This window comes from Sciurus carolinensis, chromosome 11 (genome assembly GCF_902686445.1).
Source record: "Sciurus carolinensis chromosome 11, mSciCar1.2, whole genome shotgun sequence".
Taxonomy (NCBI): Eukaryota; Metazoa; Chordata; class Mammalia; order Rodentia; family Sciuridae; genus Sciurus; species Sciurus carolinensis.
In genome coordinates this window covers 47489408-47561496 of record NC_062223.1, presented here as the reverse complement: position 1 = coordinate 47561496, position 72089 = coordinate 47489408, and the positions used below count along the sequence as shown (strand labels likewise).

Below are 72089 nucleotides of genomic sequence, written 5' to 3'. Positions count from 1 at the left end.
ACACTGAAACTACCAAGCTGGTCACCTATTTTATAGACAACTCTGAAGTACTGACAGTTAATTCATTTTAAAATGTAGCAAGATTTCTTAATGAAATAATTCCGTAAAGATGATTCTGTGTCCAGCTAAGTCCTTTTGTAAAATTGGGGGGAGGAGATTAAAATGACACCATCAGACCATGAAGAATTTTTTTCCTCTAAGGGAATGAGGACTTACTCCTGCCTCTGTTTATACCTCTGCAGCTGCATAAACTTCTGGGCATGCTTAGAAATACCAACTTTCAGCTCCATCGTGCACTGGCCATGTGACTTGGGCAAAGGTCTTATCTTTTTTTCCAGAGTTACTTCTTCTGTGAAATGAGGAAAATAAAAATCTATCTCATGGGGGTGTTGTCTGGAGGAGATGAGATAGGTCATGATGCTCTTATAGCAGAGTGACATATCACATAACCACTCAACATGTGTTTCTAATGGCCCTAAATACTTTTAAACATTGTGAAATTTGGAGATACTTTACCTATGCATTGAAACTTTTTTCCCTTAACCTTAGTGTAACATGGATCCCTTTAATTCAATAGATATTTTCCTTGTATTTAAGAATCAAATCCTGACTTTCAGCAAAGAATCTCCTGGTTAGGGAAACAACCTATTTTATATTTCTATTTCAAGATCCTAAAATGGTGAATAATATTTATGAAACCATTTGCACATACATTATTTGACTATAAACACTGACCTTAAAATGGCTGACCAGCCTTCATATCTTTGATACTTCAAACTCAGCAGATTCAAAAAAGAGTCATTATCTTCCTTCTCAGATATTTTCTCTCCCCCTTTTGCTCTTCTAGTCAATGCTATGCACATGTTCCTAATAAGACAGACTCAAATCTGGGATGAAAATAGACTCTTCTTCTACATGTCCTAATAAATCATGTGCAAAATCTTGTCAATTCTTGTATCCCTCTCATCTACCCTACAACCTTTCCATTCCTGCATCACTACTTTATTTCAGAACATCAATGCTTTTTACCTGAGCTATTGCAATAGAGTTTTATTATCCCCCACTTTAAATATCATGCCCACTATATTATTTTTCACTAATCAATTTCTCTTTTTGAAGCACAATATTGATAATGTCCCTCTCCTGTTCATTAACACCCCCATCAACAACTGTCTTGAAAAAAAAAATTAAAATTCCTGACCTGGTATACAAGACCTTCCAAGTTCAGGCTCTAAACTAACATTTCAGATTGTATTCTCTCCTGTAGCAGCCAAAGAAAAGCATTTGATGTTCCCCAAACTGAGGTGCAATTCTACATCTATGGGTCTTTCTTTGCAATTCTCTCAGCTTGGGATTTTCCATTTATCCAAAACCTGCCTGTTGTTCCTGGCCTGGCCTAGATATCCAGGATATGTAGATATCCTGATCCACAGAGTCAGAGGCAAATTCTTCTTACTCTGATCTTCCAGAAAACTTCTCTGAACTTCTTTCAACAAATATTGTTTTATATGTTATTGTAATTATTTAACTTTCTTAATGTACTGAAAACTTGGAAACAGACCCATGAATTCTTCCCCTCATTCCTTATGCTATCTTAAAAAAAAAATGCCTTAAATGGAGTAGATACTCAAAAAGTGGTGAAATTCAACTTCTGAATGATCTGTACAGAGAATACTGGCTACAGTGTGACGTCTCCCACTATTAGCCTCTTTCCTTGATAGACTCAGGGACATTCACATCATTTTGGAGAAATCATTCCCACGTGTTTCAATCCTTAACTGGAGATCCCTTGGTGGCAGCAAATCTGATATTTAATATGTGATATGATATTTTCATTAATATTCTATATGTGATATGATGTTTTCATTCCCTATAAACTGGACTTCCTTTACTCAGTGTCTGCTCTGGCATGTTAACATTTCACTGCTCAAGAACAGAACAATGATCAAGCTTTAGCTTGCATTATGACACAGCAGACCAGTTTTGTTTTCTAATTATGAAAGTATTACTTTGAATACTCTGAATGCTTGTCCTTTTGATGAAACACTGTAACAGTCAGTGTTGAATGTTAATGATGACTCTTGTCCTGGCCTTCCATAGCACACGGCTTATTTTCCTTCATTTAGAGAACTGGCAGAAATAGTCTCTCGCTTTATTCATTTAGCCTGGTATTCACTTCTGACTTTTTATTTCTCTTGCATAACTGTAACAACAGCAGAATTTAAACTAATAACACTGATGACTAGGAAAGAAACCCTTTGTGGATTTTATGAATTAGTGATAAAGTGGAACAAATCTGCAAAATAAAGAAAAAAATGCCTCATCAAATTTGTTCATTTGTTTTGACAAGAGCAATTTTGTTTTAATTACTTATGACAGCATCTCAGTAAATGTGCTCTGCCATGTTTTCTCAAATTAATTAAGCCCCCTTTTCCCACTACGGCACTCTGCTTATGGAAGAAGTAAAAGAAGGGGAAAACATTTCATTGAGACAATCATTGGCTTCTGGGTTGTTTGAGGAGAAAATATGAAAACATTTCAAAAGTTAGTGGTCTCTTTTGTTTTGTTTATTTATTTGTTTTGTTTGTTCACTTGGATTTTGGTTTTGGTGCTGGGGATTGAGCCCATGGGTGCTTTGCCACTGAGTACAACTCCTTTTAAATTTTGAAACAGGGTTTCATTAAGTTGTTGAGGGTCTTGCTAAGTTGCTGAGGAAAGCCTTGAACTTGCAATTCTCCTGTCTCAGTCTTCAGGTTCTCTGGGATTATAGGTATGTATCCAGTAAGAAACAATGAATGGATACATATATTTTTTAAATATAGGCCCTTCAACAGGCTACACAACCATTCTATTACTGGACTATATCCCCAGTCCTTCTTCCTTTTGAACAGGTATACCATATGCTCATTTGGAGGAAAATTTAAGGTATTTCTTTTAAAAAAAGTTTGGATATGAATTGAATTGGGAGCTGAAGTTGCTTTTGTACTAGTAAAGTATTTAGAAACATGCCTCAAAAGGAAATAGTTTTAGCTACTTAACTTTTACAAGTTTGTAGACTTTCAGAACTGAAATAAATTTAAATATTTCCTAATATATTAATAGATACTAATAGGTGGAATATATTACATATTATGCTACACATATCATTATTAAAGAACTCAATCCCATCACAGTCAAAATGTTCTGTGAAGAATATTTAAAAATCTTTGGCTGGATCTGAATTTAGATAGTGAAGGATATGTGGCATATTTGTTAGGAATAAGGACCCCGGAGGCAGATATAATTGGAATCATATCCAAATTCTACCACTTCTTACCCATATGACCCTGGACAGGTTCTTTATTCCTTCATCATCTCAGTTATTTAAAAAATTCAGATAATAATCATATATTCTTCAATATATTCAGATAAGGTTTGTTTTTTTTTTTTTTTTTTTTGCGGTACTGGGGATCAAACTCAGGGCCTTGTGCTTGCGAGGCAAGCACTCTACCAGCTGAGCTATCTCCCCAGCCCCTCTTCATTATATTCTTGTGAGGATAAAAAGATATAATGCATGTATAGTGCTAGCCTGGAATAAGTACTACTAACTTTTAGCTGCTCTTAGTTAAATTGATGGCCATACCTTGAGGAGAAACTTGATCCAAGTGCAGGATTCAGAATCTAATCTTGACTAAAATGAACTCACTCACTGACTTGAAGTAAACTAGCAAAGTTTCTCAGTACACTGGTTTTCATGCTATAAAATGGTATTTGGCAGTTAATCAAAAAGAGAGGTCTACACTAGACAGATTTAAGCCCAATATTAATGCCTAGGACTTGATCTTATGGCACATAATCACCATATCCATTACCTTTAAAATACATAATCCTCACTAACTCATGGTGAATAATAGCATATTTGAATTCATTAAAGCCCTTCTCTGACATTGGGAAAAAAATGTTTAAGTGACCAAGTTTTATGTTTCAATTAGTGTGATGGCACTGGTTCAAGTCAATAGCCCCCCCCCAAAAAAAATGATGTGAGTATATTTTTAGATAGCACTGGAGTAAACACAACTGAGATTCACAACAAAAGTGGTACATTGTAATCTTACTTCCCATCACATTCCTGGAGCAAATAGAAGACAACCATATTATGGACTGACAGCACCAATCATATATGAATGATAAATTATCTTGCTTCAAGTTACACTGTGAAAATTACTTACTATTTATGTAAAGTTTTACATAGCGCTACTCAAAACTCAAAAGCTCTCTCTTCTATGTTGTTCACAGTTGGTGATGACTCTGGATAACTCAGGGTCAACTGGACTTAGAGCACAAGTAGAGAGTCCATTTGTCTTAACCCTAATTCTAGTGCTTCTTAAGAAGCAGCACATTTGACTGTAAAAAAGGAACTCAAAACTGGAAAAACATCCAAGGAAATTGTGTATCAATAACTTAACAAACTAAAGGAGAATGGAATTGGCACATATACTTTTTAAAAGTCTAACCAAGGTCAAATAACTAATATTTTATTATAATTATTGATTCAGTTAATTGTTTTAACTGAATTAATGTTTTGAGTCATTCTCTCCCTTCCAAACCATAAATGGCTTTTAATTGATATTTTCTCTTGAACTGTTTCATATTAGAGACTCCCCTTATTCTCTGTCTGAGTTTTATGCCTACTTATAGTTTAAAGATATTCAGAAGTGATTTGAGGATTCTAAAATCAATATATTTGCTTTGCACAGAGTACAGTGTAGGTTGTGCAAGAAGAGAAACAGAAAAGACATGGTTCTGGCTCTCAAAGAGGATTATCCATCATGCTATGTCTGCTCCCTCCCATGTGATTATATAAATCTTCATGAAAGCAAATACACAAATGTTAAGAATGTAAGCCTAAGTTTACAAGTACTCTGACACACATTTATCTGTTTTGGTTCTGCCTGGTAATCTACATTCTTATCTTTTCTAATATAAGAATGAGGAAACAATATTCTGTGCACATATTTGAATTAGCTTTTTATTGTCTTCAAATGTAGAGTCTTAATTATACAGCAACAAGCGCTGAATTCACAGTAGTACAATAATAGTAGATTTTGCATTTTTACATTACACAGCTATGATACATACCTTGTTTTAACAGTCAGAGCCAGCCATCTAAATTTAAGAAGAGGTGGATATAAGAGAAGCCCAACAAATTATATACAACTCACAAATGGGGGATGCCACAACTCAACTCTTTATCCTGACTCTATTATCAAGTCAGAAGAGCTCTTATTTGAATTTATATCAGAACAAGAAACAAAACAAGTTAAAACAATATATATCACCACTAACACAAGAACACATACAAAAGAAAACACACAAATGTCCATCAAATTTTATGTCACTCTAAAAATTGTAATTTATAGCTGAGTGAATCGCTGCATAATTTGAATCTTTTTTTTTTACACTGGGCATCTATATAGTGCTGAATCTGTTCTGTTCCAACAAACTGTATAGCACATAAAAGAAGCATCTTAAACTTTATTATCATTAATGCTTTATTACACAATTTTAGGAATATAATAAATCATTATTTAGACTCATTTAATTTGAAACTTTTGATATGACCGAAGACTAAAGTTTAACTTTGTAACTATATAAAGAAAGAATTTGTAATCAAAACTCTAGAATGTATGTTTAACCTTCAGAAAAGACTTTTAATGACTCCATCAATTGTATAAAAATAGGAATTTCTAATTACAAATAAATCTCAACAAATCCACTATAACAGGACTTCTATTAGGAAGAATTCATGAGCAGATAATTTGAGAAGCAGTCTATCTAAACACTAAGAAGGGACATAAAGGAATAACATTGCATTTATTTTAAACACAATTCAGGTATTTCACTGGAATCTTGGCCCATTTACTCTGAGTACACAACCCAGAAAGCAGTTTTAGAACTAAAGAAGATAAAATGGCATTTGAAGCAATTTTATAATAGCTTTCACCAATATATTTAAGTGTTTGACAATTGATACTAACCAAATCAGAGAGTGCAAAGACCATCTGTTAGCAACAGTGTCAGGAGCAGCCAATGTTTTACTGGGGATGTCGAATAGGCAACTCAGCTCCTGTGAAGATATTTACCTTCCTATGCCCAAGAGAGACATCACTAATTGGCTGTGTCACTCTTTCCAATCAAGCTTGAACCATAGTCCTGGAATCTTTCTACAAACATCCCTTTAGATATTAAAGAACAAATAGATAAAGATGACACAAAAGACATACCTTATTTGTTCCTCCAGCTTAGATGAAGCAATTAAAGCCCCCTCTGAATCAATGACAAATACTCATATAGAAAATCAGTTAAGTCTTTGTCCTAGGCTGGGTGCAAAAGTGCTGAGATTAGTAAGGGTTGAAGAGTAGGTTTAACTAAGCATTCTAGATGTGTGTCTCCCACTCAAGAGTTATTGTTTACTGCATAAAGGCCTCAGCTTTCCCATCAGGGACTTTCTCAAGAGGCCATGGAATGCTACAGATAAACACAGCAAGTATCAAAGCACAAAGCTTTCTTTATTCTGAATCTATGAGTGTGGTGTGTGTGTGTGTGTGTGTGTGTGTGTGCATGTGTGTGCACACATGCATATCATAGCTGGGACAAATTATAAAACAAATTAAGCAGATTATAAGTGATATATAAGGGGATCATCTGGCTTGCATAATAACTACTTATTCAGCTCCAATCTCCAGTGCATGCACTAAGTGAGTGCCTCAATAATCAGTTCACCCCTTGGCTCTGGGTAGCAAAGATTCTTCACCAGGCATGGCCCTTAAGCACATCTAGAGCCTTACCATTCATAGTATAGTCCAGAGGCCAGTGGCATCCATATCACCCAAGAACTTGTTAGAAATGCAAAATCATCCCTTTGGAAATTCACCATATACATTAGCATATATTAGGCTCTGAGAAGTATCACCACAAAGAAACCAGTTTTATTTTGTTTAACTCCGTTTCAAAAACTGAAATTGTTTCCACTAACAACTATTAATTACCTATGGAGGTCCTTTAGAGAAAATGCCATGGACTATAATTCTTCCCAGCTAACAAAAATATGTGGCACACAGAGGCCTCCTATTATCTTACTTTTGGGATCTGCATTATGTAGAGACTGAGATACAGTGAAGTCTTTTTGGTTTATCTAGTTAAATTTTTTTTTAAATAAAATGAAGAAAGAAAGAAAAGAAAAACAAAATTCTTGGCTAGGTCCCCAGAATAATCTGTTTCAAAGTAAACTTCTGCAGCATTGGATTCAATTTGCAAGATTCCTGAATATTTCCCTGAAGTCAAAGTACAGATAAAGATTTAGAGCTTGAAACTGACCCATTTCAATTCATTAGCACATCCTAAATCCCTCCCCAAAATGATTTTGGTACCTTCAACTCATGCTTTATAGAAGTGCTCAGAGTGATTCTGATTCTGATGAACACAAATACTAAGCGTAGAGCTCTGTCCTCATTTGTGAATATCTTTGTAGATTCACAGTAAGAATTCATTCTTATTGCTCTTTGAAAACTGTCATCAATATATTAGTCAAATATAGAATACCACCCACCAGTCAACTGAAACACCCAAATCCATACATTTAAAGAAAGCAGACAGAGCTTAAGACTGAGTGAAGCCACAGATGAATGAGAAACTGGGATGATGACAAAATGAAAAATATTTCCAGTCCTTACACTCCCAACCAATCCTCTGACTTCAAACATGTCAAAATTTGGGCATGTTGATTTACATATGCTCTCATCAAGTCTTCAGTTTCTATCTCTTCCAACAGACATACTGAATATACGTTCTAAAACTTCACAAGGCTCAATATTTTGTTGACTTTTTATCTTCTAGAAAATTAGCCTAAAGCAAAGTGTCAACCTGTTGTGAAAGGAGCTAGGGCTCCCCAGGGACACCAGGGACACTGGGGGTCTGTAATGCATGCATAGCTAATACGCCTACACAGATGAGCAACACTTGATCATAGGTCTAAGGGTAGAATCTTTTCTCCTCTCACAAATCTCCACTTCTTGGAGCCCAAATGCAGAAAAAGGAACAAAATTATGACAGAGGATCCTTCATGGGAAGGTACATATTATCTTTGAATTCTTATCACCAAAATCTAAGGGACACTGACTTAATGGTACAGGGTCTCCAGTCTCCATCTTCTTGAAATAGAGGCCTAAGTCACTTCAATGATTATTTGATACCCAACCAAAAACAGAGCCCATGGGTATGTTTTTTATGAACCTAGAATGAACAGCCATTCAATCACTTACTGACTATACCTCAACCTAACTATCCTCCTATATCATTAATAGCTATTAATAAATATTAAGAGCTCTTAAGACCTTATACTTTACTCAGATTTACCCATCTTGGAATCAAAAATTCAGTGCTGCAATTTAGAGGATAATAAACATTCTGCTTTCAGTTGAGACCAAAAAGACAGAAAGTAGATCACTAAATAGTATAGGGTCACTAACTATAGGGTCAGTCTCCAACCAAGTTTTAGAAATAAAATAAATTAAATAAATAAATAAATAAATATATATATATATAAACATACCTATATATATATACACACACATTCATATACATGTAGATGCATGTATACACACATGCATTATATACATTAAGCCCCAAAATCATGTCTTGTCATATGATACAGTCCAATCTTTGATTCAGAAAACATGGTCACTGTAACATGAGCAACAGCAGGAGGTATGGGAAGACTTTTATTTTTATTTATTTTATTTTTTTTTATTGTAAATAAATGGGGTACATCTTGTTCCTCTGTAGATGAAGTAGAGGCATACCATTTGTGTAATCATACATTTACATAAGATAATGGTGTTTGATTCATTCTGTTATTTTTTCCTTCCCCCCCCCACCCCTCTTTTGCCTCTGTACAGTCCTTCCTTCCTCTCTTCTTGCCTCCCTCCCTCCAAAGGAAGTCTTTTAAATGGAATTTGGTGACAATTGTAAGAATTTGGAAGTAAATAAGAAAGTGATGCCACATTAGGACTCTCAATTCTAGTTCAAGCTGTAAGTCACTAGAAGACAGTACCTCCAAATAGCTGCTCAGTAGCCTATGCAGAATGAGTCAATTTTCTAAATCAGGTCTGCAGAGGCCAATGGAGGTCATACTGCTATTAAGATGGACTAGGACGCCAAGGCACATAGGTGGAGCCAGCTGTGTGCGCAACTGTTACAGACAGGATTCCCAGCACCACGTAGTCTAGAAGAAAAAAACCAAAATCTGACAATCGCTGTTTTTCTCAGAAAGAAAATCGAGATTCCATGGGACACTCTCTCAAAACAAGATCTCTACAAACCAACCACATGAGATTAATGGGACCCATCTCACTACCAGAAGTTATTTCAGGTGCCAAAATGACCTGCCTATTAAAACATAAATAAGAATGCCAAGAATGCAGGCTGTGACCAAGGCCTTTATAGGGACCATGTGGAGAAGCAGGGAGGCAGGTGGCGCTTCTAGAGGGCCCTGGGGGTGGGGGTGGGGTGGGGCTTCAGTAATGCCCCCTAGCCCAAGGGAAAGGAAAAAAGCTCTGGGCACTTGCCTGGAGAACCAGAAGGAGGCAGGGGTGAGACTAGAACGGGAAGCGTGTCTCCTTGGCCTCTGGTTTCCATTTTTCACTACTTTCCTTTTCCTGCTCTTCCTACACTTTCTTTTCTGAGGTCTTGGATAACAGTCCTACCTCTGCTTCTGTCCGTCCTGCCCACCTGCCTTTGTGTCTATGCATGCAGTTTTCATGTTCCCAAGTCACGTGTCTACCACGTCAGCCTTGTGGCATCAGCCCACAGGTGGGAAGCAGGCTCCGCTTGCCAGAGAGGAACTTTCGGATGTGCCAGGGAAAGCAGACACTTGACTGCAAGGATTCACAGATAACACTGCCTACTATTGATTACTCCACAGCACCTCCACTATTAAAGGTCTTCTGAGACTATATATGCCTTACTTGGTGGAAACATGCAAAGTACTCCAACCACAAACACAGTATGTTCACAGCCAGTTCCAAGGGATAAAGTTGGATACAGAATAAGTTGTTTTTGGAAACAAGGCTTGGGAGTTGATGTTCACCCTAGGAAACAAAAGAAATGACCTCCCCAGGCTGTGTAAGTATCCACATTTCTTACTGAGTTGCAACAAGATTTTTTTTTTCTCTTCTTTTGACCTCAAAAATCATTTTGAAACTTTAGGGAAACTTCATAGCATATTTTGAGTTTGCTTATAGCTGTCAGGAAGAATAACATTCGAATCTATAAAGTTTCTCAACCTGTCCTACGGTATCAATAGTCTTATCACAAATCCTGGTTTCCTGTTCAGGCTTTGAGGGTCCCACTTCACTGTCAATTTAACTCATGTTCTTGGTATTAACATCACAGCTAACCATATTTTTAGTGAAATGGTCTGGAACCCTGTACCTGAGTTATAGGCCACGTTTTTGTTAGAAAATCTTCATATCACCATTAATAAATGCTTTACTAGTTTCATTATTTACTCGGCCAGTAGCTGCCTTTAATAGGAGGCATTTTCTTGACATTATTTTTATTTTGCATCTTTGATTTTTCAGATGTGAACCAGTGCCATTTTAATTGCCACTGGAGGCATTTTCTCTGAACATCCTTTTCTTGGTTCCTTCATCCTCCACTCCATCTTCTGTATAATTATCATTTCTGATATTTCTGCTACTTTAGAAGCATTTGCATCTATAGTTCTTGCTATCTTCATGGTTTCTTTAATACTCTTTTTATTTTCTGTCTTCCCAGTAGGTTCTTTCTTAAAGTCCCAAAGTTCTCAGAGTATTTCCTTCAGGATTTCTCTGGGCCTCTCTTCTTGAGAGAAAACTTGGAAGAAGGGGGCTATTGAGAATAACTGCAGCCCCTGTCACTCATTTGGTCTCAGAGCTGCAAATGCTACTCTGCCTCTTCCTCCTCCAATATCCCATTACAAATTCTACTCTCCTTCAGCTGTCTCTTCTGAAGATCTTAGTGGCTTACCTGCTTGTGACCCAAATCCTCATTCCTGATGAGAAATGTATATTTATTACTAATTATACACATCTGTGCTGGGATGGCTGTGCACGTCCTTCCATAGTTAGAATTCATTATCAAGAGGTTCCCAAGGGGATTACACAGGAGCAATATACATTTTTCCTACTCATTGTATACAAGAAGCCCTTTTCCTTCCTATTGACACAGGTAAGTTATCTCTGCCAAAATGGGGACTCTACTTCTTGCCTGAAGATGTTTGGACACTAAGAGTCTGAAGTACCTAAAGAGTAACCAAATCTTGTAGTTCAATGGAATTCTTGCCTGGCAAAAAAGCTTCCCATTTGTGAGCCAGGACTTCCAAGCCTTCAAGCCCAGATTTAGGGGAACAAAAAATACAAAATTCCCTAATGAATCAGTAGGAATGATTTAAGTGGGGCCATTTATGCTTCCTCTGTTTTGTTCCTGGACCTATATATTCTTCCAATTGAGGACAATGCCTTCAAAGCTCTCTGATTTCGTATATATACTACATCCTGAAAAATGGCACTTCAACCTTGAAAAGTATTGCCTCTGAACTGGTACTTCAGTGACACCTTCAATAAGTCACTTAGTGCTCTTTAAGACAGGTTGACCTGGATGGTGTACCCACTAGTTTCCTCACACATGAGCTGAAATTTACACCATTTTTACTATGAAGTGGGTTCCCTTTGGATGCTATGTTAGGTTAAATTCTAAACCTGTGAATCAGGACTTTAATTTCTGTTCTTTAAACTCCTGGATAATGATAGGGGTTGAGGCCCTTCATGTAGGAAAGGCAACACCATTTATTTATTGAGGATGAATTGTTGACAATGCAAGAATGGAAAGGGCCCATGTCATTGACCTGCCACCAAGTGACTGGTTTATCTCAAGTAATAGGACCATATCAGGGAGAATGTTGGCATCTGTTGCCAGCTAGTTAATCCTTCAGAGACAGAAGTAGCTACATATTGACCTCAATAAGTGGGAATCCATGACATCTGGCTCATGGGTAGCTTCTATCTCTGTAAACAAGGTCCTTATGATCATGTGCCATTGTGCCTATTCTGGAGTGGGCCATGATGAAGTTCAGCTAACATCAACTGGTAAATATTCTTTGGTCAACTGGGTTTTCAGTTTCTTTTTCATGGTAGTATTTTCTGGTTGGAATAAACATGTGACACAAAAATCTCCAGCCTTTTTGTCCACTCTCAAATGTCTGTTCACATTCCTCTATTGGAGACCTCTTTACCTCCAGTCTTCCAGTAAGGAAAAACCTGGAAGTTGCAAGATCCTAAACAGCTAGCCAGGCCATTAATATTGCCCAGGAATCTATATAAATTCTCAGCAGAGTTCACTTCTCCTTCTGTATAAAGTGAATGACTAGTGACACAGCTTGAAGCTTTGTCCACTCAAAAGATTTTTCCCTTCCCACTGTCATTTAGGGCCACCCCTGAATGTAGCTTCCACCCATATGCCAAGCCAACTCATTCATAAATCAAGCTCAAGTTTTTTCCTCCTCCTTTTGTGGCCTATGCAGCCTGAGGAATGGGTGCTGGTGCAACCACAGTGGGTGATATGGAGATCTAGGCTATAAGTTCATGCACTTTACTTGTGCCCTCTGGTCCTTTTGGGGCTTAGCTTTAAATACATCATTTCCTTAACATGATTAACTTCTGCTAGGCCCATCAACTATATGATTGAATCTAACAGAATTCAGCTCATTATGGACACTTCCTAACATAAGATAACTTGATTTCCTTATGGTCCAGTTTTCTGCTTCCATTAGAATCTAGTGCCACACTAGGGGCTGTTTCATGAGAGAAGTAAAATCCTGTACTGTGTTGGCATGACCTAGCTCCAAAACCCCAAAGGCCAATATGCTGATCTCACACTGAGACTTGTACTTTGCAGCTCCAGCCTGTGCTCAGATCAGGCAGCTTTCCATGTGGCCCAGGCTATGAGCTACAGCAGTATTCCTTCCTGTGGAATTTGTTGCTTACAGAACCCAAGGGAACTCACTCTACATCATGTTCCATTATAGTAGGAAATGCAATGTACAAGAAATGTGCATTTTACTCTAGAGAGGATCTCTCCATGTGCCACCAACTACTGGACCTCTAAAAACATTACAGAAGGGTCAGATTTATAGATCTTCTTAAGGCTTAACTTCTTCTCTGAGGATTTATGAGTCTTACCAAGGCCTCTGGTACACAAGTCACCTCTTTCTCACCCACCCTACCTGAACATTACTGATACAACACATCAAGGTACTATTCTGCAGGATTTTCAGACAGCCCAGGTCTCTTCAGACAGTATTACAACAAAGGGTGAAGGAGTTAACATAGTCTTGAGACAAAACTAGAAATAGAAACTGTCTCCTTCACAAAGAAAAAATAAAAATAAAAAGATCCTATTTGTATTGTGTATATCTTTGATACGTACAAAAGCAGTCACCCAGACTGCCCTTGCAGAAAGAGGCTCAGCTATTGATGATACTTGAGTGTAGCTGGAAGTTAGATTGAAAGAGACAGAAAACCAAAGTGCTGTACCATGTACAAGACATGGTGTGGAAGGTGAGTTGGTGGGAAGATAAACCAGGAAATAGCAGTAATAATCACAGGACCTGTATCTCTACTTGTCTAAATCCTCCTTCTCTTTTAACATCCAGTTAAAATGCCAAGAAAATGCTCCATAAAGCTTTCTCTGATCCCTATAACATAGATCATCTCTGAACTCCAACAGCTCCTTATCTGAAGCTGTCTCATTCCACTTATCACTTGTACCTTGTACCACAGTTATTTATAGACATCTTGTCTCTTCTACTAGACTGTGAGTTCTCTGAAGAAGGAAACTAACATTTATGAAGCACCTGCCCTGTACCAGACACTGTATTTAGTATTTTCAACTATATTGCCTCACCAAAATCCTTATAATGCCCCTGTAAGTTGGACCTCATTTTCCTACTTTAAAGACAAGGGAACAGGCTCAAAGGAGTTAAGCACTCTTTTTTTTCCATAGTCCTGCTTTTATTAACAGCTAAAGAAAAGACAAGATTTAAAGTCAAATCTGAAGTTGGTGGTTTTCCCACTACAAAAGCTTGTCTAATTCATCTTGGTATCCCTGGCACAGTTCTTTGAACACAGGAGGTGCTCAATATACCTTTGGTCATTGGGTTAGGTGATTCAGAAATATCTAGTGAATATGGACAACAAGATCAATTGTCAATTTTTCAGGTCACCTTCTGAAATGCAGCCCTGAAAATAACACAACATCAAAATGACTGAATGTATTCTCTACAAGACTATAAAAATTCAAACTAAAAGGGTAAAAAAAAAATAGAGGCAGTGAACCAGTTTCTGATTTATTCTTGGGTGAGCTCCATAAAAACCATATACACTGTACATAAGAACATGCTGTTCTAATCGACCACAGCATCCTGATACATTATACAGATGCAACCTAGGAAATCAAATGGTACCCCAAGTTTTCTCAACAGCCCATTAAATAGTTTCTCAAATAAGTAACAGCACAACCCTTTGTTCATGAAAGTCAATTATTTACCCTTTTAAGTATGACTGCATCTTAACCATGGTCTGAATAAAAAGTATCACAAAGTTCCCCTATTCCCTTGTAAGGAGGAAAAATTCTGGGCTACACAATTTCAACTGGAGCCACAGTTATAAATTTTATAGGCTTTCTGGGAGAGCCCTAAGGTATTTTTCCCTTTTTAAAAAATGTCACTGAACTAATTTTGAAGTATCCAACTCCTCTGTGAAGTATGTCAGAACTGAAGTCCAAGAGGATAGATTCACTTCACAGTTCAAAGTGGCTCCAATTCAGTTAAGTGTACTACTTGGAATTTATAATGTGGCCTCTTAATAAACAGTAATTAATTATCCAGTGGGTCCAATTTAAAAAATGCTGCCAAAAAAAAAAAAAAAAAAAAAAAAAAACAGTGGGAGAGAAGGGGTCTGAGACCTGGGTTCCTGGATTCTAGTTTTAGGTAGTAAAATCCTTCCACATCATTGTAGTTTCCTCATCTCAAATTTAAAAAAAAAAAAAAAAGTCTTCTAATGTACCTTTCAAATCTTAATTTCTGTGATTTCACCCAACAAGTAATGACATGATATTCACAGGACCTGTGTCAGGCACAACAATGGACCCCAAAGATATCCACATCCTGATCCTGATCCCCAAAACCTAGGAGAGGGATTTGTAGGTGTGATTAAGTTAAGGATCTTGAGATAGGGAGATTATCCTGGATGATCCAGATGGGCCCAACATAATCACAAAGATCCCTATGAGAGGAAGGCAGGAGGGTCAGATGAGAGAAGGAAATGTATTGGGGAGGAGGGAGTGATGTGGTGGCTGACTCTGAGGAAGGAACAGGGCCCGGAGCTGGAAGCTGGGAAAGGTAAGGAAACAGATTTCTCCCCAGAGCCTCTGGAAGGAATGCAGCCCTGCTGCCACCTTGATTTTAAAATTTCTGACCCCATAATGCAATATTACAAATCTGTGTTGTTTCAAGCCACTAAACTGTGGTAAGTTTTTACAGCAGCAGAATACATACAGACCTGAATATGATTCAATACAACTTGTACACAACAATGATGTGAAAAGAAAAATCTGGAAAGATAAAGTTATCCTTATTAAATTTGCCAGTTTGATCTATTTGAGGATGAAAATTTTCTGTTGCTAATGACTATGGGAAATGGTTAGAAATACTGAACTATGCAATGAGACACAATCATGAGACAGTCATGTAAAGGCCAACTAGAGTAATGAGAATAATAAATATAATAGTGGATAAATATTGAGTACTTATTACATACTAGGCACCATAAACACTTTGTGGCATGCTCTGATTTCAATGACACTCTTTTTGCCTGCCCCTGGTTTCTCATTGGCTATAACAAAACAGCATTTAATAGCAACTAGTGGGAAACAGCAGAGAGAGAAGGCAAGGTAAGGTTAGTTTAGGACTAGCTAATGTTCTTCAAAAAGAAAGAGTGAGGTCAATTTTTCTGCTGTAATGCAAAGAGAACATTCGCATTATAACCATGAAATATGAGGTCAGATCTTTCACTAGACTCATGTCAGACACAAGTCTACAATGTTCCAGACAACATTTTTTTTTTACATTTGAGACTTAAAAACACAAACACCTTGTTCAAATGCTGTCCCCCATAAACCAAGAACAGAAACTTAAAAATAAATGCCTTGAAGGTTTGCTTACCTGGAAATTCTCATGAGAAGAATCTTATTACTTAATTAGGACCCATTATATTACATTTTTGAGAGAGAAAGCAGGATAGAGAGAACACAGCGATGGGCTGCATGCTTTCTCATTTAATTCAATTACCAATAACAGCAAAATGCCATAAGTGGAATTCCACTGTTGTTAAAATAATCAATGACTAACTTTTTATAAGATCATTCTGTGCATGAGACAGATACTGAGAAGCAACCAAAACTACCTCTATAAACAACATGATAGATAGTACACTCACAAAATACCAAGTTAGAGATAACATGAAGAAATCGTGGAGATCAAAAAGATAGCATACAGCCCTCAGTAATAAATACCAATATCTGATTTTAGAATCATCGGTAATATGTCACCTTTTGTCAGAACATCCCTGCTTTTATTGATCCTAATTATTTGATCCCAGCATGTCTCCAAATATGGACTATAACATGATTCTTTCCAACATAAAAAATTACTTCAAATATAAATGAAAAACACAATTAATACTAAATAACATTGAAATAACAGTTCTAAATACATATTTGCACAGTTAAAACAATAAGCATATGATCAAATGAGTTTTCCCCTAAATAAGACTCACCAAAGCAAAGGAATAGGTTTAGCTGACTAAAAAACTTTCTAGCTTCAAATGAGTTTTCCCACAAGGGCCCAGTATAAAAGGAATGCCAACTAACAATGAATTTGAGATTCCCATGGCCCTGGGTACTACTCTGATTAGTATGTTTCACAATGTACTAGGATTATCTGTTCCCATGCCTGTCTCCCTTTTAAGACTGTAAGCTCAAGGGCAGAAATGAGTAACTTATTTGTTAGTTGCATCTCCACTTAATACTTCTTGGTTCACAAATGAGTACTCACTAAGAGGTTTTTGAATGATAAATTAATAAATTAGTACCAAAGACCAACCTGAATGAATGTACACTGAAACCAAGAACATGCCTCATCTATGCCATGGATACAACATAGTGTTCTATAAAGTATAAACTCACCAAATATTAAAGATTGAATGAATGAATTATACCATTACTACTAGTAGTGATTTTAAATTTTAAGATCAGCAATACTTATCAAATTATGATCCTTTTATATAAGACATTAACTGTCATTAACCCATCTGATGAATTTTTCCCCTGCCATAAAAGTCATTGCTAATATGGTTGTAAACAAAATAATAAATGGCAGTTTTCTTTTACCAACGCTCAAAGAGGACCCACCCCAGGCTATCAATACCTCTTCTCTCAACCTTTCCCACTGCTCATTCACCCACTTAGCCAACTGGTTCACCAGGGACACAGCCTGTATTTGGAAGCACAAGTAGAACTGTTTAATTGTTATATCACCATGACTAAGCTAAGAATACCGTGATTAGTTTAGCATGAGATGGAATGAGATAGAATCCCAGGAGCCTCACATAGTGCAGTTGAAGCAATATGAGTAGGAGGAAGAAAATGCTAGTGGAGTAGAAGAGGAAGGTGCTTCAGGTGGGGCGGGGGGGGACAATTAGTTGTTTTAAGATACATGTGTATGTGTATCATATATATACACAAGTGTATACATATACACAGAGATGTTTGTATCTTTATATACATAATCTTTACAGTAATTAAGTGGTCAAATACTTTGACAAAACATTTTGAGGAGATGCATTTGGCTGGAGTTCTTTTAGGAAAGCATACTGAATGATACTACAAAGATCTTAAGGCAGCTTCTAAAACAGAAGCCCCACTGGGACCAGTTCTAGGAGCTCTGCCAGAGTACAGGACACAGAACTTGCTCCAGCAATATTACTGAGTTTTCTCAGTTAGAAAAGCAAAATTTCATAGGCAAGATGGTTAAAGCAGAGCTTAAAAAAAAAAAAAAAAAAGAAAAGAAAAGAAAAAAAGTTTCTTTTGGTGCCCAATTCTTCCCTGAAGAATCTTTGTGGCTAGAGGTTTAAAAAACAAAAATAAAAAGAGAGAAAACTGTAAATGCAGACGTAAAATGCAGGAGTAAGAACACTAGACAGAGAGAGAAACAAGAGAAGACCAGAAGGAAGATGGTCCAGGAGAACTTAAAAATGTGAATGTTGTTATATATTAATATTAGATTTAAGAAGCTGAATCTGAATGCTTGAAAGAAATATTTAAAAGAACAACTCCCTAAACTCACATTGCTCTCAGATTTAGTAGCCATACTAAGGTTGGCAGGGACAAGACTGGCCTTCATAAACTTGCCTCCGTGGAAAGGTTGCTGCTCCCTTGCAGAATGCAACTTCCTATTCAGATAACTGTCACTTTAAAAAAAATTAATGAAAGGCTCAAAGAGCTTAAATTGCAAATTGAGAGCAAAGAAAACCTTTCCTTCATCAACTTTTATAACTGAAACGTCACTAAATAGCATGCATTGTTTCTTTGAATCAAGAAAGTACGTTGTTGGAGGGCTGCTAATCTACTCAAGTGGCAGTATACATGTCCACAGAAGTTCTCATCATTGCCACCATCCAAGTGACAAAATGGCCTAGACATACAAGTGACTTCAGGCCTCTGGAAAAAAAAGATTATAAATAATTTGAATTTACTTTGGGAAATAAATTATTCAGAACCCCAATTTTTAAAAGGTGTAAATAATTCTAGTTAAATATACATGCCCTACATAAACTCTTAATCATATATTGGTTCTTTTGCAGTATATGGAGAGACCATAAATCAAAGTAGCATAGTAAATAACAAATTATGAATGAAATTTAGATTGAAGGACATAAAGCAATTAGCAGATGGTACTAAGAAGAAAATTCAGAAGGAAAAAAAACACATCAAAATACAATGGACCAAATATCCATCAAGAGGTGAATGAACAAACAAAACTGTGTTACATCTATGCAATGAAACCAACTACTGAAAACAACTACCAACTCAGCAATATAAAGAAACCAACCACCGATATACTCAACAACATGAATAACATAACAATACTGAGTGCAAACAGGCAGAATCAAAAAGACTTCACAGTGCATAATTCTATTTGCACAAAATACTGGAATTTAAAAGCTAAATTTATAGTGAAAAAAAGATTTCATTGGTTGCTGGAGCTAGTGATCAAATGGAGTATTGGACAGTAAGTTCTGTGTATAATAGAATTCTGTTGGACAATTATAGTGGTACATTCATGGGTATATACATTTCTCAAAATTCATTGAGTTGCATAATTTAAGTTGATATTGTTTATTATACAAAAATTATACCTCCATAAGGAAGTTCTGGTGTGCTATCTCACAAGAGAGTGGCTACAGATAACAATAATGTATTGCACATTTCAAAAAGGTAAAAGAAAAGAATTTGAAAGTTATCACCATAGAGAAATGATAAATGTTTGAAGAGACAGATATGTTTAGCGTGATTTCAACATTATACAAGGTACACGTACATCAAAATACCATGGGGTACCCTATTAGTATGTGCATTTTTTATGTTTTTATGTATCAGTTAAAATACATTTAATTTTAAAAAAGAAAAGAAAAATAATTTTTTTAAACAGGGTTTACATATGATCTTGACATGTTTTCTTAGATAAACTAGGAAACCATTTAAATGTAATATTAATGAATTGAATTTGAATGGTAAAGCCTGTCTCTTCAAAGTTGACCTATCATTTCCACTATTTCATACCCAATAAGCAGAAGGATAAAATGTTACTGACTTCCACTGTCAAATGGTAAGAGACCTGGTCATGGAAGATCTCATGAATAGGGGACTCAATGCAGATGTGCATACTGCAAGCAATGACTGGTCCAAGAAAGCAATTTCTAGCCAGCTTCTTTTTTGCTTCTGGAATGTGATTTTTCACATTTTACAGTGACATAAAGAGACTTATGTAAAGGTTCCATCAACATCTATATCTGTGTGGGATAGAGAGAGAAGCCTCTTGCTTTTGACAAATGCTCCATATTGAGAAATGTTCCAGATCCCTCAATCCTTGTCTATGACTCCCCTTTTCTGGTCATTTTTTTTCTCTGACTTCATTATCAATGACCACATTAAAGAGTACTCAAAATATGGCCTATGAGTATGCAATGTGTATCTTTATGAAAAACTAACCAAATATTTAAGAAGAAAGTAGAAGGTAAATTGATGAAGTAACTCTTGACTATTCCTGTCTTCTCTCATTACATTCAAGCTTATACATTTTATGATCTTCTCCAAATCTCTGAGAATGGAACATCTGATGAAACCACTCATATCAAGTAGCAGACACATTTATTTTCTGGGTAACAAGTGTTTAGAAAACCATATCGATTCTAATTGCAGTCATCTCTTGGTATCTTCCAAAGTTTGTTTCCAGGATCCTCCCCATTAGCATCTCTGAATGCTAAACTCCCTTATATGGACTGGCATGGTATTTACATATAAGCTATACACATCTTCTCATAAAATTTAAATCATTTCTTGATTACTTATAATGCAATATAAATGCTAAAGATTTGATATACTGTATTGTTTAGGAAACAATTACAAGAAAAAAAGATATGTATATGTTCAGTATAGATGCCATATTTTTTCCCAATGTTTTTAATTCCCACATGTCTGACTCCAGATGTAGGAACCCTGGATACAGAGGGATGACTATATTATTCAAACTTATCTATATATACCCAGAGAACACTAAGAGAGCTCTGTTGCCTTATGAGTATAAAAGTGGCTCTGGAAAAATTTAATTGATGAAGGTATCCACAGAAAAGGTTTATCGTTAGTTATTAAAGAAGCAGGATGTTACCCAAAGCATCTAATGGCTATTTGGAAACAAAAAGGCAATTCTTGCGTAGGAAATTCAAACCTAACAAAGGAAGAATTCAATATATTTTATGAATACCAACAAAAATTTAGATTTTTGAGCCATAGGAAGAAAAGGATACAATCACAAATATGTCTATACAACTACAGTAAGAGAAATAATTAAGTGATTATTAATATATGGTTGTGGGGAGAGATGAAAATGTCTCTTAATAAGTAGACTGACCTACTTTACCAATAACACTTTCTAAAACCTCTAAAAAATTATTTAATAATTTGTCAGAAAATAATACTATCACATGTATTTGGAAAGAATATATTAATTTCCAAGTCATTCCCTCACAGGCACATTAGAAAAAAAAATTATCATGTCCTTTGTCCTTTGAGTGGAAAACATCTATTAAGAACATGACAGGAGAAGAACCAAGTTAAATATAACTATTATTGATGTCAGCAATTAGCCAGTAGAAATGCTCTGAAATCACCTGAAAATGTGTTACAAGATGGATACTGTACTTAAGAGATACCAAATTGAGCACATTTTAATTGGCTAGTAGGATGTGATATCATAGTGTCCAATGTTGGCAGCAAACAAAATTGATGAAATTCACATTTTCCACAAAGATAAATCCAAAGTTGAACATGCACTTTCTAATTAAATCCCACAGGACATAAACTTTAAGTCCACAAGAGAAAGCAATATTTTTGGCTCAAAATTTAAGGCACAAAGAGGTAGCAAAAATTTATTAATGCAAAGATTTATTTTTTAAAAATAATTGTTTTAAGCAACTACTAAAAGATGAAGAGTCACAAGCAAACATGACAAAAATATATAACCATGCCTGATGTGAAATTCTTGCCTGTGTCTGGCCTAGGGAGTATAGTTTAGTCAATAACACTATGTACAGGGTCCTAGATTGGAAAAGATACCAAGAAACACAATGAATTCTTTATTTCTTGAAATAGACCATTTTTATCATTTTCTCAAGAAGGAAAGAAATTTAGAAAGAAAAGCCTAACTGATAAAAATTATTTTAAAATACATTTTATAAAATATTACCTTCAAAAGCACATATGATCTAGAGTCCATAAATGTCATAATACTCATAAGGACAGAAGAAAATCTGAAAGTATATGGAATTAAAATAATCTATCTTTTCTCCATGCATTCTTTCTGCCTACAGAAGCAGCTATATCTAAAATATTTGTTCTGGGGTAAATTCTCCATGAGAAGAAATCTGGTCACAGGTTGTTTTAAACAGAAAAAAATGACCACAAAATAATGAAATCTAGTCTCCACCACACCAACTGGAATTGTTCACATGACTTCTTTTCTTAAAGGTACATTAACAAAGAGGATGCAAACAGGCTTCAGGGATGCTGACATGGAGTTTATCCTCTCTGTCTGTTCTTGGAACCCAGCTGCCATGTGAAGACCAGATTCTCCACTGGATGCTGGAGATATATGACTGGTCACTCCATCAATTCCAGTCGTGTGTTGGAGGCCATCTGGGATAAATCACCTAGGAGTAGGCCTGTCAGGTGAGTACAGTCACATGTGGGATCTCTGGGGACCCCAGAACCATCCAGTTTGACTCAGCCCAAATTGTCAACCTACAAAATCACAGCTAATAAATAAGTTGTAAACAACTAAGTTTGAAAGTGGATTGACACCTAGAAATGGCTCATTTACAGACATGCTAACCAATTTATTATAATTAACACCTTTAGGCACTTTACAAATTCTAACTGGGATTTATCTCCCATTTCTATGAGTTGGTTTCAATAGATCCAGGATGTAGATGGATAGACTGATATGTAGCAAAAGTACATAGATCTAGAAGATTGGAAATCAAAGTTGGTTTCAGAACTAGAAACAGAATCCAGAAGTGCCAAAGCTCAAAATTCTAGAGCTACAGGATTACCTGAACAGACTGTTCTCAAGTCAGAAGTGATGTTTAAAAAAACAAAACAAAACAAAACAAAACAAACAAACAAACAAACAAACAAAAAATATATATATATATAGAGAGAGAGAGAGAGAGAGATTAAAGCATGAGCAATTAGGATAGAACATGGTGTTAGCATTAGAGCTGAGTTTTGGAGATCCCTGAGGTGCCCTGAGAAGTTTAGCCCTTAATTCCTAGATCTCAGGTGGTACCAAGATCTTGGGGCACTTGGTGGGATGTAGCATAGATTGGCTACTAAGCAACACAGATGCACCCAACATTTAACAACTGGAATAGCTGAGCCAATGAGCAAATATCAACCCCAAACACAATCAATGAGGTTTCAAAAGTAGAAGCATTTTTAATAACACAGCTATCTCATTTAGCAGGTTAAACTGTTCTAATTTATTGTCTATTTGTTTTAGAAACTGAAAAACAGCCACCATGCATTGTGGCACATGCTTGTAATCCAAGTGATGCAGGAGGCTGAGGCAAGAGGATTGCAAGTTCAAGGTCAACCTGGGCAACTTGGTAAGACTTTTTCTCAAAATTAAAAGTAAAAAAGGCTGGGGATATAGTTCAGTGGTAACGTGCTCCTGGGTTTAATCCCCTGTATTGAAAAAGAAAAAAGAAAACCTAAGAAACAGCTCCTTCCTTCACTGCCTCCTTATTGAAGTAAGCAATCCCTAAAATCTCATAGTTACAGTTTAAGATAATCAAGACCCCTCTGTCCAATGAGCAAGGTATAACAGTTGGCAAGCTGTCTACAAGATATTATAAATTTGTGAGGCAAGCACTCTACCAGCTGAGCTATCTCCCCAGCCCTTGACTCCATGTACAAATAGAGAAACAACATGTATCCCATTTGTTTACAATAAAAAAAGAGAATATAAAAAAAAGAAGACAGAATATAGATAACTAAGTGGTAATTATATTATTATACCAATGACTTCCCATATCCCTAAGCCACTGTGTCCCTTGTGTAAAAAATAATGTATACATCCAATCTCTTTATCTATATCATCTTGGACATGTTTCCAACTTGTCCAACAACTTTGGTTCTTAAACCAATGCCTACGAAAAAATAGTCAATGATCTCCCAAAATGGTTCATCTTGGTATAACTAACTATTTTGCTCTAGCAGAACAGATCCCTCACAAGTATAAGCATCTTAACAGATTTGGGATATAGGTCCATATTTTGGTGAGCCATTGTCGCCACCCACAGCAACTATCCGGCGGATATTTGTTACCGCCTGCAGCAACAATCTCGCGGGTATTTATCAGAGGTGGACTGGAAATAAACTACTAATATTCCTGAGCTGCTTCAAAAAAAAAAAAAAAAAAGATATTATAAATTGACTCAAAGCCTTAAAAGAAAAAAATAAATACTTGTTTATTTCTATAATGTCTTCCTGGTTTGAGAGGTGGTTCCAGGTATAACTGTAATGTGCTTTATTTGAATTGGATCAGTTGCCCCAAATTGGCAATCCCAAATATGAGTTGATAAGAATCAGTAAGGACTTGGGGGCTCAAAGCTTAGAATAAGGAGAGGGTTTTGTTGTTGTTATTGTTTGTTTTGTTTTTTAATTCCAGAAGTCCTTCAGAAGATCTGGAAAAATAAGCTGAAAATATTATTTTAACAACAACAAAGATTATCTGACTCTTCCCTCCCAGGGATTTTTCATTAAAATGTTGAGCCCAGCTGGGCACGGTGGGGCATGTCAGTGACTCAGGAGGCTGAGGAAGGAGGATGGAAAGTTCCAGAACAGCTTCAGCAACTTAGCAAAAATCCTGCTCCCTCCCTCCCCACAAAAAAGGCTGGGGATGTGACTCAGTGGTCAATTGCCTCTGGTTCAATGTCCAGTACCAAAAAAGAAAAGAAAAAGAAAATGAAATAAAATGAAACGTTGAGCCCAGGAAGTTAGGCAGATGGAGTTCATTCTTCAAGAACAGGAACTGGCATTCCCAGAAATAACCAGCATTATTTCCAGAGATAGTTACAATAACAAGATAACATTTATTCTTCTTAAAACTCAGTGGTCTGTGCAGCTCAACTCTCTTACTAAGAAACAGGCTAGCAAGCTCTGATCTGAACTTCAGCTCCTCTAGAAGATCTTCAATTAATTCCAAGGAGGTGAGAAGAAAGAAACAAGCAGAGTATTTCCCAATTGTCATCTGATTCTCACTACTGAATTATAAAGTCAATGGAAATTTATTCCAATGTGAAGGAAAGAACTTGAAGAAGAAAGAAAAGAGAAAAAAGAAAATGAGTTAAACCTGTTTCGAGTTATGAAATATCTCACAGGGAAATTACTATGAAACTATGGACAAGCCACGCAGAGATTGGGTAATTCAAGACATGATATTTCTGAAGGGCAAATCAGGGTCTTGAGTGACGGTAGAATTAAGAAAGAACAGAGAGTTGAAGGCTGGACCACTGGACCTTCAGCTAAGACAAGGAGAGGGGGAGAAAGAGAGAGAGAGAGAGGAGAGAGATAATTAGTCTGATCTCCATGAGCCAAATGAAAAGGTACAAAAGTCTGCTTACAATGAGAAAGCAGAAAGCTAATATGAATTACTTTGTCATCAGCGGTTCAAGGAACATTTATCATCTAAAACAATTTGCTATATGAATAGGCAAAGCTGAGGTCAACATACAGGCACTACATTATTGATAATATTTAAATGATTAATGTTGCTAAACTGCAGAGAACAGCAAATGAATGATTTTTAAAAGTTATTTCTTATCCCACTAGAGGCATTATTAATAAATTACATTATATTGTAAAATAATGCAATATCATTTAAAATTAAAATCCTTTTATTTAAAATGAACAACTTCCTCTGGGAAGCAAGCCTAAAAAAATAGTAAAACAATTTTTTAAATAGTATATTCATGAAGATATTCACCATAGTTTTATTTATGATGAAAAGTAAAGCAATTGAGAAGATATCAATCATACTGGAAGGACCAATAAAATCATGCACATCATGAATAGAATGGAATATAGGCAAAATAAATCTTAGCCAAAACAAATAAACAAAAAACTATGTAGCAACACACAAAAAAGGAGCTGATATTATGTATAGGGAAAAACACAACTCAGATTATAAATGTGACAATTATAATGAGATAGGATAAAGATGTAGAGAGAAATATGAATTGAACACAGTTAGCATAACAAAACAACTTTTCTTCTATCTTCTCTATTTTACATGTTAAAAACACTGTAATAATAATATTATTATAAATATTACTTAAAACAATTTCATAGGTCTTAATTACAATAGCTTATTCTTTTTTATTATAATTCCATGCCATCATGGTCACATGTGATCATTACATTACTGAATATTATATTTTATCATATTACTGTATTACTATCAGAAGATGAATGTACTTCAAAAGCACTTCTTTAAAATATATGAAAGTCACTGCACAGCATCCACAAAAGCAACAGGTGAATAATTTGGTCAGCTTCATCAGTTTAAAGGCACAAGTGAAATGCTCTGAGAGCATCTTACAAATTGCTGAAATGAATGACAGCAGTCTTTCACTAGCATAAATACAAATGACAACCAACACTTTTCCCAGTTTTGTATGAATATCCTTTAAAGCACTTCACATGGTTAAGACTCCTACATTAACCACTGTATCCAATCAAGAAACAACATACGCGTGACTTAATTCAGACACGAACAACCCACCCAAGTGGCCCAAACTACAAAAACACCCAGATCTCTCTTGCAAACATTCTGTTGCCACATAATCACCATTTCAAAAATAACACAGGAAACAAATTAAACATTCAGGTCCTCAGAGTATCTGAGAAATAATTTTAAAATAAGGGAAAAAAAAGAGTTAAGTACAAATATATTCATAGCACTAGTAGCAATGGGGAGTGGCAAACTCTAGAGCAACATCTGCCTATCAGACAACTCTCAGCTGGCTGTATTTACCTCCCAGGCATCCCTGGAAATTAACAAATTAACAAAATACAATTTTAGCAGGCTAATGATAGAAATTATAATCTAATAGGTTTCTGTCATAATCTCTAGCACAATTACACAAAGGCAAATTCTACTTACTAATGATTAATCTGGCCTTGAACTTCTTGCTCTTGTGGTCCATTAGTTAGAAAACTAAAAATTACTTATAATTAAGACTTTCTTGTAGGAGTAGCAATGTGTCAAAATTAAAATAATATATAATATTTAATAGTAAAACCCCTATACTGCCACAACTCATCCCCAGATTTCCATCTAACCATTCACTGATAATTAACATTCAGCAACTAAAGTGATTTAAAATATTGGAGCTATGGAAATATTCCCTTTTTTAAATTTTTTTTTAAAGACTGCATTTTGATTCATTTTACACCAATGGGGGTACATCTTTTTGTTTCTATGGTTGTGCATGATGTAGATTCATACCATTCATGTAATCATACATGTACATAGAGTAATGATGTCTGTCTCATTCTGCCATTTTTCACTTTTAAGAACCTGGGTTTTTGGTTTTTCTTTAATGAAATTGATCATTTATCTATATTTTCCATTAAATACCCTGGAATTGCCTAGAATACTGCCCTTGAATACCTGTCATGAAACCATTCTTTTTGGTGAGTATTTTATTATTAGATGCTTTTAATACTATTCTGTGGAGACAAAGAGGTTTATTTACCATGGCAAATGGTCAGGTTTTGGTGCATGACCAGGTTGTAAAAAAACGCAGTATTTGGTGAAATAATGTGTTCTAAATTTTTAAAAAGGAGAAAAATGTAATTGCTGATAAATTGTTTTAAATGACCAATAGAAAGGAGAATGCCTGTTTTGTGTCATAATTTCCCTGGGGGGGGGTCAATCTGAATGAATTATTAGCTCCTTCTATTTTTAATATAAGGTTTAATACTTCTAATACAAGTAATTAACTAATTACTTAGTGCCATGGAAACCATCCATTTGACTCCAGAAAAAGTGAAATCTGAAACCAAATTACAAGGCCAAGATCTAAAGTAAAATTCCACAAAGTTAAGGTAATATATTTATATTCAAATGTGCATAAAGAGGCTTTTTGTAAAAATAAAACTGTTCTGCAAGGAAGACAGACTTTGAAATTGTCAAACTCTATTCTGCAAGTATTCACACAAAGCCTCTTAGACTATTTAATATGCTAAAAATAAAAATAAAAATATAGGCCCTAAATAGGGCTAATGTTACATGATATAAATTTATTTCATAACTCAGAATGTAACCTACTTAACATAATATCATATTTCTAAATTACACTTTCTGGATGGTGAAAAAAATTCTGATATATTTTAAATGTAATTTGTCTTCTTTTAAAGGACTTCTGAATGAATCACACAGAACATCTTGCTGTCCAAGTCCTTCAGTCTGTTTCAGAACCTGTAAATGAATATGTGACCTTCCATCTCCCATTTCCAATATGTAAAAAACTTAAGAAGCCATTTCTTCCTTCATACAGTACTAATGATCATCTCAGTGATTTGTCTAAATGGCTTCAAACATTAACTCTGTTGGCTAACTTAGGCTTACATACGTATTCAAGTTTACAAATACTTTTATGAAAAATTAGGTAAGAAAAGTGTCTTATTTTTAAGAAATCAGATAAAACATGGCTTCATTTGCATTTAATATGCAGAATATCACATTTCTAAGGCACAAGGAACAGTTGAAGTTTGCTAACGTAAAAAATAAAAATCCCACAAGTAAATGATTTTACAATTAAAGGTATTTCCCTGACGAAATAGTTATAAATTGATAAATCTCCAAATTTAAAAAGAACTCAGGATGCTTTTAAATCTAATGGCTTTAATGAAGCAGAATTGAATCAAGGGTTTCATAGTGCCAGTCGATCAACTTGGATTTTTTTTTTTTTTTTTCCCTTCACTGACTGGACAAATTGTTTTGGCTTCAAGCAGAAGCAACTTCAATTAAAGATAATGTTTGCTTGGCTTGAATGAAGACTCAAATCGAGAGACTCTAATGTAGGTTCTGAAACACTCAGCAAACAAACAAGGTAATCTTTAAGATATATTTCACAGAGCAAGTCTGAAGAGTTCTTAAGAAAGTAAAAGTAGTAGAGGCAGCTAAAAATGTTATTACAACTGCACTTGAGATGTGACAATCTTCATTCCAAGAGATGGGTGTCAGAACTGTCTTATAAACAAATGGAAACCTGAGCAAATATCTACTGAATCTCATCAATGCACTCTGAAAAAGCCCTCAAGTTTGCCTCAATTTCTCTCATTTGTCCATGTAAGTGATGCAATTTCATTTGGCTTGCCTAGATAGAAGTATCTACCAAAAGAACAACCTTTTTTACATTTCTTCAAGAAAGAAACTCAGGACTTTATTCAAGCTAGAATTGGTAGATGCAACATCAGTAGCACTTTTATCTTTCCCTAAGAGAAAGATACAGATGGTGGACTTTGTTTGGTTTGGTTTTGTTTTTAGAAAAAGCATTTTTGTGGGAACAGAAGAATGATGGTACTAGAATTCCTACCTTGAGATAAAAAATATGATTATTGTTTACTGTTTTACAGATGTATATTATTTCAGTTAAATTGGCTTTCTCCTTCCTGCAAACCTCTGTCTCTGTCTCTCTCTCCTTCTAGTTTAATCACATACTATTGGATAAACAAATATAAGTCTTATGGATTAAGAGGAAAAAATGTTTTTCATAAAATCACTTCTGCTATTTGAAAACACTTATTGGTACTGCTCATGCAAAAATAATCAAAAAATGGCAAGTTAGATTCAGGACTATACTTCTTTATGAAGAAGCTATTATGGAAAAAAAAGCACATTTCAGAAAACAAGATAGGATACATTTAATAAGTGTTATTTAAGTATGATAGACTGTCAACTCACTCTCCAAGGAGAAACTAGACCTACTCACACATTCAGAATTTAAGGGGGGAAGAAAGCAATAGCAACAATAAGAATCCTGCTGATTTAGAAAAGTTATCTTTCTGTATCTCAAAAATCCTTCTACCTGGACTGTGACTTTCTGAAGTTTTAGTACATCTCTAGAGATTGAGTGTAGTGAACAGCTCAGCCACCTAGCCAGAGTTTAACAAACATCTGTTGAAAGAATAATTGGTGAAGGAAAAGAGGTCTGTACCTTTTTAAATTTTAGCCCTGGGGAAGGAACCAACATTCAGCACCTGAGTTAAATTTGTCCTTTTCACAATTTCATGCAGACTTATAAACCTGCAAATCCTCATAATAAAACACTTCATTGTCTTTGAATTTCAAGCCCTCCAGTCAGGGTTGAAGTCAGTCACAAAGAGACCAACCTAAAAATAGACTCTGGTGAGTGAGAGGACTGTAGCTTGCTTGCTCTGTCAGCTCCTCTTGCCAGCCATGAATGGAAAACTCAGGTGATGTCTCATCATGTGTAGACATGTCCCCTAAGCACATAAATACAACAGTCAAAGCTAAGCAATGCGAGTGACATTGTAAAAGTTGGTGAATCAACTGCTTTGCTTAGGAATAGAAATAAGGATATAGTATCGTATAACATGTTTGTAAAGCAAACAATAGTCCAAATTGCCCTTATTTTTCTTGATTCAGTTCCTAATAACAACAGTTGTACCAGAGCAGATTTTTGCTATTGTGCTCCCAGGTCTTTCCACACTGGGGTTGTTTCTACACAGTAATAAAGCATCTGGGTGAAAAATGGAAAAAAACGCAACTAATCATCCAGCTGTTTTTAAAATCCCAGCTGTTCAGTAATAGGCAGAAAATAGCTAGCATAATAAGAGAACATAAGAGACCCACATTGCAGGTGACTGTAGAGGCTCTCTGGGTATGCACTGTCATGACCTGATTTATAAAATGGCAAGATGTCTACCTGCATCGCACAAAAAAATGAAAAAATTAAAAAAATAAGTGCTTCCCGAGAAAATATGAACAGGGGACAGCAGAAGCCTTTCTGATCTGGGCTTTTGTTAAGGAGAAAGCAAGTGAGATGAGGTGGAATGCTGAGAAGGTAGGGTAGGGGAGACAAGTGGTTTATGTGTCTAAAAACAATTGGAAAAAAAAAAGCTCAATAGCTGAATTAAAATATTGAAAAGAAACAAAAGAACAAAAGGGGATCTTTATATACTTTATTTTGAACAAGTTTATATTTGGTCCAAATTATATTAGAATCTTCTACTTTGAATTTCCTTCCAAAATCCTTTCAGAGGTGCAATAAAATGTTTTAAAATCAGGAGACTTTTTCTAATCTCTTTTGCAAAGCTTATAACACGACTACAGTTTTTCATCACTGAAAGAGGAAACAAATGCCTCCAGTGTGTAACTTTCAGCTTGTTTTAGCAATGAGGGCAGGATTTACCCCTGGCAACACTAAACTGATCTCTAACAGTGATACCATGGACATACAAAAAGCAAACAGTAATTCCTGAACAGAGCTGCTTCCATCCAAAGACTCAGTCCCTTGAGAGAATAAAAATAGTCTGGTGTCACAAGATGATTCACACCTTAAAATACTGTATGTTGCTTCATCCTCATCTATCTAATCTAACCCTTTCTTTCTCTGCTGTTTCTCACACTGCCTTGAAGCCTGTGAAGTATGTGGATTCTAGTAGTGAAATGACACCTCTTCTCTCTGTGGATGAGAGAAGCAGCCGTTGCCACAGCTAAATCAGCAAGGAGCATCTGACAGCAGAGTTCTAATTAGGTGGCACAAATTTTATGATTTTTCCATTCCTCTAAGAACTGCACACCAGCAATAACCAACATAAACACATCATGTAGCTCATGTTCTTGACATTCATTCCCAGGACTTCTATTGGCTTTTTAATTCTGTCTTAGTTTTAATGCACCACCCTACTGACATTCCACATTAGAATATGGTGGAGAATTTTTCTCCTTTGAAATATAAATGACCAAGTGGCAGTCTCTTAAAGATATGAAAGAGACCCTTACTCAGAAGGGAAAAGTCAGTTTTACCCTTAATAAGAAATTTAATCTCAGCAGCCACTATATAGTTTTATATGGGAGTACCCTCAAAAGAGAATTGGGACTTTGGTCATTGTACATACCTATGCCTATTCTAAGAAATCTATTCACTCTCCTGGATTTGCTGGGTTAACAAGAATTAATATTTAGCATTATCAAATGCATCACTTTTTAGATTGATCCAGGTAGTTTCACCATCAAATTCATGACTCCATTAGGCCTAACTCCTGTACCTTCCCCCGCCCCTTCTACTCTGTTGGTCTCCCACCTGACTCTGATGCTGGATCCTGTTTATATCTGTTGGTCCTCCAGAAAACAACAACAACAACAACAAAACCTGTTTGCTAACTTACTGTTGACTGGATCAGTTCTGGAAGAAACAAGTCAATAGCTCTGAGAATACTTCTAGGAACTCAGAAGGAAAACCTATTCTTAACATTCCTGCTCTGTCATATAGATTCTACCACGGCACATACGTAAGTCCATGGGTTGTATTTCACATTTACTGAAGTCAGTTTCTAAAGTGATCAACTGCAAATGTTACAAAAAAAGACTATCAAACAATCTTGTCAGTCATCCTCTAATCAAATCATAGCCAAGACTTTCACCTGGTTTGCTAAAAAATACAAAGTTTTTTGTGAAATCTACCAATTCAAACATAGTGTGGAAAAGCCAGGAAAATAGAAAAGAAAAACAAAAAAATTCCAATATACTCTCAAGAAACCTGCATAAATGAACCATGATTTATGGGATAAATTTCTTCTAAATAAATAGCTCTGAATATAGATTGCAATCTCCAACTCTCATGTTAATTTCTTAAAATATTTAACCAGGGATATGACTAAAACTAATAGGGTAATGTGATGCTTAGAATCTCTGCTCGCCTTTATCAAAAGTCATTTTATATTAGGCAAATCATCCTAAAATTAAGATTTCCCCCAACAGTATGCCAATGATACCAATCAGAAATAAAAAAGAAAAAATAAATATAAATCCTAATGCATTCCCTAGCGATTTTATCACCTCTTGATAGATTACAGTCCAGTGAGAGCTTCATTAATTATTTCCAACTCTGCCTGATAGCAAATGAAAGCCTTCTTTGGATCATGATCCCTACCAATTGAGAGGGAAAAAAAAAGACACTCAGGTGCTATCAACGCTATTACTGTTCTTGGGGGAAATCATCAATCTATTCAGATACAAGTGCATTGAGTTTGTAAATAGAATAACATGCACTTTCCATGTTAACTAATGTGGTCCCTATCATGCAGAAGGCTCAGATAATATTTCCCTGGTCTCCAAGAGTGATGGTATTTTCCAATTATTTTATGGCTTTGTATGTGAGTGCCCTCAGAAGCTAAAATAGATACTGAAAAGTGTACCAAAAATAATAGTCTAAAACTTTTTAATGCTGTAATTAAACTTGAGACAATTAAGGAAGTCACATCAAATAGCAGCTGCAACAAAAATACAGAAAGATAATGAATTTGGGAAGTCTGTTTCTTGAGAACAAAAAGTACATGTATGGGTCATGTGGTCCAGTTTCCACCCTATATGCATCATTTATATAATGGGAATAATATGCATGAAAAGTAAACATCTTGCAATGTTCCATAAAGCATAAAAATTAACCCTTTCTCCTAAGAATGAAACTCTATATACCCTTATGGAATGTCTGAGATCAGCCCCTAATACCATTATAGTTACATGGCACAAAAGTCCAGCCTAAAGTGTTAAGAAAGACCTTTTAATATTCAGATTCCACCATTTCTCCAAAACACATATGTCTGCCTACTACAGGGAATGTTTTACTCCCACTTCACTTTAAAATGTCTCTTTCAATACCTCAGGTCACTCATTTTATTTATACATCTTTTTTCCAAAGACAGAATAAGAAATGCACAATATATGTGAATATATGACTGTATCATATATTAATATAATTTTTTAAAACAAGTATAATTTTTTAGCTCAGTACTGGCTCATCTTTAGTTGATATCCACAGGGCTGTTTACTTAACTGATTTGACTGATTTAAGAGATTGACTGACCTTCAGTAGCCAATAGTTTAAGAATCTGTGGATAAGTTTTCCTCCTCTTTGATTTTGAAAATACATCCTTGATCTACAGATTTGTGAAAAACAATCCATTTCTGCATAATGCCAATAGCTAAGAAAAAAACAGCATATCTTCCACATTTATTAGCTCTTCCTAATAATTACTTTTAAGACTACTACTAAGGTGGGTTGGCATTTCTGTCATTTTCACAGCAGTTGTTAACTTGTGTACTCATTCCATAGCTTTTTCCGCTTTACATCATCCATTACAATAATCACCTCTTCGCTCTCTTTCCTAATGCTGAGGAACTCTGACAACACTACCCTCAATTCTGATGAACCTGACATTATTGATTCAACGGACCTAGTTTCCTAGTTAGTTTTGCTTGGCTTTTTAGTTCTGGTGTTTTTACTGTTTCTTTATACTACCTTATCTTTTCATGATTTTGCATTTTCTGAGCAAGCTGTTTAACAGAGTTCTGAGCCTGTGGAAAGCCAGACTCAGATGAAAAACCAGCAATGGATAATCTCCAAAATAAATAATTCACATCAGGAAACAAGAGTTGACTATTTATGGATCATCTACCAAAGTCATTTACCCTCAATACAAATTCTCCATCCAAAATATCAATATACAAAATATGACAACAAATATATCAAAAACTGAAGTTTAGGTCAGCAATACTATGACCAGTGAAATGGGAAATATGCTAGCCAAGATGGTTACAAGACTCCATATTCAGTACATCATTTGCCTTATACATCTGATCTGGTCCCACAGGCCTGAAAGGGAGATGCTTGTCTCACTTAGAGCTTCAGCTCTTTAGTATTTTTCAAAGCAACCAACTCGTGTCTAGGAGTTTAAGTATTTACCCATAAATAAGGTGACCATCTTTCCTGAACCTCAAATTGGACCATTTGGCCAGATATGTATTGCATACCTCGTGAAGAAGACACTGAGAAATCAGAACTGCTATGGAAACAGAAAACCAAGCCAGAAATAAAACTCATATCACAGTCCTAATCTTAATTTACTTTTCAGAAGTACATATTCCCATTTACTGCAAAAATAGCTCTGTTTCCTTCAATCTTGAACACAAACCATTCCATCAACCTCTTTTTCCAAATAGGAATGTTGATTCCCATACTAGAAAGCAGGATGGTTTTTTAAATTGCAGTGGCTACATTTTTCGGGAAAACCTGTGCTTAGAATCAAGTCTCTTTTCAGGCAGGAAAACCAAGAGGTACCTTTTGTCCACATCAAATGTCCATTGTAGAATTCAGAATGACTTTTGGGTCAAGAAGATTTCCTGGAACAGGCCCTTTTGTCACTGAATGACAACCCGTAATCATTCTAAACTGTATCAATAAAAAAACAAAACAAAACAAAAAACATAAAGAGGGATGTTACAGTTTGTACCGTGCACATGAGCACACCATCACAGGTTCATTAAAAATGTAAACCAAACCTAGGTGTGTTTCCCACTTTATCTAGTACAAGTTGCAATGTTAGTGTTAAAGATTCATCAAAGCCCTGGAAATTAACAATGGACGACACCATTTCTGATTCTGTTGGAAGATGACGTGTTATTGTTATCCTAATGCAATGAAAACTGATTTTCCATTGGTTAACTATTTTAAAACTGGAAAATATATATCTTAATTTACAGTATTTTTCTTAGCTATAGCATATTCACATATGGGTTCTATTTTAACACACACTTAATTGAGAGAGTCTCACAAAGCTTCAGTAGTCCAGTTTAAAACAAATTTGACAAAGAATGCAACTGCACTTGTGAAATATTACATGTGTTTAAACATAAAATGAGTTCTCTAGCACAGGTCAGAATACTGTTTACTGACAAGACTGCACTACAACAAAGTAAGAAATCAAAATGTTTACTTACCAACTTTCACCATATGTATTCAACTGGAGACGGTGTTACTTTTTCATAAAGTGAATCCCTTCCCTTTAAAAGTCTTTAAAATAAATAGCTTCAAGACATATTGTATTCATTCTGAAAAAATCACAAACTCCTGGTTCTTCAGTTAACCTAACAGTGAGATTTTTAAACTATTATGCTGTTATGAGTTAACTAAAAAAATTCAGGCTGGTATGGTTTGAGGGGCATTTAGGAAATATCAAGGTAGTCTAATTCTTCCATCAACTCCACAGCAGAATTTTGGTTTTGAAGGGGGGGAACCAAGTGATAATGCAGTGCAAAATCCTGATCTTACACTTTAAAAAAAAGAAAGAAAAGAAAAAAGAACCCTGAGAATCAGGGAGATGAAATGATTTGTCCACAGTTAACAAGTTAGTACTCTTGATTCTCTGGACCAGCTGTCATTCCTCTGGCACCTACCAAACTCCCTTTCACAGAAATCAAAAGGAATATTTATTCTTCTCTTCTCCATAACTGTCCAGCATAACTGCTTCCTTTTCAAACATTGGCAAGGGAGAACAATGCAGCCACTCTTGAAAAGATTCTGATTATGATGACCCTCAAAGTGTGCTTTGGGTAACATTTCTTATCATCTGAAAAGCAACTAAAGGATCCCAGATCTCTAAATGGCATCATTACTCTTTTGTCTTACAACCAAACATGTATGGTGGTCTCTTAGAAGATAGTTTCCTAAATCAGTTACACAGAGCTCCTAAAAGCATTTTCCTCAGTATAAAATTTTCACAAAGGTTCTAAACCACTTTGGGTAGTTTCAACTTGGAAAAATGTTGTAAATTCAGTTGCCTTCACACGTTCTGTGTACGAGAAATGCTTCATGTAAAAGGATCCCTATGCATGTCTTAAAGGCTGAAAAGCTTTCTTCAAGAATCAAGATCGGACACCCTGAAATAAATTCATCTTGCAGGGACTGGGGGAAGCAGGGGTGAACATAACTTTAGCAACAAACAAATAATATTTGGTTTGAAAGTTCATGAATGTCACTTCTGGCTTTCTTAGCCTAAATAAACCATGTTAGATAAAGGATTCCTAAGATAACATATTTTCAGGAATCTCAGAATTATCAGTATAATATGCATGATCAAATAGACTTTTCAGGTTTATAAAGGAAGGGACACTATGAAATTCAGTTTTTCATTTCCCTTCCTAAACCATCAAATCATCACTATTACCATTACAGGATGCTCAATAAGATCCTAAGCTGGAGAGCCCTTAAATTGTTTTAAGATATAATCTGGTCTATTTGGGTATAAGAATGTGATTCCTTATGCAGAGTTAACTTTTTTTTTTTTGTACTGGGAATTAAACCCAGGGGTACTTAACCACTGAATCACATTCCCAGCCCTTTTATAAAATTTTATTTAGAGATAGGGTTTAGAATTTTATTTAGAGATTAGGGCCTCGCTAAATTGCTGAGGCTGGTTTTGAATTCACAATCCTCCTGCCTCAGCCCAGAAGCCACTGGGATTACAGGTGTGCACCATGGTGACTGGCTCAGAGGTAACTTCTTATTTCATGACATGACTGAGATTTTCCCCTAAAAGAAGAAACTTCAGTAATCGATCAATGGTCAGTCAACTTGTGTGTTCAAATCAACTTGTTAGGACACCAACATTAAAGAAATAACCCACGATTTTTACAATATTCTGCCAAAGTAGATGAAGCTCCTAGGTTCTACAACCCTTTTTCTCTAAGAGAAAGATTAAATAATTTAGTCCTAACATAGGCATTTGTAGGAAACTCAACATTTCAGAGATTTCAAGGGTTCTCATTTGCATTCCATATTCTGTGATGTAGTAAGTTTTATGTGTCCTCCTTTTTACTAAAAAGAAATTTGGGTACAGAGATGTTAAGTGACCTTTCCAAAGAAATAGTGACCAATCCAAATAGCCTTATCCCTAGTCTAATGCTTATTACATTTTTGCTCGAAATCTAAAATATATTAAACGTCATCTTTGAAGTCTTAATTATAAAACAGTATTTTCTAATTTTGTCACTCTTTGTTGCCCACTATTGATCTTTGGTCTTTACATTCAACCAAATCCACTGAATAATGCTGCTGCTTCTCCAAATGGAGTTCTAGAAAAGTGTTTCTCTACCTGTGGTGGGGGAAGGACAGAGGAAGGGTGTGGATTTACTTCTAATCCAAACAGTGGATTTACTTTTAATTTCGAATATCATTAAAGAAGAGGTAAAACTTAGCAAAAGATGGCCTGGGTTAGAAAAGTTTGAGAAAGGTGATTCCAGGTCATTTTTCATTTTTAGTTCACAATTTTCAGAGTGCATTGTGTGCTAAAATAGTCTGCATGTTATTTTTTCCCCAAAGCTCAGTGATCAGGCCAACCATTTTAAAAAGAACAGAAGTTTACAAAAAAAAAAAAAAAAAAAAAATAGAAAAGACATTGGAAGTAAGGCCTCTAACATATGTACACTGAGTTTTCTAACCTACATCCCATTAATACTGAGGAAAGGTGGAACACTAGTTATTACTCACATTCTCTAATACCTTATTGTGAGTTAAATACAGTTACATGTGTCATAAAACCCTTTAATAATGATGATAATGATGGTGATATGAAACCAAATGTTTTGACAAAACGCTTCCTTACATCCATTTTAGCAAACAGAATGCTAAAATCTGAGGTCAATTCCCACATTCTGCTCTTTTGTAGCTGCACACACACAAAGAAACATAAACTTAATAAATCCATCATTTATGTTGCACATTTAATAGAAAAAGATCTTAAGCCATAATCACTGTAGCTGCTGGGCATCTTATTTCTTCAAGAATTCTTTCAGTGCATGCATTAACTTTGGTTAAATTATTCTGGATTTAAAAGGCAGAAGAATATTTAAAATAGTATTGTTTCTGAAGCATCATTGTAACAGATCAATTTCAGAAGATTCAGTTGCTAAACTTTGCTTCATAGTTCCTTTGTAGATCAGTTATTTAGATTTTAAAATTGGAGAGAATCATGTGCTGTTATCTGTGTGGTCATTAATCTCACGTAAAGAAGAGAACAATAAAATAAGACTAAGAAATCATTCTTCCAATGATTGTCATTGAACTGTTACATTAGTAAACATTCACAGTATGAAGTCTCTCTCAATCTTCAGCATATAAAGTAGTGCAAAAGAAAAAAAAAAATCCAGTCCTGTTACCTGTGAACAAAACTTGTTACATGTCCTCCAATTTCATTTCTTCCATAATGTTAGGCATTTGCTATCATATCTTCCCAAAATTAATAATAAAATATAATCAATTTCTAAAGGCCCCTGCAGCCTTTTTAAAAGTTAATTTCCAGTTAAAAATAAACTTTAATTAAATCCAAGATAAAAGTGTGACCTATATTCTATTAAATAATTTGCTTTCTTTTTTTTTCTACACAATAATTCTTACAATTTTTAAAAAACAACTACAGAATCCAAAGACATAGGAGATGCTATTAAAGCACTGATAAATGACTGCTCAGATTCATTAGTTCTTACATAGTAAATACTTCAAAATGCCAACTTTTCCCATCACTGCACAATTACCAACAATGTTGACAATTTACTTATACATACACACTTACACACACGCTCACATACACACACACATTCTCTCCATGGAACCATCTGTACTATTAACATCTTTTCCAGTTAATGTGCAAAATTCTTGCATTCTAATAAAAAATATAAAGATAGATTTGCTCTTATTTAAGCCTCCCTCTTCTCCAAGATGTATCCTTTATGTGATATGTAATACAAGTTTAGTAACAATTATGCCATGTATTACCATTAAATGGCGTACTACTGTATGCATTGGACTCATTTGCATATTTCATTTTCATAACTGCACTCTCTATGCATAAATATATTTGGAGATGCTGGGGGAGGGCAGTGGAGTGTGGAGAGAGCAACTCACACATCAGTCTCCACAGCCTTTGCATTAGAACAGTTGTTTTTATCCGTCTCACTGTCATCCCCCTTGCCCTGACACTTCTCCTCCTTCGCACAGAGAGACTCCTTAACCCCTTCTTCCATCTCTAGATACTCTGACTTGTCCCCCAGGGAAGAAGAAGTGGAGCTCCGAAATTTCTTGAGAAAATTAGAAGGGAGGTACGGGCAACTGACTGCATTTTGCGTCAGCTGTGTCTGTTCCTCGTTTTCAGTCTCTCTGTGGTAGAAATAGTTAAAGTTAGAGACAATCACTGGCACTGGCAAAGCAATGGTTAAGACACCCGCAATGGCACACAGGGACCCCACGATCTTGCCCCCCACAGTGATGGGCTTCATGTCCCCATAGCCCACAGTTGTCATGGTTACCACAGCCCACCAAAATGCATCTGGGATGCTTTGGAAATGGGTGGTGGGTTCATCCGCCTCCGCGAAGTACACAGCGCTGGAAAAGAGGATAACCCCAATGAAGAGGAAGAAGATCAGAAGGCCCAGTTCCCGCATGCTGGCTCTGAGGGTGTGGCCCAGGATCTGCAAGCCTTTGGAATGTCTGGAGAGTTTGAAGATCCGGAACACTCGGACCAGACGAATGATCCTGAGGATGGCAAAGGACATGGCCTGCTGCTGTTGACCATTGCCACCCCCCTGCTGCTGGGCCAGGTCGGTGCCCAGGGTGATGAAGTAAGGCAAAATGGAGACAATGTCAATGATGTTCATGATGTTTTTGAAGAAGAGTGCTTGGCTAGGACAAGCAAAGCAACGGACCACAAACTCAAAGGAAAACCACACGATACAGACTGTCTCCACGATGAAGAAAGGATCATTGAATATCGTGTGCCCTGAGTTCTCCAGGTGGTGTGGCGAGGTGTCGTTCAGCAACCCACTGTGCCCGCCAGCACTCAGTGCCATGACCAGATCCCTGTCGTCCCTGAACTCAGGCAAGGTTTCCAGGCAAAAGATGACAATGGAGATTAAGATGACCAGGACAGACACAATGGCGATGCCCCTTGCGGGACTGGAGCTCTCTGGATATTCAAAGAGAAGCCAAATCTGCTTTTTAAATTCATTCTCTGGCAGGGCCCTGTCCTCCTCTTCTCTCACAAAGCCCTCATCCTCACGGAACTTGAGCAGGGCCTCATCTCCCAGCTGATAGAACTTCACCTCCTCAGTGAAGATATCAAAGGGAACATTGACTGGCCTCTTCAGGCGGCCTCCTGACTGGTAATAATATAAGATGGCGTCAAAGCTGGGTCGGTTCCTGTCAAAAAAATACTCATTGCGCAAAGGGTCAAAGTACTGAGTCCTCTTCTCAGGGTCACCCAACAAAGTCTCTGGAAACTGGGCCAGAGTTTTCATCTGGGTCTCGAAGCGGAGGCCGGACACATTTATCACCACGCGTTCACAACAGTCACTATAGCGGACTGAACTGTAGCCACCGCCACCCCCTTCATCCTGAGGCAGCAGGTCTGTGTAGGAACTTTCCTCACCATAGTCCTCTTCACTATAGTAAAACCTTCCCTCCTCTTCCTCCTCTTCCTCCTCCTCCTCCTCTTCCTCCTCCTCACTCAGCTCCCTCAGGATCTTCTCCTCAGAACCACTGGGCATCAAGTCGGAGCAGTGAGGAAAGCTGCTCTGCCGGTGGTGGACTTTCTTCTTCTCAGGCCGCTGTCGCCTCCTCCTTCGACTCCCTCGGCTGCTCTGAGGGTCGTGGGAGGTGCAGGCCCCACGCGTCTGGTGGTGGTGGTGGGACCCCCCACCAGAACCCCCGCTGCCTTCAACAGCAGCGGTGGCAGCTGCCACAGCAGCAGCAGCAGCTGCCCTGGAGTGAGCAAGCCTCTCCCGCTCCCGGGCCCGAGCCTGGGCTGCGTAACCATAAGGCATATGACTGTTGCACCCTGAGCTCTCCGCACTCACCATTGCAACCTCCATGGTGGTGGTTGTGGGAAATGGCTGGTTCCAGTTGTAAAAGAAGAAGAAAGAAAAATAGGGCAGCTTCTTTTCTCACCAAATGAAGGTAAGTTTGGAACCCTTAAGCAGATTGCTTGGAAGACTAAGGATATTTTCAGTCCAACTTTGCATTTTCTGTTTTTAAATCAGCACGCCCCATGCTCTCTCTTCTCGGGGATTCAACATTGCTCTCCAGGGCTTGGCTAGTCTAGATAAACAGCCTAGCACTCCTCAAACCTAAGTCAGAAAATGTTGGTGTCTCCTGAACATCTATGTTTTGGGATAGATGTTCAAATTTGGAAATATGTCTGGGATGCGGTCGGTAATGATGCTGCAAGATTCAAAAGCAGCAAGTATCTGACAGCCAGCAGTTGTGCCTAGAAAATGAAATATATTTTTCTGCCATGGAAATTGTCCAAATCCTGAGCCATCAAATTTAAATAAATTGCAAATAAACGTTTTGTCTTAGCACTTGCCTTCCAGTGATGGTTTGACCCATGTTAAGCTGTGGCTTAAAGTATGTCCAGCCATTGCTGCTCAGTCTATCAAGATGATTCTCCAGTCTCTCCCCTTAAGTTCATCAAAGGCTTCCTGGACCCACAGGCAATGCCAAGCTGTATATAGAGGCAAAGACCTTGGGAGGTAGAGAAGGTACAAGACGAGGTGTCATCAGATGCAAAAACAGCTCTGAGGTCTCCATAGAAATTAAGGAAATGCAAAGCATCCTTCAGCTAAAATCATACAGAAGTTCTTCACCTGAAAAAGGTTGGGAAACAAGCATAGGGGAAAAAAAGGAATGAAATCATAAAGAGCCAACTGAGCATTTTACTTCACATACGCTTCCTTCTCTTGTCCTCAGGCAAATCATAATACACATGAAGAGACCATAAATTTTCAAGAGTGTGGGGCAGGCTGCTCTTAAATATCTCTCTCATTCAACATCCTTCTTTCCTTCTTCTTTGGTTATTATTTCAGCTCAGTCTATTTTTGCAGCAATTCAAGTATTTTTCTCCTCTCCATTCTCAACACACATGATTCTGTTTCCCTTCTCCCTTCCCCAATGCCAGGTTTTAACTCTCACTATCATTATCTTCCTTCCACAATGACAGTGTTGTTACTTTAAAGTTGTTTCTGGGGCTGGGGTTGTGGCTTAGTGGTACAGCACTTGCCTAGCATGTGTGAGGCACTGGGTTCGGTGCTCAGCACTGCATATAAATGAATGAATAAAATAAAGGACTATCAACATCTAAAAAATATTTTTAAAATAAAATTCAAAAAATGAAGTTGTTTCCATCATTCATTTATCTCAAGGCATTTCACTCAAAATGTTTCTGAATTAAGCACCCTTCCATTCCTCTCTATCTTAACTCAGGAGTAGAGAAGTCAGAAAAACAGGTGTTTTCAATGCAGCTTCCACTACTTGAATGAGCTTCAATCACCTCATCTACAAAGTATAGACAACACGATATGAACTCCCCCACTCCACCTTTGTAAGGCTCAAATGAGATAATGGGTGTTGACAGAATAGCACACTGCCTTGTACATAATGAATGGCAATAAACACTGGCAGTTATGAATAACAAGACAGTAACCTATGCTTTATTGTATACCTACCCATTCCCAAAGGCACATGTCCTGTGCCACCATTTGGAGCCAGGGAAAGACGGAATATGAGGACACCCATGGCATTCCGACACTCCCCAATAGTGGCATTAAGCTGGTATTCCCTGCCTATCTGAAGCATGTCCCTGTTGTTTTCTCTTCCCCAGATTCCTATCACCCCATTCAAGAAGCTAATACTAGTTTCCACATCTCTAATAATCATCTTTTCTCTTTGCAGTTCCTCCATATTCACCTCAATGGTTCCTCCTACACTCTTCTAAAGGAAAGACCTCCTTATTTTTCAAGTCCTATTGTGTGTGGACTGCCATTGGCAGATCACACTGTATATCCTTAGAAGTTAATCTGTGTCTCCCATCCTCTATCTTTTCCCTACACCTTCCTTTCCAATCTCCCACATCCTCATCATACATTCCTTCTAGCCCCAATCTGTTCCCACTGTCACCTGCCATTCCTGACCCTTCTTTAGTTTGCTCTTCCAGGTCCAGTGAATTCATCTCCTCAGCTGAAACCTATAAAACCTCCTGCCCCATGTACCGTCTCCTCTTGATTTTTATATTCACTCTGTCTGACAGGACTTCTAAGAATGCAGAGGATGACCCAAGGATTTGGAGAGGATGATGACAGCCAGAATGCAGGGCATTCACTAGCTTCTATCACTAGAAACACTTGGGAAACATAAAAGAAATGGCTTTCTGAAGTATTAATAGGGTTCGGCTCTTGACCACCTGCTGATCTTGTCTACCTTGCAAGCTAAACAAACTCATATTATGAAGTAACAAGGAGGGAAGTGGCAAAAGAGAGTGTCCCAATCACACACATTCTCACAGGGTAAGAGTGGAGCTCGACTGAGTCAAAACCCAGTAAATACACCTATGAAGGTATCTCGTGTGACATTCCACCTACTTCTGCCTAACTTCTAACATTACAACATACTTGGAAGTGTTTATCATCAGTAGGTCTCCAAGTTCTTACTTATAAAATCACCTCGAGGTACATTCACAGTGAAGTGTTAGGCCAACATCCCTTAAAGACTTGCACAGGCCAAATAGTCCAAGAGTTTGCTCAGTTTCTTCCCCAACTCCTACCACCATTTATAATGCACTATTTAAATACAGTCCCAGTGTAAGTGAAGTGCCATATATTTGTACACTATGCACACCCCCTCACACCAAACCTCACTCCCAGAATATGATGAATTAGAGGGCCTTATTCACCATCGGCTCTGAGGGAGATCTAGCCCTCCCTTCCTCCTCCATACCAAATAATTTCTTATTTATGTGTTTGTTTGATTTTGTTAGTTTTAGTTTATCTAACTCCCTCCTCCACCTTACAGAAAGCAAACTGCCTTCCTTTTGATTGGATTCCAGTTACCTCACTGTTCCTGATGAAAGAAAGAGAAAGAGAAAGAATGGGGAGAGAAAGAGAAGACAAATCATCCCCCCAACAAACTGGACTGGCTCAAAATCTCTCTTCCTTCTCAAGGTATTCATGTTAAGAGAATCTATTCAGATTCCCAGGAGCCTTCATGGGAGAGACCTTTGCTGGGGAATTCCCCTTTCTCTTTAATACCATTGAACTAGTGGGATTTTGCAGATTACCTCTTGCTCAATCCCTGTGCCCCCAAATACCAGCCAAGCATCCCACCCCTCCTCTAATTTCCCAACAGCAAGGCTGTTTTCATCTCTAAATGCTAATTCCTGCAACTGTGTTAGGGTGGTACCTGAACCTTAGCAGAGAGAGAGGGAGACAGAGAGAGAGAGAGGGAGACAGAGAGAGAGAGAGACAGAGAGAGAGAATATATACATAACTGGAACCAGAGAAAGAGAGAGAGAGAGAGAGAGAGAGAGAGAGAGAGAGAGAGAGAGAGAATATATATACATAGCTGGAATCAGAAAGGCCAACACTGTCAGAAATGTATACTTCAATGCACGCCATTTACACAGTACCTATGGTTTGCTCAAATGCTCGGAAAATGCACGCAAATCCAAAATGTTGGGAGAGGCATCAATACAGACCCGTTCACCAGCTGTTCCCAAATGAAATGAACCGGTGAGGCTGGGATGAGACAAAACGCTGCTAAATCTAAACCCCACCTCGTTGGAAAACGACATCTTTAATTGCACCTTCGCCTCCAGACCTAGGTTCCCGCTTGGGCACATTAAGCAGGGCACACTTACCCCATCCCCGGGTTGGCCCCCGGAGCGCGGCGTAGCATCTGCACCTCCCTTCTCCCACCTCCTGGTTTATTTTTAACCGCCTTCCATTCATGCCCTTCTGTCACATTCTCGATATTATTTATCCCTCAAATGTCCACAGTTTCTTAACAGCCAAAAGAGGAGGGTGGAGGAAAGATAAGAAAGGTATCATACTTACCATTCCCAAGAAGGGTGAAAAAATAAAATAAAGAAAATTCCCCGCTGATTTGTTTTTTTTTTTCCCCCCTCAAGCTGCAACAGCTGGAGGAGGGGAAGAATGATCTTAGGGGGTAAAAGGAATCACTCCGGTTTGGCGGGTGAACGCTCCAAAATATCCACAAGACAAGTTCTGCTGCTTGGCCAGGGGGGCACAGAGTCCTCGCTGCGAGAGCCTAGGGGTGGGGATCGGATCCGGGCTGCCCCAGAAAAGACCCCAAGACTCCTGGTTCCTCTGGAGTTCAGCACAGCAGGCTGGACTGGGAAAGGAAGTCAAGGTTCCCCGAAAAGAACCAAAATCCTAGACAGCAGAGATCACTTGTTAAGCCTGAATTCCTCATCCAACATCCATCCCTCTCTCCCTCTCGCTGGCTGCAGAAGCAGCACACGCCTCCCCTGGCCGCGAACGCGCGCCGGGCGGGGGCGGGGCCAGGGCCGTGCCGAGGGTGTGGCGTTCAGGGCGGTCGCCAGGGGCGCCTCCCGGCGCGGCTGGGCGGGCGCAGTCACGACGCCGCGACTCCCCGCCCCCTGATCCAGTCCCCGGACTCCCTGGCTTCTGGAAACGTTTGCGGGGGCACTTGGCTGTCGCCCCCCGGAGCAAGAAGCAAATCTCCGAAGGGAGGTGATCCCAGTGGAGCTGCAGCGGTTGTCCCGACGGCAGCGCAGGTGCCCCTAAAGAGGTTGGGAGGGGAGCCTCGACAGGAAATGCTGTCCCGAAAGTGGGTGCGTTGGGGCGTCTTCTCTTTCCCCTGACCTGCTTTCTCTGCATCTTTCCCGGCGCGGGGTCCTTTTCTCCCCCAGTAAATTTGTGGAGTTGGGAACCCTCTTGCATCTCTTGGCGAGGCCGCAGGCCAGGAACCTTCCCATTGCAGCCGAGAATGCCAAATTCGCCTTCCTGGCACGAAGGAGTTTGTCGGCCTCAGCTCCGGAGTCCGGCCTCCTGGGCGAGGAGGAGAACGATTTTAAACACGTGTTAGACCCTGGTGCTGGAAGAGTTTCGGAAAACTGAAATCAGGCCCTGGCTAGAGGCTGTGCACCGAAGGCAGAAGTCCGGGGCGGAGAGTTGGAGAACTGAGCAGGTTGCAGGACTGAGCAAGTTGCAGGGCTGACCAGGACAGAGGCTTTGGAAGGCAGAGGAGGAACCCTCTGTGAACCTGTTGCTGCAAAAAGAAATACGACTTGGCGAGAGGTTTGACAGGTTCAGGTGCAGGTTTGACTACTGTCTTTATCACAGTAGTCTGATCCATTTAAAGAGTTTTAAAAGATATTACCCCACACACATACGAGGGAAGTCAAGAACTCCTACAGCATGGTGGGGGTTGGGGGGCATACGTCTCCCCCTAGAGACTGAATTGCAGTTTGCCTTTGGGTGGTCAGCTTGTGAAGTACCTCTGAACTTGGATGCAAATACACAATTCCCACAAATCCTCCAAAAGAAAGATTAGCAGTGGGAAACCGGAATTTAATACACATACACGACCAGAAACCCAGGTGACCTGGGCATCGCTCCCAGCTCTCCTTGATGGGCCAAGCAAGCAGTGGGGGTGCATACCCAGACTGCTGGAGCAGATCCCCGCTTGGGCTGGCAGGTTGGCGCCTGGGTGACCACTGTCGTCCTTGGCCGGCAGCTTTGTTTGAGGGCCCTCTTGGGCCTCCTCTTTTGTGCCACTCAATTAATTATTGAGGGGAATATTCTGGAGCTGAATTATAGATATGCCCAGTGCTCACTCACCTAACCGCTGCTGGCTCTGCGAAGGACACCTGGAGGGACACCTGGAGGACTGCTCTTCTTTGCTTTTTAAATAATGGAGGGAAAAAAATCGGAATTATAATCAGTGCAACAAAAATGAAAGAGAGAAAGGAAAGAGGAAAACAAATAAAAAACTGACATGAGGCTTGGTTTTCTTAACTTCTTCCAGTTAGTGCATTTGAGCTTTTGAAATGAAGAAAATTACCTGTGATTCCGCCCCCCCCCACACACACACCCCTCCAAACCAGCTGGCAGGCCAAAGGGAAAGGTACTTCCAGGTCTCTCCAGAGAAACTCCATGCTTCAGTTCATTCTCTATTACAATTCATTTCATCAGGTAGGGAGGGCAGATTCCTCCCAAACTGGCAATTACCATGTGCACCAGCTACAAGTTGTCTCTGTATCTCCACAATGCAGTGTAGTCACTATGCAGTTACAGATATATCAGAAGCAAATAATTTGTTTTATTGTTGGCTCATGAGAAGGCTATTTCTTGGGATGACAGAAGGCAGGACTGAGGGCACTGGATCTTGGGACCAGTTTTCCAAAAGCAATTTGTGAGATCAATCCAGAGCAGCTATGGAATGCTTTTAGGGAGATGAAAAATAAGATTGAATGATGTACTAAAGATAACAGTTATACTGAAGCTCGGACATTTTAATTGGATCATGTTAAAACTTCATGAATAATGCTTCTGTATGCCATTTACTATTTGTTCCTATTATGATCCAGAGAATTTTAAAGTTTTAAATGCCTTACATTTCTTAGGTATCAGAAATGGAAATCACAAAAGCACAGTAAGAATTCAGCTGGGTAAAAACCACTCTGATGAAGGTATTTATTAAGGTCATTAAATAAATATTGAGAACTTAATCAAAATAGATAATGGTTACTGAGTGTCCATCTAGTAAGTGGCTCTAAGTTCTTTGCACGTATATTATCTACTTTTTTCTGTCTAACTAAACACCATATGTGATAGGTGGTACTATTATTATTACTATTTTAGAGAAGGAAATTGAGCCTTATATTACTTAGATAATTTGCCCAAAGTTATATAGCTAATTATGAAGCAGAACTAGGCCTTAAACACCTGACTCTGCTATGTGGACACCCCATGCTGTGTGCTCTTCACCCATGTGTCTACACATGCTACTGACTGTCACAAATGCAAAGGTATACTATGAAACAAGAGGATTCCTGCTACAATGGAGATGTGGGAACAGTGTCCCTGGGTGCAAAGAACATAGCAGCAACTAATCTGAAGGAAATAAGGATTTCTAAAGAGAAAGGGAGATACGTCTGATGAATGGTGAGAACTGAAGTGGTTATCAGGGAGAAGGATACATGTTTCTGGGGTGGGACAGAAGAGACAGGAGCTGAAGAGAAAGATTCAGTTCAGTAGGGAAGAACATGCTCCTCTCCCAGCTTTCCCCATCACACACACATACATACAGACACACACACACACACACACACCCTTTTGCCCACTTAAATAATTTTTTTATAAAGCAAAATCATTCTTTTTCTCTCCCTGAAACTTTTTTAGGGATTAATATTTTGAAACTCATGCAAACAGTGAGTAGAAAGATTACTCTCTCATGACCCACAAAAATCTACCATGACTTAGTCTCAAAACTCTCTCTTCCTTGAGAAGAAAAATTATTTTCTTGCCTTTCTTAGTCACAAACTAGTCAGAATTCTTCACGTGCCCCATCTCCAAATACCTATTACCACAAATAGTTTATCCTTGGCTTTGAATTCTCTCATTGTTGGTACTTATATTCCAGCTCACCCTATGAAGCCTTTGTTTATGTATAGTGGGGGTGAGGGGCAGCAAATTTTCCTTTGTACAAAGCAGGACAGAAGAGTCCATTATCAATGTTTTTATTCTCTTTGAGGATAGTGGTTCATGGTGAATTGCAATGTCCTGTTTACTCCTTCATCTCAACAAGTCTGTGACACCTTGCTGAAAACAGGTCCTATATCCTGAGCAACTAGGGTTATACCTGACCAGGGCAGAATACAAATGAATAATGAAACAGGCTTCCATTTGCCAAGAAAGTTCAGTGAATGTGTTGGAAGAGAACTAAAAGATTGCTTTTTATCTGTTTATCCCAGCATCTCAACTTCCTAACTTTTGAAGTTCTGAAATGATGGGGAAGAGAGAAAGCACTGGGAATGTGTTTCTAGCCAACATCCCCAAATTCATGAATGGAAATGTTCTGAGCAGCCCATTATTCCATATACAATGTGAATCACTCAACTAGTTTTTTTCTTCTAGATAGATTTCCAGTGACTGTTCACCAGCCCTTCCCATTCCATCTATGTATATACTGATGAGATCTTAAGAAAGGCATATTTACTTCTGTATTTGTTTCTATAGCAAACTACCATAAACTGAGGGCTTACAAACAACAGAAATTTATTTCTCACAGTTCTGGAAGCTTGGCAATCCAAGATCAAAATGTAATTAAATTCTGTGTCTGGCAAGTTGGCATGGGCCCATTTCCTGGTTCACAGACAGACCCTGCTTACTGGGTCCTCACATGGTGGGAGCAGCAAGACGGCTCTCCAGAGTTGCTTTTATAAAGGCACTACTTCCATCCATGAGGGCTCTGCCCTCAGGACCCAAGTGCGTCCTCAGACCACCACACTGGGGTTACAATTTCACCATGAGAATCTGGGGTGGACATAAACATTCGGACCATAGTGATGAGGAAACATCAACCCTGGAGAGAATGACTAATCATAGTACCCACCATGCAAAGTTTAACAGGGAGTAAGTCAGCTGAAGCCAGCCCTCATGGTCTAGAGGGTGAGAACTGGGAGTCAACATGCTCATGACAAAAGTAACACAAGGGGCAAGAAGAAGAGGCATCTAAAGAAGGATACAGAGGAAGATCTTCAGAACAGAAGCACCCATGGCGAAGGCTCATTAGAGAGGAATGTCGTGTGTGAGAATAAGCAAAACTAAGCAGAGGATCCAATAAGGAAAGGGAAAGCCATTACTTCTACACTAAAATCTCTGAAGTTTCCTTTAAATACAGTTAATGCCATTAGAGTGGATTGAAGATATGCCAAGCTCAAACTAAGACCTATGAAAAAACAGTGTTTGACCTGATTCTCAACCCTTCACCATCTCTCCACACAGACAGATGTGGTGCATATGTACAACACACTCCCTTAGGCAAATCCAGATTAGCAGTTGCATGTTCACTAAATAGACTGAATTGTAGGCATTTTCCAGACCTCCTGGCTGTGACGATGCCCCTCCTCCTCCATCTCTGAATATATCTCAGAAGGCAAGAAGACGAAATTAAATTGACATAACCTTAAATTATCTCAGATTTAGTTTTCTCATTGCAAATCAATCAAAAACTGTCCCTCTTAAATTTAAGTAGCCCAGTATTTGTAACACAATCTACATTTAACAGTGACACACCAGTGTGGTGCAAAACCTCAATTGAGATTCACTCTTAGATGCACTATAAAAAGGTAAAGTAGAATCATCTTTTTATCTCTTTGTTCTCTTTTCCTTTTATGTGATTAGGAAATAGGGCAGTTGTGGAGACTGATCTAAAATCAAGTACCAACCTTGGTACAGATAAAAATCATCCACAGACTTGTCTGCTGGCACCAGCCAGGAACAAACTCAGGACAGAGGTGAATCAAGGGAAGATGGAGGCATGGAGTGGTATCACTATCCTACAGACCCTACGACCACTGTGCCTTCTGCAACAAGGACCATAGTTGTAGGCAGGATTTTTCAAGTGGAAGAAATTTCACTGGGTATAAATCAGTTAGGAAATCTATCCAGAATTATTTCTGCTATTTGCTCACTTTTCTCCACTCCTGATTGAAGGTAGAAACACAATTTGGGGATTAGCCAGCTGATATATTTTAAAACAAAAAGCCAAAACAAAGCTGAGTGTATACCTGTGATGAGGAGGTTAACTTATAGTTGAATATCACCGACTGCAGACAGCAGCATGTCACTCACCAAGTTTACTTCCCGGGCAGAATTCCACAGCAGTTCTTGTTTTGAGGAAGCACAGGGACCAGAAGCTGTCATCTCCAAGGGCCACATGACGGGGCATACACTGCCTATTTTCTTTGGACGGTTTTTAACCATGAGTCCTTATGTAAATTCATACATTGGTTTGAACTTGAAGGTATATTTGTCAATTTACAGCAAAATTCTAATGATTCACAACCATCCTTGGGAAAAACCTTAAATATTCGATCAGAACGATTACTCTTGAATTACTTGAGGGACTGAAGTAAAGAGCAGACTTTGGAGTTATAGGATTATCTCTCTGGCCTCCTGACTGCAGAACTTCCTTCAAGATACTAAATCTTTGTGAACTTCAATTTCCTTATCTATAAAATTAGGAAGTACAGTATCTGTGTGCTTCACAAGACCATGAATGCAGATTCGATAAGAAAATGTAGGGTAGCATGTTCCACAATCATAAAGGTAGAGCATCATATGGACATTATGTTAAAGTAATAACTATCAGTCATAGCTTTGTAGACTGAATGTTACCTTCTTCCCCCCAAATCCATTTATGTTGACATCCAAATTCCCAACATAATGGTATTAGGAGATGGGGCTTTGGGGAGGTGTTAGGATTAGATGAGATGATAATGATGGAGCCCATACCTGGGAACAGTGCCCTCATAAGGAGAGAAATCACCTCAGGAAACACATGAAGAAGCGTCATCTGAGCACACTGCAAGGTGGCAGCTGCATAGAAGTCTAAAGAGGCCTCAGAATGAAACTTGCTTTGCTAGCACCTTTGTCCTGGTCTTCCAACTCCAGAACTGTGAGAAAATAAATTTCTGTTAGTTAAGCCCCCCATTCTATGGCATTTTGTCATGATTGCACAAGTTAAGACATCATTTAGACTAGATAACAGATATACAAATTTTGTTATGGTACCTGAAATTCAGCAACAAGTTGGCTAGGAATGATTCTTATAAATTCTCCTTAGAATTGAAAGGTCTGTAATCAACCTGCCAGTGAATAACATGGTAGTAAAATTTTATTAGATCTTCATAATCTAAAATTCACTCAAAACCAATGTGGAATTTGGGGGGCTTTTTTTTTCCTCTTTTTTTTTTCAGAATGACTACAAATGACATTAGTTTAAATGTTCAGAATGTTGTTAATGCTATTATTCATTAATCTAACAAAATTTTATTGAGCATCTACATCATCTCAGACATTAGTTTATGCTCTAAGTGGTACTCGTAAATGAAAACTAAGTCCTAATTCTGAAACAAATGAGATGATTTCCAACAATGATAAATGTTAGGAGGAAATCATATAGAATAATGGAGGGTTGGGGAAAGGATTTTCAAATTTAGGTGGGTAACTGAGGGTAGTTTTCCTGAGATACTGTTTGAGTTGAGGGCTACATGACAAGAAATCTTGCCAAGTGAAAATCAGGGACAGAAAAAAGAAGAAAACAACATTGTATAAATAATATATAACCAGGATCTGAACAGATACAGTTCAAAAGTTGAAAATATTGGTTGTTTAATAGCACAGGCTTTTGGAAAAGGAGCCTAGTGAATATACAGCATCTAATGCACCTGAATCCTAAAGCAATTTAATTCTACAACACTGCTATTTGATATATTCTAAGTTGGGATCCCAGAAGAGCATCTCTCTCCTTCTTTCCCTCAGTCCCCTCTTGCAGACTCTGTAATATTCTAAGTGCCTGCCTGGAAAAGGATAGGGGGCTAGTAGGCTCCTAGTAAGTTAAAGAGAAAGTCCTGGGGAGGAGGGTAGAGTTCACAGTTCTACACCCGAATACCACTACATTTGCATAGGAAATGGTGACGTTTGCTAGTGTCATGTCCCAATTAGTAAATGTGGTTAACATTAAAGGATTCTTTTCTTTTCTGGTCTAATACAGCCTGTTCTCAGAAAGGCAGGATGTACTATGCTCAGTTACAACTTCTGTTTCATTAAGACTTCTTTTGGTAACAAGGAATGGAAAGCAGTTTAAGCCAGCTCAGACACAACAGTGTAAGGATATAGTCAGATCTTACATGAGTCTGAAAAAGAGCTGAAGACCAAAATTCAACAAAGACCAAAACATGATTATCCAAGTCTCTTTCTCTCTCTCTCTCTCTCTCTGCCTCTCTCCTTCCCTCCCTCCCTCATCTTTCTGTCTTTCTTTTTATCTTCTGCTACTCCCCAGCTGAGTTCTGCTTTTTCTTTTCTCCATGTGAACAGACTCCATAAAGGCTGACTTAGTCCCACTACTAGCATGATCTTTCAGTTAAACAGTTTCACATACTTTCTTTAAATTTTCCAAAAGAAGGAATTAAATTGATTTAAGTCATCCTTCAGGTCACTCAAGTTACAGGTAACCAACTTAACTGATCAAGTCACTTGTGTCCCAATGCAGAGTCACTCATCTGGGTCTGTGCATAGATGAGATTTTTTGAACAGGGTCCAACACAAGTCCAGCACATTAATTCTGACAACAATATCCCCAGTTGTTTTAAGATCTTGGGAGACCCTTGATACTGTTATTTAGGGCAGACCCTCCCCATGTCATATCTAGCATGTGTAAAATGTTTGCACATTCCACATTAGAGGTTATGTTAACTATTTTTGCAATTGAGTTGCAATAGACTAATCCACAATGTGGAAGTGCAATTTTGCAGGGTTTTTGCTTTTGTTGTTGTTGTTGTTGTTTGTTTTTGTTTCTGTTCTTTTTTATATCAGAGTTAATAATTTCATTTTCAGAACATAAACATTTTATCACCTCATTAAAAGTTATAGAGACAAGGCACAGCCCAGAAACAAACCGTAATTTCTAGATGAAGAAGTAGCTCCTTTATTACTGCCAAGTACTTAAGATTCTTGACTTTCAAGGAATTATTAGATCATCTCTTTGGCTGATAAAGTCTGGATGAAAGATATCCTCACTCACCTGTTTATTTTGTGTAACTATGTGCTGACGTATGTGAATACATCCTGTATTTATGTTGTCTTCTGTGTTGTGTGTAATCTATACTGGGAATGCTAATTATGAAACTCTGCAAATGCACCCAGAGGCTACTGTGAGCAATGCATCAAAAAAAAAAAGGATCTAAAAATAACTAAGTAATAAATAACTATTTGCAGATGGTAATCGTTCGTGCAGTATTCTAAGCAACAGCAGGTTTCTTTAAGACATTATGGTATTTTCCCTGATACTTCACTAGATGTACTAAATCTTCTCCACTTAAAAGCAGATCATTTGAATAAGAGTGTGATAAAGTTGCCTGGATCCAAATTAAAGTTATTTTTAAGACAATATCAAACTGTGGCTTTCATTTTAGAATAACTTCACACATGCATATTCTCTTACATTAAAAGCACCGTAATTTCTGAGAGACAGAGCATTCCAGAAATTATTGTAAAATATTATATTGCCAAAAATATAAGGGCCACTCTTCAAAGTAATAGCTTGATTGCTCTATGTTTTATTTGTTCAGTCTCACACTCAGGAGAAAAAAAAAAAAAAGAACAAACTATAGCTAAAATGTTTATTGTGGCCTGAGAATATGCTACAGAAATAGGTAGGAGAGGAAAGTATGGAGTTTACAATGAGATACTTACTTAAAAATATAAGAAAAATAAGGGATTCTTAGCAGGGTGATATACCAACCTTTATAAAACAAATAATATTAAGCTATCAATATTTAAGGTCAATATACATAGGAGTAGGCTTGATTTACAATGATATTAGAGGATTTCTTCTATGTAAGACCCCAGCAAAATATTTGATATATCTTTCAAGGAAGTTCTAGTTCATATGGTCTTCTACCATCACTAATGTATATATAGTTAGTAGTTTGGTCGTGTGTTTCAAACTTAACAAAGTCCCTGTACTAATAATATCTTTAATAATACAATTCATTTTCCTACTTAAGACAGTGGCTATCCATCAAGTTACAGACTTTGACTCTGGTTTTAAGTTAAAAAAAATACAATACACTCTCCTTTTCAGCTTTGGGAAGGTTATTGAATATTTCATTCCTAAGGTGAATGTGATATATGAAAAGAATAATATGACTCCTTTAGGTCCTTTATGGTGATATATGAATTACAGATTAAGAGCATCGACTCTAAAATCAGAAAATTTCCATCAATTACTAGCCATAAAAACTTGATTCAGTTTCTTAAATTTTCTAAATGTAATGTTCTCATGCACAACATAAGAATGATACCTGCTTTATAAGGTCGTTGTGAGAAACTGATGAATAAATTATGTGACAGCCAAATGCACAGGGGATTGAAGAGATGACTTTATTCAGGTTATTACAGCACAGAAAACATTCATTAATGTGGAAAGACTCAAAGAAAATGAGGGCCCCAGTGGGTTTTACAGAGAATAATAAACAAGGGACCCAACCTGGAATCCTGTGGATGTTACAGGATGTTATTTTCCTAGTAAGAGGAAGGATGGAGGTGTGTGTTTTTAACTGGAAATATGCAAAAGCAAGGGGTTTGGCCCCTAGTGCTCTTTACTGGGAACAGAGGTCTCAGATGTCAGTCTCCTCTTTTTGTATGAAACAAATGAATATCATACATCACCAAAAAACCAGAAGCAATTATAGACCTGAGTGGGGTGAAGCAGGCTTGGAGTGACTCTTGTGGACACCGTTCCTATAAAACTAGTTGAACTATCTGTTGAAAGATACCAGCAAGCTCAGTTGTCTTAGGAGTCTAGAGTCAGGAGTCTTAAAAGACAGATGTCTAAAAAACAAAGACAAATATTAATATAAACGATTACATTCAAGAGTCAGTTGTTGAACTGTGAGTGTGATTAGCTCCATGGATTCTAAGAGGTTGGTAGAAGAAATCTTTTAGTATACAGCCTCACTGGTTAGGTGTCTTAAAGCTCTCCAGCTACCACATGGGTGTACTTGGTGAAGTCATGCTTACCTAGGTAAGAAACCTTGCTTTCTTTAATAATCAATATATAATCAAATCAGTGTAAACATAGAAGGTTACTTTGTTAAGACCCAGAATCTTTGCTATTGTGGGAGACTGTGTGACACAGAAGGGAAAGAAAAATATTTTATTATTTCTTATTAAAAAGAAACCAATAATCTAAAAAGAAAAATCATTACTTTAACAGAAAATTAGTTCAAGTTTGGTAATAGTACAACTTTTGATAATTAAGTTTTTTTTAAATGTTGTGACTAGGACTGGTGTATGTAGTTTAGTGGTAGAGCACTTGCCTGCCATGTGTGGGGTTCAATTCCTAGCACCAAAAAAAAAAAAAAAAAAAAATAGTTATAAAAAAAAGTCAACTCTTAGTCAACTTTAACCAATGATAAATAAAATTTCCTTATCACAAGTTTTTCACAACTTTTATAGCCTATACATATCCTTATAACACAACTCAAAGTGGCAAAAATGAACAGGTCCATCTAATTCACCTCTCTGTAGCATAGAAAAGGTGAAAGATATAAATTTAAAACTATGATAAATAATTCATCTGTCAATATTTTTTGAATCTAATGAATATGCCATAAGTAACTCAATTTAATATCAGTTCAAGGTTTTAAGTCACCTAAAGATCTTAGAAATTATCTTCTAGCTGGCATACTGTGAAATGTAATTGCTGATGGAATAAAATTTTTGAAATAATTATTCAAATGTAAATTTATACTTTTTATAACTTAAAAATCAAATAGAAGATATATTAGCTTATTTATCAGTAAACCCATATACATTTATAAAGAACATATTCAAGTAGAATAAAAAACTGTCAATGTTACTTAAACTGGTAAACAAGTGAAAACTGTTTTTTCTAAAACTAAAATATATTAGAGTCTTGTTGGCCAAAAATTTGCCTAATATATGGACTTGAAATCTTGATACATTTCTGAGTTGGTTTCAATACAGATTCCTAGGAGTTAATTTCCTTAATTTCTAGGAATTTTAGGAATGTTAAGTTTTTATAAGCAATGGTTTACCTTTAAGCCAATCTTCCCATGGACAGAGTCCACAACACAGGAGCAGGAATCAGACTCCCCACTGGGTCCCAGTCCTGACTCTTGCAGAACACAAAGAACTCCAAGAGTCCTCACTGGGTGGAGTAAAGGGGCACTCCAGAACAAGGAGTTCTGACCCTGAGCTCAGCACTAGACAGGAAAGATAAGTATGACAGACATGGAGAATATTTTATTTAGATTCTTACAATAGGGAGAGTATTCATTAATGAGGAATGTTACGAGGAAAAGGAAGGGTCCTGTGGATTTTTAAAGGCAGGTAAAATGATCCAGGAGTTTATGGCAGGCATGAGGAAAATGTAGGTGGGTTTTATTTGAAATATCCCAGTTCAGGGTAGTCCTTAAAGGGTGAGAAGATTTCTTACCCATTGCTGTTTTCTACGAGTGAAGAGCTCACATAAAGTTAAGACTGTCACATTGTTAGTTGTATTAAATATTTGCTCATTTACAACAAAGTGTTGATGCATACAGTTGGAGAAGGTGGTATACTTAGCAGCAAACTTATTATAGTTTAGCTGCCTGCGGGTACATCCTGGCTCTACCCTTGACTAGCTGTGTAACTTTGGGAAATGTACATAATTCATCTGATTCCTAATGTTCTTATCAGCTTGTGGTAGAATTCAAGAAAGAAAGACAAGCAGAAAGAAGGCAGAAGGGAAGGAAAAAGACAATAGCTGTAAATCAGACTTACTCCCCAGACCTGTTTTATCCTCCAGTTCTGTCACTCCCAAATTTCTGAGAAACCTACAAATCTTAGAGTTACTATAAATTCACTCATCTATGAAAACTGCCTCATTTTGATGAAAGCTTAAGTGCACTGTTAGCCTACACAATGTGTTTTCAGCTTAAATAAAGCAAAGGGAGATGTATTTTAAGAAACATAGAAATAGGCACATAGCGAACATGATCTAGATAGCGGACACAATGTTAGCCTGGAGATCATGGAAGAAGACCAGACCGGACCAGCAGTAAGGTCTTGTGAGGCAAGAAAGAGCCAAGCCTGGTGAACTGAGTTCACCAGGGTGAGGATATTCCCATATACTTCCCCATGCCCAATCCTGGCAAATTTTCCCTTAAAAGAAGAGACTGACACCCCAAAAGTATAGTCTAAGTCTCAAGTACCCATGTTCCCTCTTCCTTTGAATGTGTATCCTGCCCATTGTGTTCCTTTTTTAAAAAAAAAATGTTATTAGAGCATTAGAGTTATACATAGTAGTTGGATTCATTTTGATAAAATCATACATGCATGGAATTTGATTTACTCTATTTTAGTCATGATCCCTCACTTTCCTCTCCTCCTGCCTCCCCCTATCCTCCATCCTCTCCTCTACTGATCCTCCTTTCACTCATTTATTTATTTTTGATTGGTACACCTATTACTTTTGTCACTGAATAAATCTCTGTGTGCACTTAACTATATGATATGCCCTAAAATTATTTTCTATGGTGAGAGTCAAGAACTTACCTGGGTACAGTTGAGGTCCCCTCCTCCCCTTTGGAGGTAACTCTTGGAAGCCCCACATTCAGTGACAAGCTATTGAACATTAAAGCAATGGTGTTGTCATAAAACTTTTATGAATTTTGAATAAGGCAAAGGTGGAAAATTCTGAGACAGGTTCTGGCACCAAGTGAGCTGTCAGAAGCAATGGTTAACTATTGTCATCCTCACCATTTAGAGCTCGATGAAAATTGTAAGAAAATGTGCAATTGTTTTATTTCTAAAATCCACTTGACAAAGTAAAGAGTTTACAACACAACTACTCACATTTTTATTTGCCATATTAGCCTAGTGATCTTAATGGAAAACTTTCATAGTTTTTAACAATAATAACTAAACATTTTCATCTCTCCATTAAGACAAAGGGGAATTTTAAATTTATTTCTTAAAAATAAATCCTTTTACCACAGACAAAATAGGAGGCAACTGTTCCCAAATAATTAATTGAATATTAACAAATTAAATCAAATTCAGGGAAAACTAAATGGTGTTTTTCTGTATTGTACTAGAATACATAGTTCTGCTGTTTTCCATCCCAGTTGATGTAAAATTCCCAGACAATTTTACCAGGACATTGTTTATGTAAATATGGTTTCGGAAGGGTAAATGTCTTGCTGTTGAAGAACAGCAAAGAATTTCTAGAAATTCCTTAACCACCATATAATTCTCTCCTTCTGCTTCCAGCTTGGATAGTTTTGCCACAGGGCTCAGTCAACATCTCTCTCAGTTCTCAGTCCCCTACTGATGCTATTAATGCTATCTAACTTAATGACTTCTACAATTACAAGAGAGAAAATAATTTATGCTGATTTCCCTGACTCCCTGCCTGTGATGACAATAGGATTAAAGAAGGAGGGAACGGGTGGTAAGATGAAGGAGTGGTTTTTGTCATGTTTGAGCTGGGTCTTTCAATTATTTGCATCTATATTGCAAAGGACATTAGAAACATTCTGATTCCTAAGGGGACCAAATCGATAGACCTTGGCTAAAAATCATTTCTATCACTCAGTACATCAAAAAATAAGACAAAACTTTCATTCCAAAGAATTGAGGCAGAAGTGTAAGGGTTAGATTTAAAGGGGTGACTATTGAAAGAAAAGGACTGCATGCTCTGTGCTTAAGATAAAAGGCAGGAGAACCTTGCCAAGGGCATTCATTGTTCAAGACAAACAACAGGACAACATCAAACCTGTGCAGGCAAATCTAACCATGCTGTCAGGAAGATCCTCATTGAAATATATTTAAACATGGACAGGAGGAGTCCTAACACAATTTTAGGCTCATTTTTAACCTTGTGCAAATCAGCCAGGCATAATGAAAGAGTGCAACATTGCTTATGAATGTGTTAGTTTCTAGCTCTCCCCAAAACATACATATGCCATTCACCCTTCAATCTCTTTGCTGTTCTTCCTATGGGGTAGTTACCATGCTATGTAAATTAATGCAATAAATAATTCTTACTAACCCTCTTTTTATTAGCCATATTTAATTACTATCTTGCAGGAACTGAAGGTCCCACAGAGTCGATGACAGAATCAATAAAACAACAGGCAATTGTGGAAAGCAAAATTATAACTTTAAGAAGCTTCCAATCTATCTGAGTGCTTCAGAAGACAAGGTCAACAAAGTTTTCAATACATAAGATAACGTCTAAGTTTATGTGAACTCTAAAGTTCAGTGGTCTTGGCTCAAATTATAATTTCATCAGTTATAGAAAGAACACAGACAAATAGTAACTATGAACTTCAGTTTCTTTATCTGAAAAGTGAGGACAATGAAAGGCACACACATGGCAGAACCAATTTGAGAATTAAAAGAGAAAATTAAAGTGATATACTATACACTTAAGTACTATACCAGTAGTAAATATTATAAGGGTTTTATACACAGGCTACATGCACAGCTTGAAAGTAGTATATATGACAATTAAATAATATCTATATAATTAAATTGTATTTATGGTGGTACAGATATAAATGTTATAAAAAGTCAAAGGAAGAAGAATGGTGGAAATATCAATAGGAAGATTAATGCTCTGTGTATCATGCCTGGCAAGTAGTAAGCTCTTGATAAATGTTAGATGCTTTTAATATCACCACTATTGATCATAGTAGACTTTGTTGAGGAGGTTAAACTTGAATGAAACCTTAAAGAATGAGTAAAATAAGGATAGAAAAAGGGTCTCCCATGTGACAATAGCAGAAAGGAGGTCACAGGCATGGGAATTGGCATTACAATTTAAGTCAGCTTTTTCATTGCTGTAACCAAAAGATCTGACAAGATAATTTTAGAGGAGGAAAAGTTTATTTTGGGGCTTATGGTTTCAGAGGTCTCAGTGTATACACAACTTGTTCCATTGCTCTGGGCCCAAGATGAGGCAGAATATGATATAAAGGTCTGGAGGACAAAAGCTGCTCAGGACATGGAATCAGGAAGCAGAGAGACAGCTCCCCTCACCAGGGACAAAATATAAACCCCAAGTGATCTCAGTGACCCACCTCCTCCAGCCACACCCCACCTGACTACAGTTACCACCCAGTTAATCCCTATCAGGGGATTAGTGCACTGATTAGATTAATGCTCTCCTAACCCAATCATTTCATATCTGATCTTTCCTGCATTGTGTCACACAGGAACTTTTTGGGGAAACCTAATATCTAAACCATAACTCATGCCATAGTCTACCTATGTAAGGACACTGTTCTAAAGAGAACTAACAGAGATAACTTGAATTTCTCTATTGACAAGTTGTTATCTCATTAATAAGAGTCATTCTTCCTTATGGTATTTATGTACTAGTTACTATGTGTAAAGGTCTGAATGATTGCCTACAAAGAAATGTGCCCTTGTCCTAACCTCCTGAACTGGTGAATACTACCTTAGTTGGAAAAAAGGTCTTTGCAGATGTAATTAAAAATCTTGAGATAAAATAATCCTGGATCCCACTATCCAGGTGGACCCTCAACGCAATACAAAATGTGTCATAGGAGAAAAACAGCAGAGACACACAAAAGAGAAGGTAAAATGACCACAGAGGCAGAGGTTGGAGTGCAGTCTCAAACTCAGCATTGGTGATAGTCACCAGAAGTAGGGAGAGGCAAATAACAGAATCTCTCTCAGGACATGTGGAGGAATCAAGGCACTGTCACTTGAACTTCCAAGTTCTGCCTCCACAACTGTGAAAGAATGAAGTTCTGGTATTTATTTAACCACCAAAGTTGTGCTATTCTTTTCTAGCAGCCACAGAAAACAATCACTCAACAAGCAGGTGAAGGCCCAGATGAGAAGTTAAGGAAGCGAGCATTTGACCATGCTGGAGAACATGAGAATAGGAGAAAGAGGAGCCATACAGCATTAGGGGTTGTCCAATAGGGGTGGAAGGTCAACCCAAGCCTGATCCCAAAACAGGATCAGAAGAGACTGGTCATAGGGGAGGCAACATCCAGGAGACTCTAGTAACAGGCAGAGGTTGGACTCCCTTGTTTTGTGAGCCTGCTAGAGACTGAATGTTTATGTCCCATAAAGCCTTTATGTTCTGCAAAACCTCTAAGTTGAAACTAAGCCCCCATTGTGACCGTATCTGGAGGTGAGGCCTTTAGGAGGTAACTAGGTCATGAAGGCAGAGTCCTCACAACTGGGGTTAGTGTACTTGTGAAACTCAGAGAGTTCCCTTTCTTCTTCTGCCAGTGAGGCTATAGCAAGAATACAGTGGACATCTATGAACCAAGAAATGGGCTCACACCATGGCCCAACCCTGCTGATCTCAAATTTCCAGGCTCTAGAACAGTGTGAAAAAATTTCCAGTTGATTATAAGCCTTCTGGTTTATGATATTTTGTTACAGCAGCCCAAACTGACTAAGATATAGTCAATCTTCTAGCCTTTCAAAAAACTAGAGAAAAGCTTACATTTGCTTAAGCCCATGTGGATGCGGGAGGGGTAGGAGCAGAGAAGAGGTGGTAAAATACACAAGGAAATTGGCATAAGCTGTTCAGGGTTTTGCAGAAACCAGGTGGTAGCCCCAAAAGAAAATCAATAACCACTCTGCTATTTGTGGCTCTGTTTCCACAGAAACGTGTTTGTGGGTGAATTTGGAAGGCAGAATTCCAACGCCAAAAGAGCCAGTTCAAAAAAAATATTTTTCAGTCAAACTTTGTTACTCCAGTAACAAACGTTTGATTTTACTGTTTTCCATTTAATTCACTGAATTTGAAGGAGGGGTTATCAAATAAACTCACCAATGGTCCTTAAGCACAATACTACTGAAAACTGTGTGCAATATTAGCTTGGGTGTAAGCAGAATATGTGAAAGTGGTAGGAAAAGGTTTGGCTCTCTTGTCAGGTTGGACCTATTTGCAAGCATAATTAATAGAGCAGAACTCCATTTCAGGTAGAGTTGTGCTAGTAAGGGTAACTAACCATGATTACTAACCAAGATAACTAACCAAGAACAAAAATCTAACTTTTGCTTTGTGCCTTCCTAATCTTTAGTGTCATTAAAAAAAAAAAAAACATGTTATTTTCTGCAAAAATGTTCTTGAAATTATCTGCCAGGTGTATTTGTGACTTTCTACCTCAGAAAGATAAAATTCTCCCTAAGATCAATTCTTCAGTAGAATATATAACCGTATCAAACTCAAAATCCTAGAAATGCTCAGAATTTATTTATTTATTTATTTATTTATTTATTTATTTAAGCACTGTGAATTGAACCCAGGGGTACTTTACCACTGAACTAAATCCCTAGCCCTTTTTACTCTTTATTTGGAAGCAAAGACTTGCTAAGTTGCTGAGACTGGCTTAAGATTTGCAATCCTCCTGCCTCAGCCTCCTAAATTGCTGGGATTATGGGCATGCACCACTGAGCCCAGCCCAATTTTTGTTATTAAAAAGCATCAAGTTGTTACAGTCCATTTTTAAACATCTATTCCTGGAGTTAAAGGAAATGTGAGTCTTGGTTATCAAAAGCATGCTTTATCACCGAGTCTGAGATTTGAATCTTCATAAATTCTTCTACTTTTTAAGTTGTTCTAGATTCCTGAATGGTGGTGGGCCTGCAAGAGAAGTAGGGGAGAGGAAAGGAGGAGGAGGATAATGTCTTTGACCTCAGTTGTGACCTCTGTGGGGGACATGAAGGAAAAGGAAACAGGGATCTAAGTATATTGATATATTCACCAGGAGATCTCATTTTGGTGTAACACATCATAAATTATTCAAGACAAGCTTCTTTGATTTTTTTCACTTCTTAAATTGAATATTTTTTATCATCTTCTATCTTATCTGAAATGGACAGTAGTAGTTACTTCCCTACCATTCTTTATTTTTTTTCCTTTTGAGAAACAGCATCTCAAATTGAGCTGCCTTTTATCTGCCCATCATCACCTCTATTCTATATCACTTTGAAAGTTTCCTACCATGCCTTCCTGTTTCCACTCGTGTCCCTGAAATTCCTTCTCCTCACCTGTTTTAATCGGCTATTTACTGCCGCAACCTAACAAGAACAATTTTAGAGAAGGAAAAGTTTATTTAGGGATTCATGGTTTCAGAGGTCTCAGTCCATAGACCCACTCTATTCCTCAGGGTTCCAGGTAAGGCAGAACATCATGGCAGAAGAGTGTGGTGGAGGAAAGCAGCTCTGAACATGACAGCAGGAAGGAGGGAGGGAGGAAGAGAGAGAGAGAGTGCTGTGCTCAACAAGGACAAAATATATACCCCCCAGTGACCTACCTTCTCTAGCCCTCCAGCCATACTGTACCTGCCTACAATTACCAATTAATCTGTATCCGGGGATTAATCCACTGATTAGGTTAAGGTTCTCATAACCCAATCATTTCACCTCTAAACCTTCTCGCATTTTCTCACCCATAAGCTTTTGTGGAACACCTCACACCTAAACCATACATCGCCTCACAGCAGAGTTACCTTTTTAAACTTAAGTCATATTATGTAACTCTCTCATTTAAATGACTTCCCTGGTATTGAGAATGATTCCCAGTCTCCTTAGGATGACCCAAGAGGATCTAAGAGACCAGACAATGACTCCATCTCTGGCCTCAGCAGTCTTTACTCTCATCATAGACCATCCACATTGGCCCTTTGGTTTCTCAAATACACCAAGGTCTTTTCATTCTCAGTATCTCAGTCCTTGCTATTCCTGCTTCCTAGCCTCAGTTCTTTGCATAGCTGTCTCCTCTTTGGTCATTCATGTCATGTGCCTTTCCTGCTCACTCAAACTAAAGGAACCTCTCTGCCCAGACACCATCACAGGATTCTATTTCATGATCTTCATGCCACCAATCATATGCAATACTTGTATTTATTTATTATTTTCTAGAATGAAAGATTTTAAGTGCAGGAAATATCCCCACAGCTTCATAACTGTTCAACAAATATTTGTTAAATAGAAGAGCAGAAGAGATCTGGATGGGACCTCCAATTGAACTACACAGATAAGTAATCAATATACATTCTTAGACTTAACAGGCCCACGAGCTGAAGAACATACAACTAGATTAGGACTTTAAAAATAAGATGGAATGAACACATTAATGATTTTTAAACACATAATTTAATAAACTCACAAATGACACAACATATTCCTAATGGTTGTACTGGCTTCCTTCATTTTTTTTCTACATATGCGATCTTTAAATGTACTGTAGGTAGAAAGAATTATAAACAAAGTAATTGGACAGTTAAAAAGTAAGATTAGGCAATAGATGCTGGGTTATTTAACAATTCTTACTCAAACTCTGTTATCAACAGAGTTTTCAAAAAAGGCACTTGGCTCTCCCATTTACAGTAAAACCACATGAATGAATCACTCAGCATTGGGTCCATATGCAATATTTGATACCGTTTTTTGAGCCTTGGCAGTATATTCACTTCCCCTTAATAATGACAGTAGCACTTTCTTCGGCTGCCAGCCAGCCATGCCTGCTAGGCCTTTATTTCCTTTCTAGAAAGCTTTCTTTTATCACAGCTTCACATATGCATCCGATTTGGTCTGTGTTCTGTATGGCTGCCAATGTGTGGAATCTGTTTGATCTTGATGAAACTGTAGGAGTAGGGAAGGAAAATTTAACAGGGTCTCACATACATTATTCTTTTTCTCCTTTGATTGGACTGGGTATCTTGGAGATAAAAATAAAGAGGCATTATTTTCAAATTGATTCCCAGAGAAAGTTTCATGTGAACTCAACAACTATTAAAGGGCACAAAATGAACTACAAACTTTTCAACTATAACTATATGCTTAACAAAAGCCTATGAATAAAATGTAATAAAAAAGCAGATGCTGACAGATTCAGAGACTATATTGCCTAATCACTTACAAACTCTTAGGCCAGCTGCCTATCTAAAATATGAGATTTCTATGCAGAAAAGATATAACAGGGTTCACATGAAACTAGAATTCTGAATTTCATACACATTAAGCCAAAGTTCCAGTTTTATAATTCCATATTTTTCTAGTCTGCATTTATAGGCTCATGATGGTAAATCACAAAATGATACATAAGCATGAAAAAAACATTTCTCATGATACACTATAGTCAAGAAAAGGCAGTAAAAAGGAAGAAGGAAATGAAATCTGCAGGAACATTTATTCTTTTGGAGTATAAAAAGCATATTTTTCATTATAATAAATAGTTCTTCCCCAATAAATGTGATATAATTATAAATCTTTCAGCTGTAGGCAAAAGTTACAAATGAATCATGCCCTTGTAGAGTAGCCTATTTGGCAATTCATAATTAGACTCACAAAACATTTACTATATTCTAAGTGCTATGCTAGACACTACCTCATGTTATCTCACTTATTTCTCACGATAACTATATAGAAAAAGCACAACTGTCTCATGATTGTCATCTTTTGTCACATGAGAAAACTGAGGCTCAGAGAAATGAATTCACTTGGGTTTAGTTGCACATCTTAAAATGGCAGCTTTGGGAGTCACATACAGGATAATTTTTAAATGTTAAAATCAAGACACATGTAAACATAAAATGAACATATGTCAAATGCTGTAACTCATTAATTAATAAGGAACCATTTGAAGTAAACCATTCAGCAAAATGCTCCAACCAAAGAACCACACCAGTATAAAAAATAATACTAAAGTGAATTCATAAATAGATGTAAATAATTTATGAGGTAATGAAACTGGTTTACTACCTGAATTGAGTGAGGAAGAAAATGAATGGTCTCTACAGCTGACAGACCTAATTTACATGTCTATGGAAAAGATTCATTTGTAAGTTAATCATAACTTATATTGTAAAACTTTGGAAATAGTTCACAAACAATGAAAAGCACAAACCCCATACACTCAGATAACCAGGCAAGGTGCACACTAGAAAACACATACTCTCCAAGTAAAAGCACTTAATAATCTTGTTTGGCCCATTTCAAGGTCTTTCACCAACTCATGATTCAGATTTTAGTTCTTTACTTTGAAACCTCACACATAGACTATTGCTATAGCCTCTAGCTCATCACCCTGCATGAATCCTTGGAGAAGGCCTTCACATTCCACTCAACTTGACCAAATATATACCTGTTTCTAACCTTAGGCCCCTGACCTTACTTTTCTTAAAGCATTTACTGTATAAAACTTGCAGCTATAAATTCTTTCACTGATCCTTTGAGATGTAAATCTTCTAAAACCCAGGAACAGCTCAAGGACCTCTGAAACTACTCATTGAGAAAGATAATGTCTCTATTGTGCAGTTCTGTGAGAGGTGAGGAGCCTCACTTCCAGAAAAGCCCATTAGCAATTATAGATAGTCTTTTCACAGCGATCCACCTCTCTACTAACTTCCTTCGGTGCTTTTCTACTAGTGCATTCCAGCACTTAAAAATCTGCTTTTGGTTAGGAGAGCTAAGTTTAATTTCTCTCCCTTATTGTAACAGTTTTGAACAAGATCCCCCTTATTGGATTAACTAGTCTGTTGCAATTTTTCTTTTACACTTCGACCCCATTCAGTCTATCACAAACACTGAATCTTCCTAAGACATCTTTTCTTCTACCAAAATTGTTATACACAATGTCACCGATAGTCCTTGGACTATAGTTAACTAAATTAGTCAGAGTTCTCTAAGGAACAGAACCAATAGAATTATATATAATTATAAAAGTGGAACTATTAGATTGCCTTATTCAATCAGAGGCTGGATAGTTCCACAATGGCCTTCTGCAGGCTGAAGAGTGCAGGAAAATAGGAGCTGCTCAGTCCAAGAATCTGGAAGCCTCAAAACAAGAGTGACCAATGATGCAGGCTAGTCCAAGGCTGAAGGCTGGGAAGTTTCCTGGGGAATCTGGTGTAAGTCTAGGTTCAAAGGCTTAAGCCTCTGGAGTCTGATTATCATGGGTGGGTGATAGCAACCTCAAAAACATGTATCCACTCAAATAGAATTCATCTTATAAGCATGAGCACACCTCACTCTTCTTCCACTTTTGTTTCATTCAGCCTCTAGCCCATTAGAAAGTGCCACTCATAGTCAGGGCAGGTCTCCCCCTCCAGTTCACCAACTCACATGCCAATGGTCTCTGGACCCTCACAAGACACACCTAGAAATGGGCTTTACCAATTTTTTATGCATTTCTTAATCTAGTCAAATTGACAACTAAGATTAGCTATAACCACAAAGCATTTTAATCCCAATATTTCAAAAGCAGTCAATTTTACATAAAATACAGACACTATGCCTAGAACAATAACAGGTATTGGCAACCCTACCTGGGCTCACTTTCAAGCATGGTTATAATTACCTACAGCTGGATAGTGGGACTCACTCTCCACATTCCTCACCTCTACCCCGAAGGGGACCTGTGCACCTATACCTGGCCCTTTTATTTACTTACCTGACTTTGCAGACATGTTTCTGAACCAAAGTCAGAGATAAAATCCAAACTCTTACAGTTTCCCTATAAAATTATTATTCTTTTATACTAACAGCTTTTCCTTTTACTGTTTTGTTAGTCTAGACTCTACCCCTTAGAAACAGATTCTTTTTTGTTGTCTCAGGCTTTCTCTATCTGGAATACACTTGTCTCTCTGGTCTTAAGACCCTCTTATCTCCAGCCATTCATCCTACTTGAGATTCAGATCCTGCTCCTCCAGGAAGTCCCCCATAACTATCACAGCTGCATCTACATTTCTTTGTAGTAAAAAGTATTATCTGCTCAACTCTCAGCAACACTTATCAAGCCCTCAAGAATAGGATTGTTCTTACTTAGCTGAACACTTACCCCATTCTCCACACCCCCAGCTTAATTTTTGTAACCTTAGGTTAGTGCCAGATCTTAAATTTTTTTAAACTTAATAACCTCTGACTCAGTTTATTATATAATATGAGAAAAATGAGTGAATAAAATACTTGTGGAAAATTATCTGAGAAAAATCAGAGATTTATTGAAAGCATTTTAAGCTCATAATTCATAGGATCAAGCAACTAATTGAACTGTCATATAGTTACAGATTAATAACTTTAGCCTATACAGGATTCTTCTCTGTATATAAATGGTAATATTATTTTTTCCTCTTCCAAAAATAGAATGACTTAAATAAAAGTGTATATGGAAGAAAGAAATAACAATACTAGACCACAGTTTAAAATCAGAAGAGGAAAATCCCCTTTAATCCTTAAATTATGAAGTACAGATCACCAGTAATGGAACCCTTCCACAGAAGCGCATCTTAAGAATTTTAGCTATTTATTTGTAGTGGCTTATCACAACATACATTCATTATCTTATAGGTTCTTTGTACATAGATACCAGGGCAGCTTAGTTGGGTGCTTGGGCTCATGGTCACAAATAAGGCTAAGTCAAGTCAAGAATCAACGAGAGGTGAATTCATTTCTAAGCTCACTCTAGTGTTTATGGGCAAGATTCATTTTCTCATACAGACTTTGAACTGAAGGCTTCAATTCTCAAGATGTGTTGCTGCAAGGTTTCCTGGATTGCTTATCACCCTAGGCCCCTCCATAGTGAAGCTCAGTACAGTGACAACTGGCTTCATCAGAACAAGCAAGGGAAAGGGAGAGCGAGAATGCCTACACCGTAGAAAACATGGGGATGGCCCTTCCAACACATTTGCCAGAGTCTATTCTCTAGAAGATAGTTTCAGCTCACCCATAAAGGAAGATCACACAATGCGTGAATACCTGGGAGTGGTGGTAAGGGGAAGCCACTGGAAGTTGACTACCATGTTTCTCCTCCTTCATCTGTCTGTTGGCCTTATTAGGACATCTGAGGCCATGATTCTCCCTCTCAGAAACTTGCAAGGGGCTCCAAAATGAAGGAGGTGAAGAAGTAATAAATGCTATGTTAGAGAGATAAGAGATGGATTAGCCAAAGCAACTTTTCTGGGAGCAGGTACATGAAGAGTCATGACACGAAAGTAGCCCCATTAGAGTTAAGAGTCATTTAAGTATTTATGCTCTCCACATGTGGCACAAGTGAACTTATTAGGTCATCAGAGAACCTTAATTCTATGAATAATTAACAAGTGTTTAAGATCCTATTCTAACCACATTAAGGAGATATTTTAAATACTCCTACTTTTATGCATTAGTGTGACCACTTTTGTTTTCCATATTGTCAACCATATTTTGTCCACACCTGCAAATTTTCTTGTTATCACAGTGACCATGCAATTTTATGTGATTTTTGTTTCACTGTATTATTCTGTTTTCTTCTGCTAATAACACAGTATCACAGAGTGGGTACATTTGAAAGACAACTGGTTTATTTTGGCTCATAATTCTGGAGGCCCAAGATTGAAAGGCTCCATCTGGTGATGGTCTCTCAGTGGCAGAGTTCTGAGATGGAACAGAGAGTCCAGGAGAACCCGTGTGGGTGTGTGTATGTGTATGTCAGGGGTCCACTCTGGTCTCTCTCTCTCTCTCTTTCTTCTTTCAAAGGACCCCAGGATTCAATCATGGGGGTTCTACCCTGACAATTGTATCTAGTACTAAACATCTTCCAAAGGTCCTCCAAACACTATGGTCAGATTACATTTCCACTCTCTTAATGCCTGAAAGTGGGTTGAATTTCAGCACATAGACACTTGAAGGACACACTTCAACCATACCCAAACCATAGGACTCACTTAAAATTACATTATCATCAATGTTTACAGGAGCACAATTCACAATAGTCAAGCTGTGAAATCAGTCCAAGTGTCCCTCAGTAGACAATTAGATAAAGAAAATGTGGTAGATATACACAATGGAGTATTATCATAAAGCAGAATGAGTATATGGCATTTGTAGTAAATGGATAGAACTGAAGAACATCATGCTAAGTGAAAATGCCAGATCCAGAAAGTCAAAGGCCAAATGTTTACTCTGATATGTGGAAGCTAGACCAAAATAAGGGAAAATAGAAAGAAAGTGGAGTGAGGATTTCATGAAACTAGAAGAGAGATCAATGGAGTAGAGATCAATGGAGTAGAGGATTGAGGGGGAGGGAAAAGGGAAGAATGGTATCATGAATCTAACCAAATTTTCCATGTACTGATATAAAAATACCACAGTGACTCTCACCTTACATATATTCACAAGGCACTAATTAAAAAAAAACTACAATTAAATGGCAGAAAAAAAATCAGTAAAGTAGAGGGAAGGAAAACAGAGAGAAGGAAGAGAAGAGGGAAAGGGGAAGTAGTGGAGACTGAATTACAGCAAATTAGTTTCCATGCCTGTACTATTATGTTAAATTGAACTCTAATATTATGTATAACTAAAAGAAACTAAAAAACAAAACAAAGAATTATAGAAACTTCTGTAAAAGATAAAGGTTCACATTTCAGAGAAACTCTCTACACCA

General features: G+C 37.5%; 1 protein-coding gene across 2 annotated transcripts; it reads right to left on the bottom strand.

Annotated features, from left to right (window-relative positions):
- Positions 1–38624: 38624 nt before the first annotated feature.
- Kcna4 (potassium voltage-gated channel subfamily A member 4) lies at positions 38625–46450 on the bottom strand. Of its 2 annotated transcripts, none has more exons than XM_047519609.1 (2): positions 45941–46450; positions 38625–42700 (listed from the first exon to the last, which is right to left on the bottom strand). In XM_047519609.1, the coding sequence occupies exon 2, from the start codon at positions 41924–41926 to the stop codon at positions 39962–39964; it is 1965 nt and encodes a 654-aa protein (XP_047375565.1). In that variant the 5' UTR covers positions 41927–42700; positions 45941–46450; the 3' UTR covers positions 38625–39961. The 2 variants fall into 2 exon arrangements, with proteins under 2 accessions (XP_047375565.1, XP_047375566.1); XM_047519610.1 differs by lacking the exon at positions 45941–46450 and adding an exon at positions 45583–45650.
- Positions 46451–72089: the final 25639 nt, after the last annotated feature.

Bases quoted from the DNA above. Each gene is read 5' to 3' on its own strand.
- Kcna4 (XM_047519609.1), bottom strand. From the start codon at position 41,926: ATGGAGGTTGCAATGGTGAGTGCGGAGAGCTCAGGGTGCAACAGTCAT.